At 36.1% G+C, this 64,815-nt stretch overlaps 4 protein-coding genes across 7 annotated transcripts in view; all 4 read left to right on the top strand.

Moving 5' to 3' along the window:
- The first annotated feature begins 10,957 nt into the window (after nt 1–10,957).
- On the top strand, nt 10,958–17,927 carry LOC109010381 (U-box domain-containing protein 24-like). 2 transcript variants are annotated; one of them, XM_018991207.2, is made up of 5 exons: nt 10,958–11,314; nt 12,072–13,465; nt 14,089–14,392; nt 14,864–15,351; nt 16,202–17,927. In XM_018991207.2, the coding sequence occupies exons 2-5, from the start codon at nt 12,233–12,235 to the stop codon at nt 17,195–17,197; spliced, it is 3,021 nt and encodes a 1,006-aa protein (XP_018846752.1). In that variant the 5' UTR covers nt 10,958–11,314; nt 12,072–12,232; the 3' UTR covers nt 17,198–17,927. The 2 variants fall into 2 exon arrangements, with proteins under 2 accessions (XP_018846752.1, XP_018846751.1); XM_018991206.2 differs by having other exon boundaries at nt 12,068–13,465.
- Nucleotides 17,928–22,580: 4,653 nt separating this feature from the next.
- On the top strand, nt 22,581–24,803 carry LOC109010380 (pentatricopeptide repeat-containing protein At5g08510). Its single transcript, XM_018991205.2, has 2 exons — nt 22,581–23,804; nt 23,932–24,803. The coding sequence occupies exons 1-2, from the start codon at nt 22,878–22,880 to the stop codon at nt 24,529–24,531; spliced, it is 1,527 nt and encodes a 508-aa protein (XP_018846750.1). The 5' UTR covers nt 22,581–22,877; the 3' UTR covers nt 24,532–24,803.
- Nucleotides 24,804–39,122: 14,319 nt separating this feature from the next.
- On the top strand, nt 39,123–42,797 carry LOC109010379 (DNA-directed RNA polymerase III subunit RPC10-like). The gene is made up of 4 exons (XM_018991204.2): nt 39,123–39,286; nt 39,377–39,519; nt 39,651–39,741; nt 42,553–42,797. The coding sequence occupies exons 2-4, from the start codon at nt 39,406–39,408 to the stop codon at nt 42,681–42,683; spliced, it is 336 nt and encodes a 111-aa protein (XP_018846749.1). The 5' UTR covers nt 39,123–39,286; nt 39,377–39,405; the 3' UTR covers nt 42,684–42,797.
- A 10,841-nt stretch (nt 42,798–53,638) lies between these two features.
- The window catches only part of LOC109010378 (bifunctional fucokinase/fucose pyrophosphorylase), a 12,922-nt gene continuing 1,745 nt past the window's right edge, over nt 53,639–64,815 (top strand). The window contains exons 1-6 of one of the 3 annotated variants that reach the window (XM_018991202.2): nt 53,639–54,120; nt 55,117–55,372; nt 55,737–56,101; nt 57,062–57,188; nt 57,298–58,311; nt 58,745–59,475. In XM_018991202.2, the coding sequence (XP_018846747.1) occupies nt 53,761–54,120; nt 55,117–55,372; nt 55,737–56,101; nt 57,062–57,188; nt 57,298–58,311; nt 58,745–59,475 (2,853 nt within the window). In that variant the 5' untranslated portion in view covers nt 53,639–53,760. Of the gene's footprint in view, nt 54,121–55,098; nt 55,373–55,736; nt 56,102–57,061; nt 57,189–57,297; nt 58,312–58,744; nt 59,476–64,815 lie in introns of all 3 variants that reach the window. The other 2 variants (XM_018991201.2, XM_018991200.2) reach the window with 2 other exon arrangements.

Below are 64,815 nucleotides of genomic sequence, written 5' to 3'. Positions count from 1 at the left end.
GGCCCCGGCCAGGTACCATCAGGAACCTATCGATGTTGGTGGGTGTCAAATGGGCATCAAACCAAGTGGATTTAATGTTAGCTATCATCCAAAATTGAACCAGCCAAATACGAGCTTCCTCTCGGGAAGACAACAAATTTTCAAGGGCACGCTCGTTGGGAACGGGTGACCAAATAGCTCTAATAGGGAATTCTCAATATGATGCCTCATCTATGAAAAATTCCTACCCCTACTCGAAACAAAGAAAAATTTATTCGATTAGTCCTTAGCATGGGAATATTTACGCTCTAACTCGACCAATTTGCTGCAGGACCTAAAGCTACAAAGGTTCCCATCTAAATGCCTAAACCCATGAATAGAAAGGAACTCCCGAGCTGTAAGGTTAGGATAGTCATCACCAGTGGGCTCCAAAACCCGCCGCCACAGAACGCAGCAGGCCATTAAAATACACTAAGCATTCAGCACCAATCGGGTCGGCGCAAGACCTAAGACGTCTAAGACGTCACAAACGGGCCTCACAAAGGGCAGATGAAACCCTATTGAAAACATGGCTAAATAGAGGGCAACAAAAATTGCCATACCTTTGACATCAACGACCCCATGTCGCTGGCCGGGCAATGACAGCCCCACCGAATCAAGAATGTTGAAGTGGTCACTCGCAGCATTCAGTTCTCGATATGAGAGGGTGGAAACCCAGAGATGACCTTCAAAGATTGAATGGGGAGCATCTCCTTCGACGCTAGGGTTAGCCGCAACTTCTTCGCCACTGAATCACGAGGTCATAAAGAACCATTGCCATGAGAGGGGGTTCGAACTTTTGTTTCTTCCAGTAGCCATGGGTACACAGAAAGTAGAGGAAAACAATGCAAGAAGAAGGATGAGAGGGTTTGCAACGCAGAAGGCACAAAGGGTTTCGAACGCGAAGCAAGAGAAGGAAGTGAAAACGAAATTTGCGCAAGAAGATAAGAAGTGAGGAGGAGAAATAAAATACCAGGGACCAATAAATACTTGCAGCGGTTGATAAAGAGGCATGCGTATCGACGTGAGCATGAAACGATTGTGACAGGCGTATGAGGAATAACGAGCAGAACCCCAAACGTTGTCCCAAGTACGAGTCTCATTGCATTGCGCATGACGAGGACTCGCAGGGCAACTAGGACTACTTCTATTGTATTCCTTGTCTGCCCAACTGCTTCTCTTATCATCATTAATCGAAAAGCTTTACGCCCAGACTGATTATTGAAATGGACCGAACGGTGGAGACTAGAATGGTCAATCAGTTATTTACTTGCTTTTTAAGTAAATTAATAAGCATCCAATTATACAACACCATGCCATAATTTTATTAATTTCATAATCAATTAAACCATATCAAATTAAATTTTTTAGAAGGGAAATTCTAAGAATCCTAAACTCTTAAAAAATCTAATACTGATTATTTTTTTGAATTTCTTTACTCTCCAGTACTCTAAAAGGTTGTTAGAGTTGGCCGTAATCTGGTGGCCAATCACTCGATCGTCGGAGTCCACCATTATTTTTTTTATTATAATTATAATAATAAAAAATTGATGTGCCATCGTTTGATTGAAATAGATAAAAGTTTAGGAAAATGATATTTAAATAGAGAAATTTCTACCGATAAAATCGATTGATTATTTTTTTTAATAATTAAAGAAGTGATTATTTTTAAATAGACATTTTTTAAAAAAAAAATTTAAGTTGTATAAAAAATGGCTGAAAAAAAAATAAAAAAATGTATTTGCACTTGTTTGTATAATGAGATGTACGTCCGTACGTGCACATTCTTCCTCCCTTAGCATTGTCCAAAAGTTTATTTTATAATGTATGGTGATTTTATATTTTTTAGTTTAATACATGTGGAAGAGCTTTAATAACACTATAAAGACTCGTGAGGTGCTACCATGGACCTGAATCATGGTGGCTCGACGAATCGCTCTACTCGAGGTTCAAACCTCTCTGACCCGATAGGACTCATGCCACTTTGTTAAGGACATGAACACTCGTCTGCTTATCTTGGGACAGTTGGGATATTCACATATTTAAAATGAGTAAATAGTTCAAATGTTTCGGGACTCGAATTTTAAATAGTGGACAAAACAGTTAGTCTGAATAATCTTAAAAAGTCAAAAACTCTATTTAAAGAATCCAGGTACGCTAATGAATGCTCTTGAATAATTTAACTTTAAGAAGATTCTTATTATTACTGACTTAAGCATCATAGGCGCTTCATCAAACTCTCCAAATCATCTTAATCTTTGGTTGCAGGAAATTGAAAGTGCGTAGTTGTAAAACAAGTTCTTAACAAGTGTTGAAGCATTTTAAGATATTATTGTTGGATATAATTTTTTTAAAAAAAAGTTTAAAGAATTTGGCGTACAATAATTAATGAGAAATAAATAAAATTGTGTGGCAATGTGATGCACACCCATGAACAAACCATCAGCATTTGTGAAATGTTTCATGAGTGCTTGGCCTGCACTGTACCCCCAAAGAAAAAAAAAAACGATGGTATGGCTGTTTGTCCTCAAATATTGTAACGTGGAGAACAAGTTGAGACACCGCTGAAAGCCTGAAAGTTGGATGTCTTGCTTGTGAAAAGTAAGGTGTCATCATTATTCCTCAAAAGAAGAAACCATTCATTGTGACATGCCCAATATGCTGCTAACTTTTAATATTATATAATTAAATATTATAAAAAAAAAAGTAATACTCAATTAAAAGGATGTATGCTGGTTTACTTATAGTTAAATTAATATGTATTGTAAAAAAAAAAATATTCATAAGTGGTATGGAGTATATGCATAATATTGTTGATGCGATAGAATTTAATTTATAAATTTAAATTTTGTAAATCGAATCGTATGATATCAATAGATCATTCTATTAATAAACCTATTTGGATACAAGATGGTTTTATTTTAGTTCATATTATCTCGTATCATCATTATAATTTTTTTAAATTCATACATAAAATGTAATAAATAATTCAACTTTTTTAAATTTTAAAATAATAATAATATTAAAAAATAATATTCTAACAATAATTTATTCAACTCATCTAAAATTATTTTATCTCACCATCCAAACGAGTCATAATTTACATCATTTTTTTATGGAAATAGATTTCATTTCATTCAATGAAATCAAAGTTACAACTGTGACTTATCAATACAAGGAAAAACTAAGACTACAAGTCAAACTATGCATTTGCTCTGGGGCACCCCCTCATACAAATTTCTTTATGACAGACATTGTCTTAACTTCTATAAACTCTCTCCTAACAAATCTTCCGGTTTGTCTGAGAGAATAGCGCTTTGTAAAAATAGAACTAACACGAACCCTCTCTAAAAGAAGAAAAGTACTATCACCCTTCATCCTCCTAAAGGAGGAGGAGTACTATCGCTCCGCCTCCTCCCAAGGGAGGAACAAGATTATGCTATTATGAACACCAAATTTAATAGCTTATTTCTTTTTATTTTTCACTAATTAAAACAAACCAACAGAAAACTGCAAATACATAAAAACCAAAAAGTAAACTTAAAGATCCAAAGTAGCTAGCCCCAGCCCCTCCACCTAAAAGCTGCATCGTTCTGGCAAAAAGCCCTAGGGCTTCATCACTTTCCTTCCTGGGCTGCACCCCCTTTTTTCCTCTTCTCTTTTTCCTTATTTCTTCTTCTTCCTTCTTTGCTCGTGACCCCCAACTTTTTTTTTTTTTTTCCTTCGCCGGCTGCCCACCTCCTCCATCAAAACCACCTTTGCACGAGCACCAGCCAAAGCTTGCCCTCCACCTACCATCGCCATCGTCCCTCTTGCCCAGCCCTTGTTTAAAGGCTTTGTAACAGACGGGAGGTTCTGTGGTGGTTGCGAGGTGGTCGGCGACTGGGTGGCTAGTGCTCCATGTGACCACGCTATTTCTGTACTGGGGGGCTCAATGATGTGCATGCGGCCCACAATCTATTGCTGTCAATGCTAGGTGGCTGCACATGCGACTCACGGTGGTGGAAACGAAGTGCTCTGTTATGGGAAAAAATAGGGGCTCATGGTGGTGGAAAAGATTGTTTTGGACAGGATACCCGTGGGGGAGGGTGGTGCTGGTTCATGGCCTGGTCGACCTACGGTGGAGCAAAACACTCGGCGAGCGTGCTTCTTGGGCTGCTCAGCGATGCCGTCGTTCGAGCCAACTCCTCTTTTCTCTTTTATTTTATTTGAAAAAACATAAAAACAAAAACCAAAAACACAAATTTAGAAAGAGACACAGGACCAATATTATATGGAGGGAAGCTCCCAAGCTAGTTTCGGTTTGGGAGATGTTTTAGAGAGAAGTTGGAGATTCTCTCTTTAAAACAATAGTTGCCATAATCTACATCATTGATGTGAGAACAATTAGCTCTTGATTTTCTTGTTTGGCATTGACACATGGAGAGATTCACTTCTCATTCTCTATACCCTTTAATTGGGGAAAGCAGAAATATAAGCATTGGCAAATATATAATCCATATTGTTTATGACAAGTTGAAAAATTATTTTATTTCCTACAAAAAATAAATAAATTATTTTATTCTATTTTCAAGATGTGTAGTAGAGTACATCATTCATATAATTTATATATTAAAATTTAATTTACAAGATTAAAATTTAAAAAAATTTCTTTGAAAGTAAATTATATCAATAAAGAAATCTTAAAATAAGAGTAATTATTAAGACTTTAGAACAAGTAGGTTATTCAGCCCTGATTTATTGAGAGCTTCACTTCTAATTCTTTATAGCCATTAATTGCGAAAAGTAGTACCATAATCCTTGACATCTTTTAACTTTTTAGTTGTCATCACTTATCTCACCTAATTCATTATTGTGTTCGGTTTCACTTTCAAGCTTGGAAACTAGGTGCTTGTCTGAAACTATTCATAACTAATGATAGTGACGTCTGGGTTGTTTGATTTATAAAAACATCACATAAAATAATATTTATAAACTAATTTTAAAATAAATTAAATGTATCGAATATCATATCAATTTATAAACTTTTTTTTATAAAAATATTTTTTATAAATTTAATAAGATTTTTCTTCCTTTACTTCTTTCTCTAAGATTGTATAAGACCGCTTGTTTGGATCTAAAACTAATGTTCAATAAATTATTTTATATAAAAAAAATATTTTTTAAAAAAAACTTAATTTAAAACTTACAAAAACCACATGTTAAAAAATTAAAAACAAAGAAAACCAACAAATATTATAACTTAAAAATTAAAATATATAAAAGATAAAACATTTAGAAATACAAACTTCAAGAAAAAAAACAAGGGAGGAAGGAGGAAGGAAGATCACAAAGATGAAGGGAACACGAGATATAGAAAATAGTGGAGCTGGAAAAACGAAGTAATATTCGAGACTCGAGAGCTATCGGGCAAGACTAGAGACTTTTGACCATATATTTATTTTGGTCAATTAAGATAATTTCATATATAATATAACAATAATTATATAAATCATTCACAATTAAATAGATTTAAGATAAAATATTTTATGATCAATATCTAAAATTAATCATATATAACAAATTAATATTTAAAAAAAAATTACATATTAACAAAAAAATGAATAGTTTGAGATATTAAGTTATCAAATATTAACATTAATATTACATTTCACAACAATAAAGATATATAAAACTAAACTCTTGTAGAATTTAAAAATGGAATTCATTTGGATTTTGCAAATTGATTGCGGATTATACAAATTGTTTTTGGCTTCTTTAAATGTTTGACTATCTGTAGGGATGGTTATATGTGATACGATTCGTGAATCCAACACGAACACAATACGAAATTAATGGGTTTGGATTTGATGTTAATGGGTTTGGGTCAAAACGGTTGACCTGTTAAAACACTATTTATTAATGGATCAATAACGGGTCAACCCGCTTAATATGAAATCAACCCGTTTTGACCCGTTTAGATTTTATTTCAAAATTAAAATTTTATTATTATTAAGCTATAGTATTGGTATTTCTCAATATGCTTATATTTTTATTGTTGTGATTGTAATTTTAGACCCATGCTCATTTTTGTTATTGTATGGTTTGTAATATTGGTTTTACTATATGCTAAAATTTGAAAAATATTTTTTAAGATATTGTGCCTATTAATAAATATAAATTTTAATTTTTATGTGAAATTATGTTAATTAAGTCAAATGAGTTATACGTGTTAGTTCAACCCATTTACATGAAACGGGTTTAAACGGATCGTGTTGTATTAATTTATTTCTAATTAATTATTATCGGGTCAAAACGGGTGATACAACACGACTCATTATCTAAATGAGTTAGGTTAGGGTTTGACACGTTTGACATGTTTAATTTAACTAGTCGGATTTGAGTTAATCTATATAGTCTACATGCAACGGGTTTAAATGGATCGTTTTGTATTAATTTATTTTTAATTAATTATTATCGGGTCAAAACGGGTAATACGACACGACTCGTTATTTAAATGAAATAGGTTAGGGTTTGACATGTTTAATTTAACCGGTCGGATTCGAGTTAATCTATATAGTCGAATGTTCATAATTTGATAAGTAATAAGCACGATCCGAAAACACGTTTTACTACTCCTATGTTTGAGGTAGTAGAAAATTAAAATTTAAAGGATAATGCTTCACCCATTAATGTTGGACATGTTACTAGGCTATAATTATATATATATATATATAAATACAAAATTTATAGGCGTAAAAGAGGTTCCACGTTAAAGAATTTACAAAGTGATGTAGTTAATTTGATAAGTCAATTTGCAATAATGATAATTTAATTAGGATTTTATAGAAAAAAAAAAAATATTAGACGTCGTGTAGTGGGAAGAAGAGACGGGTTGGCTGATGTCAAGTTGTCAACTTGCTCTTTGCACTGGCCACTGGGATATGCCATCGGGAAATAGAATGAGGCCAGAAAATAATCAATAATAGTAAAATGATTTGTATATAATAATTAAAATATTTAAGTTATGATATTTTATAGAGTTAAAAAAGAAAAAATTGAATAAAAATATTATAAAATTATAATATTATTAGTATATAATTTTTTAATATAATTTTTATTTTAAGATTTGAAAAAGTTAAATTACTTTTTATATTTTGTTTGAAAGTTTGGAAAAGTTATAATAATTAATTATAATTAAATGAAAAAAATAAAGTTTTGAAATTGAAAAGTATTTGTATTTGAATGATATTAAAAAAAAAATTACACAACTTTTTACTATTCAAACAACCTCCAAACACCGTATTTTTTTAATTTTATTATTATTTTTTATAAAATATTTAATATATGAATAATATATGGAAGAATTGAATTAGTTTAAAAAGAATAAACTCAAAAAAAATTTTTAAAAATATAATAAAAAATTTTAAAATTTTAAAAAATATAGTGTGTGGAGATTGTGTAGGATCACTCAAAATAAAAAAAGAAATTAAGTTGAGATGAGATTTTAATGAAACCAAAGTATCCCAAACAAGCCCTAAGTACCCAATGCTGACGAACAGGACTACTTTAACTTTTCTCAAATTCCCTTGGACATATCTGAAACACAAAAGGATTAAAAAAAAAAAAAAAAAATTCAATACATCACTTTCCAATTTGTATTTTAAATAAATCTAAATGGTTTCCAACACCATGATAAGATAGCCACAAAAGATAAAGAGACTTGGGTCAAACTTTTTTTTTTTTTTTTAAATAACCCCTTGTAATATGAGTTAATTAGAAATTATCATCTTTTTAAAAAAAATCTCACCGATTAATGTTAACGAAAAGTTTTACAAATAACTACGCGTCAATTAAAATTAAAATAAATAAATAAATTCTTATAATAAAAAAAATTTATTATCAGGTTAACTGTAAAATTAGTGGCTAGGTTTTCACGCATTTGCCAAAAAAAAAAAAAAAACATTAGTTTTAAGAAAGAATAAATCTTCACAATCTCCTAACTCTCCACGCTCCACATTATTTTTAATTATTATTATTTTTTTCTTTTATCAAATATTTATTATATGAATAATAAATAGAAAATTTGAAATAATTTAAAAAGAATAAACTCAAAATTTTTTTTAAAAAAAATATTAATAATTTTAAAAATTAAAAAAAAAATATAGAGTATGGAATGTGGTGGAGATTGTGTCGCAAAACTCAGAAAACAATACCCAAAAAATGTTAAAAAAACAAACAAATAGATGAAAATTCATGTACTAATAATTTTGTAATTAATCCTTTATTATCTGCAAACAAAAGGATTATTAATTCTTGAATGTTTTTAGCTTTATATGGTTTCATTCGGTTGTCTTTTTAGGGTATTGGCAACTGTAGATGAAAATAAAATGGGACTCTATTTTGTTGCCAATTGGATACTCAATTCCCTATTATTGTCTCCTACTCTGGTAATTAATATGAGAGGAATGTTACTCATCATCCCACATTACATATTTTAAAATTATTTTATTTTTTATTTTATTCTTATTAAACTAATTTAAATTGTTCTACTTATCATTCATATATCACATATTTGTTATAAAAAAAAAATTAAAATAAGTGAAGTATGCAGTATGTGAGGATGATAAGTATAATTACTCTTAATGTGGTAGGGTTGGCCCTCTTCTTCTTGTTTATAAATAGTATCCATAACATCATATTTATATGGTGTCAAATTATAAATATTAAATTATATAAATTAATTAAATATAATTTATTTAATTAAATAAATTAAATCTTAAAATTTTAACACAACTTATATAAATAATACGACATTATCCGCATAACTCAAATTTATTTAAATCAATTAATTTAATATTTTATTTATATTAAATTTAAAAATTGTACCATATATTACCACTTTGGAGTTGAGTTTCACCAAACTCTTTCACACGTCACCCGTTGCAAAATATAAAAATTAATTTCTCTTTTTGTACAGAAAGTTCCAGTTATGTCTCGACTTCCCTCTTCATGCACCTTGGAGTTGGAGTTGGGACCTCCTCGTGTTTCTCTATCAGCCTTTTATTTATTTATTTATTTATTTAAGTCTCTATCTGTCTTTTTTGTGTCTTCTTTTTCTCTTTCCTTTATATCTTTTTATCCTTTCCAGATATTTCCCCCTACTGGGTCTGGGTCAGTTTTGACGGGCCAATTTTTCTAACATACAACTAGTTTATATAAATTAAAAATATACATATCTTAACCTTAATTTCACAAAAATATATATATATATATAAAAACGTAACTATATATAAAAATCAGATCTCGAGAATTTACTATATACATGTAGAGATAAAATTATAATAATACAACTTAATATCTATTTCAAATTTTTGACGATAATATTTTATGGATATATATTCATCCATTATTACTTTTGTAATAAAATATTTAAAATTTATTTTTTTCATAAAAACTATCAAATGATCTTTTAGAAACTTATATTTAATTATAGTATGTAAGCTAGTTTATCAAGTTTAAAGTAAAATATAGATATTAATTTGGTTTCACATTAAGCATATAATACTACAACTGAGATTTGAAATAAATATTTTCTTGCTCGATGAAGTCTAAGAGATAAAACTTCTCAAAGAATAGAGCAATGCTAGGTACAGTCTCCACTTGGGGACTGCATGTGCAGGCCTAGGCTATTTTAACTTTAAAATTTTGTAAAATTACAAAATTATCCCTCCTAAAATAATGTTTTTTCTCATTTAAGCATGTGCCTGCACATGCAATCCCCACTTCAGGACTGCAAATAGAATTTCTCTTTTTTTATAGATCATCAAGCTTAATTAATTCTTTTGAATTTATTTCACCATATTAAAAAGTCTAATATTGTATAATAAAAGACATTGAGATATAAATTAATAACTTTATTATTTCTCATTAAACTAATTTTAATCTAATTTTGGAAGGACCATATCATAGAAAATAGATAACATATAAAAAAAAATTACAAATTTTGGAAAGACATTTATATTTATATACAAATTTTGAAAATCTTGGGGAGTATATGTGAATTATAATTTTTTTGGGGGGTCATTTCTTATATATATATATAGAATTATGAAAAAAATTTAGTAGGAATTTTGAATTTTAAAATTTTTTTGGGGTGACCGTGGTTCCGCCACTGAGGATACATATCTAATATTTGCGTAATAATAATAATAAAAAAAAATCCATTTATTAATATGTCAAACACAACTATTATAGTTAAATTCCCTTGGAAATGGCTTCATAGCATTTTCTCAATAAGAAGCATGCAACACTTAACATAAAAAGTATTTATTTTCTTATAAACTTTTTAATCATATTATTTATTATTTCCTATTCTCCCATCAAATGAATAGCAAAAAAAGTGAAGCATAATAAATATATTTTTAATAATTAAATATTATATTAATAGATGATAAAATAATGATAAATAATAAATTTTCTTTTAATTTTTTTTTTTACAATTATAATAGATTCGGTAATAAGTAACATATTTATTTATACACGAGAGAAATATATAATAATTTTATAATATCTGGTCTCGTTTGGATAGTGAAATGAAATGAAATAATTTTAGATGAGTTGAATAAAATATTATTTTTTAATAATATTATTATTTTAAGATTTGAAAAAGTTGAATTATTTATTATATTTTATATAAAAATTTGAAAAAATTGTAATAATTAGATAAAATGAAATGGGATGAATTGAAAATATTTCTTATACAAACGAACTTATTATTTATTAAAATAATATCTAAAATATTTACCTAAATTCTAATAAATGTTATAAAATCTAGTTAATATATCTATATTTTTTCTAATTTTATATGCTTATGGACAGTGACGCATTTATATGTTGGTGCACTTATTTATTTGCTGAGGCCTGCTGGCCAGAGAGCAGTGACTTCGACCTACATTGACATTGTCAGCGAAAGGCTGGGAAAGAACTCAAAAAGTCCTGGAACGCAAACAGGGCGAGGACTTGAGAGATAACAAGATTCTTTTTTTATGAAAAGGGAAATATCCAAAGGAAGAGGAAGGGCTGAAGAAGAGAGAATTTTGCTACTTCTCTAATAATTTTATTTATTTTATTTTATTTTTTCTAGTGTTTTTCAGAGGTCCCTCCTTCTGTCTTTCTGTCTTCGTTGTCCCGCTGCTAGTATCTTCCGGAGGCACGATCGTTATTTTCCCAGAAATTTCTCGGCTCATTTTCTTGAAAAATCGGGGGAAACAATCTTTGCTTTTGTGAATTTTCATGGGATTCAACTCATTCTCAGGTCTGTCTCTTTGTCTCTGTTTATCTATCTTCTAGTATCAGAGAAGACTTTGTTGACTATAGAAGTCTTACGTTTCGTTCCTGAAAGCCTTTCCTTTCTGAATTTTACTTTTAGCTTCAAACTGAAACTCGGTTGGTCTTACCATAAACTAACACTATCTATCTTTATTTTACGTCACTGCTGCTCTACTGAATGAATTTTTGGGGCTTAATTGGCACTTGATATTTGGAATGGTTCTGTCAAGTCTCTTTGGTTGCCAAGAACATGTAGGAGATAAGAGTAATTATAATTGGTTCATGGATTTTTCTTTGCTGGTCATATGGGAAAATCAGACAGTTTTGCTCTATTGTGCTTCATACAAACAATTTGGCTTCTAATGTTTTCCATTTCGTGGAAATGAAGATAACATGTCCCTCCTCTGGGTATTAGAACTGAAGAATAGAGAAGAAAACAGTAGCATGAATATACCATGTTTTTGGGGCTTTCCTAAGAATTATACGTTAAGTGAAAGATTTCATCCTTCAAAATAATGTACAATCCAGGACTTAAGTTTTGATTTGTTTATCTCAGCAATCAAATGGAGCGATAACATGTGATCTAAATTGTTGTGCTCTTGCTTCCTACTTTAAATGCGTAGTAACTTAGTGGAGGCCTGGGTATATCTTTAAATAAGTTACCTATCAAATTTATAGTCAATCTAGCATAGAAAATGATAAGCTAATTACTGACTCGCTAATTCCATTGATATCGAAGGTAGGCTTATAAGAATATGTCCGAAGGGTGATCTGGGTATTGAAGCTGTTCTTGATCAAAAGTCCCAGTTTGTTTCCCAACAATCTGGGTTTGGCCATCTTTAGTTGGTGTTTTGTTGCATGGGATAAGAAGATTACTCCCTAGTTGGTTTCCGGTTGCAATATAATGGCAGTAGATGTGATCACTAGTGTTTCTTCTGTTCCGGCTTCGGAGGTCCTTTCTCAGGCAGTAGAAGGCATTCTTGAGATTGTAATTGCTGCCAATGACGTCCTTGTTAAGAAGGATAGTTTTAAGGAACTTGCGACTTACTTGGAAAGGGTTGTTCCTATCTTAAAAGAGTTGAATAGGAAAAATGTTAGTGATTCTGAGAGCTTAAACAATGCTGTGGAGATTCTCAACCGACAAATAGGAGCTGCAAAGCAACTTACTCTGGAGTGCAGCAAGAGAAATAGGGTATATCTGTTAATGAATTGCCGGACAGTAGTTAAGCGCTTAGAGGACACTGTGCAAGAGATCAGCCGGGCACTGAGTCTCCTTCCTTTGGCCTCTCTGGATCTTTCATCTGGGATTAATGAAGAGATTGGGGTACTCTGTGATAATATGCAGAGAGCTGAGTTCAAAGCGGCTATAGCAGAAGAAGAGATTTTGGAGAAAATTGAGTCAGGAATACAGGAGAGGAATGTTGATCGTTCTTATGCAAACAAATTATTAGTTCTCATAGCAAATGTTGTTGGCATCTCGACTAATAGGTCAGCATTGAAGAAGGAATTTGAAGAATTCAAGAATGAGATAGAAAATGCTCGGCTGAGGAAGAATGAGGCTGAAGCCATACAAATGGATCAGATAATTGCTTTATTAGAAAGGGCTGATGCTACTTCGTCCCTGGAGGAAAAAGAAATTAAATATTACACCAAGCGGAAAAGTCTGGGTAGTCAACGACTGGAAGCTCTTCAATCATTTTATTGTCCGATCACACGCGATGTTATGATGGACCCTGTGGAAACTTCTTCAGGTCAGACATTTGAGAGATGTGCAATTGAAAAGTGGTTTGCAGATGGGAACAGATTGTGTCCTCTGACCATGACCCCTTTGGACACGTCAGTTCTACGGCCAAACAAAACTCTGCGGCAATCAATAGAAGAATGGAAGGATAGAAACACTATGATTACAATTGCTTCCATCAAGCCAAAACTCAAGTCTGAAGAAGAGGAGGAAGTACTTTATAGCCTGGCACAGTTACAGGATCTCTGTGAACAAAGAGACCTGCACAGGGAATGGGTAGTATTGGAGAACTATATACCTGTTCTCATTCAATGTGTTGGTGCCAAAAATCGTGACATCAGGAATCATGCTCTCATCATCCTCTGCATTCTGGCAAAAGATAGTGATGATGCTAAGGTGTGTCTGATGATATAAACATTATTGCTTCATCTCCCTCATCTTTTACTAATAAACAATAGTTTGCTTTATTCTCACTGGGACTAAGTTCTGTACACTGTAGATTTTTTTTTATTGAATTTCAGCCGTTTGTTTAGGCCTGTTAGAGAATTGGATTGATGTTGGACATGGGCAAGAGTACATGTGTGCTAAAAATATATTATATTAGCATATGGGGTTCTCAGATAACAAAACTATTGCCTCTTATCTCCATATAATCCTGGAATTAATTTTATCATATTAGTTGGTTGAAAGAGTGAAAAAATTAGTCTAGATGAGTTAAGGATGGAACTAACCGTTTGAATTTATACATGTGCAAATTGGGCCCAACAGTTATTCATCGTAGTAAATATTGGTACATGATAGGTAGCTATCGATAAATTATTGCCGACATTTCTGTTTTTGAATTGGTACCCCTCAAAGTGGCAAATATAATTCACTCCTATACTACTATAGATATCCCCTTGTGCTGTTTGGTTCCTTTGGTAAAAAACTGCAATATGATTCATTTAATGACAAATGCTGATTATTTTCATAGATTTCAATTTTCTCAACCACAAAAATATATATATATATATATGCAGGAAAGAATTGCAGGAGTTGATAATGCTATTGAATTTATTGTTCGATCACTTGGGCGTCGTGTTGCTGAGAGAAAGTTAGCAGTGGCATTACTGTTGGAATTATCAAAATGTAATTTGGTAAGAGATTGTATAGGAAAGGTTCAAGGTTGCATATTGCTCTTGGTGACCATGTCAAGCAGCGATGACAGTCAAGCTGCCCGAGATGCCCAGGTGCTGTTGGATAATCTCTCATTCTCCGATCAGAATGTTATTCAGATGGCAAAGGCAAATCATTTTAAGCATTTACTGCGGCGTCTCTCCACAGGTTATTATTTCAATGAACTGTCACTTTAGTTTGTCATGAATGTGCTTGTGAAAGAACGTTTATTTATACCTCTTTTTGTATAATAGGAAATCCCTCATATTGTATTTTGAAGTTTTCACAATATGAATTTATGAATACAACAGTTCTATTCTGGATACTCAAATAAGTCGACTACGAATCGCGGGCCCTTTTCATGTTAATCTAAAGTTTTCAGTTATTTAAAGCGCATTCTGTTGTAGTCATTCCCTTCCAGCAGAGTGTCTTGATCAGAAGAGCATAAAAGATAGTTATCCTGGATGAATAGGTAATCAGGCAAAAGAATCATCAAGTGGATCTTTCATCTGGATGGTTTCCATGACATAATGAAAGGAATAGCTGGAAAGTTATTTAGTCTCCTCTTGTTTGTCAAAGGCTATGCTTATGTATAACGATATGCAGTTGCGCTGTAACTTGTTTCCTTTTATTATGCAGGACCAGAAGATGTAAAAATGATTATGGCAACAGCTTTGGCAGAAATGGAGTTGACAGACCACAATAAAGAATCTTTGCTCGAAGCAGATGCTCTAGGTCCACTTCTTCACTCTGCCTTGCATGGCAACACTCAGCTGCGAGAAGTAGCTTTTAAAGCTCTTCGGAACCTCTCAAGTTTATCAAAAAATGGTCTGCAGATGATTAGAGAAGGTGTAGTGCGCCCATTACTCGATGTTCTCTTCCATCATGGTTCATCACCTAGTCTGCGTGAACATGCAGCTGGCACAATTATGCATCTAGCTGTATCAACCATATCTCAAGAATCTAGCCAGATTCCAGTTTCATTGTTGGATTCTGATGACGATATTTTCAGACTATTCTCTTTAATCAACTTGACAGGACCTGATATACAACAAAGCATTATGCAAACCTTCCAGGCCTTGTGCCAATCCCCTTCTGCCACAAACATCAAGACTAAATTAACACAGGTATACATATATGTTGCAAATTTACTTTTATTTTCCAATGAGAAATGGTTTCCTGCCAGAACAACTTGCCAAACAAAAGGTAGATGTGTTCTAGAAAAATCAATAGTGAGATACTGCCGAAGGTTGGCTAGTGTAAGGAAAGCTTGGCAGTGTGGTCCCAAGGTTCAAAAAGGACTTGAAGGAAATGACCTACCTTAAAGCTTACCTGTGATGAGAGAAAAGATGGTTCTAGAATGCCTTAAATCGATAAAATGAACCAACATAAATGATGAGACCAAGTATATGAACACCAGATCTGTTTAATATTCTGGGTCAAGTCAGTTCCCAATTGTAAGTGCATGCAGTCAACTGTCAGCAATGGCTTTGATGCTTAATAAGGTGATATTACATAAATTGAATCTTTCGCTCATTCTTATTCTCTGCCCCCCACCTTCTGTGTGTGCGTGCGCACAATGATATGCACAATTTGTTTTTGTTTGTACAAATGACAATTGCTGTTGAAAACCATTCTTCCCCTGGCTTCCAAAAAGTTCGAACTACTTGCTTAGGGCATTGTACTTTTTAGGATTACGAAATGAATCTTCCAAAGGAATAGCATGAAGATATTTTTCCTAGTGATATAAGCACCAATTCTAACCCTTTTGTTGACTTGTCACCTGGGTTTCTTTCTTCTTATTGATTTTCCTTTTTCTGACATCACATAGGCCACATTACTTCCTCTCCCCATATGAAGATGGGGAATGTGGTGTGTCTTCCAGTTGTATATCATATCAAGTGCTAACTTATTCTTGGTGTAATCTTTCTATGCGATACATTATATTAGCATTAACTGGTTCAATTACATTTACAGTGCTCAGCTGTGCAAGTTTTGGTTCAGTTGTGTGAACTTGATAGCCCAAGCGTACGGGCAGATGCTGTAAAGCTATTCAATTTTTTGGCAGAGGGTGAAGATGAAGCCACTATCCTAGAGCATGTCAATCAGAAATGCATTGAGACTTTACTCAGGATCATCAAATCTTCTAAAGATGAAGAAGAGATTGCTTCTGCAATGGGCATTATCTCCAACCTGCCAAAAATCCCCCAGATCACTCAGTGGCTTCTAGATGCCGGGGCACTTCCAGTAATTTTCTATCATATTCACAATTCCAAGCAGAACAATTCCCATAAAAATAAGTTGATGGAAAATGCTGTTGGAGCGATATGTCGTTTCACAGTCCCAACAAATTTAGAATGGCAAAAGCGTTCAGCTCAAACTGGCATTATACCCTTGTTGGTACAAATGCTAGAGTTGGGAACCACCTTGACCAAGAAACGTGCTGCGATCTGTCTTTATCAATTTTCAGAGAGTTCTCTTCAGCTGAGCAGGTCAATTCCAAAGCGAAAGGGGTTCTGGTGCTTATCTGCTCCTCTAGAAACTGTCTGCCTGGTTCATGGAGGAATCTGTAGCATTGAATCATCATTTTGTCTAGTAGAGGCTGATGCTGTGAGACCTCTAGTGAGAATTCTTTCAGAACCAGATCCTGGAGCTTGTGAGGCTTCTTTAGATGCACTATTAACTTTAATTGAAGGTGAGAGGCTGCAGAGTGGCAGTAAGGTGCTTGCAGAAGCAAATGCTATACCACCAATGATTAAATTCCTTGGTTCGCCTTCCCCCAGTTTGCAGGAGAAGGCTCTACAAGCTTTAGAAAGGATTTTTCGGCTGGTGGAGTTGAAATTGAAATATGGAGCCTCAGCTCAGATGCCCTTAGTTGACTTAACACAGAGAGGAAGTGGCAGCGTAAAGTCTCTGGCAGCAAGAATACTTGCTCACTTAAATGTACTTCATGATCAATCTTCATATTTCTAGAGGATCAAGGAGTTGAAGATCAGACGCAAAACTTGATTGAATGCGTTTTTAATTTTGCAAGAATCATCACAATGATGCAGGCAGGAAGATGAGCACGGCTAGGCATGGGAACCTTCGCATAGAGGGCAGAACATTCCTCTTTTCCTTGCTGTTGTTACTAGCCACGCTATATTGCAGCTAAGACAAACCAGATTGACCATATGATCTAAAGTACAGAGTTTGGTTCGTCCATAGGGAGTTAGAGCTTGATGCACCCAAGGTAGTCTAAATCTGATATGTGCTTTTATTTCCCAGAAACCGGGCCTTTGGAGAGGTAGCAAAGCAACAGTGGCTTATGTCAAACAGCGCAGGATGTCTTCTATCTGTATATCAATACTTGATTGGTTCAGCAGAGGAAGAAGAAAAGCCAATCCATGCCACCAACAACTGATGATTTGAGTCGAAGTGAGACTATTTTTATTAGAATTGAATTCTTTGCCGTTAGTGGATTCTTTGATTCTTGTGTATAAGGAAAACAGGTGTAAGATAGTAAAGAATAAGGTCTTATCTTGAATTGTTAAATCCTGTCTTTCATTTTCTTCTACCTAAATTAAGACCTTATTTATTTGGACTTTGGGCGTCCAAATCAATAGCGCTTTGAGAATGAAACTCGACCTAAATTGGGTTATGGTTTTTTATGTGTGGCAAGCCAATATGCACATTGAGTTCCCCTGTGATTTGGGCCAATACTACAGGGCCAACTTAGACGTGTTACTTCTCTCCACCCCTCAATAAAATAGCTTCTTGCATCCATAGCTGAGAGAGAGGCTTTTCTGATTTGCTCATTTACAGCTTGTATTCTTGACAAGCCAAATGTTTTGCCTTTTTTTTTTATTAGTTCCAAAACCTTTGGTTGAGAGGTTTGCAATCACAGTAATCAGATAGCAGAGACATAGAAATATGTTTAGATTATATACATGTATCTCAAAGTAAGGGTGCTATCCACACCCCTTGGGAGGGGGGATACCTCTTCCTGCACCTTGCCCTCGCCTTGGCGGGGGGTGGGGTTCCTCCCGAGATCCGGCCTAGCACCCCAAGGATGGAACCCCCCCATTTGGGTGACAGGGGGAAGATTTAGACCCTTGGTCCGTTAGCTCCTTGTCCGGCCCAACGGGCCCCGGGCCTAGAACCTCTTTCTGGGCCATTTTGAGTACAAATTTTAAAACTATATTTTACAATTTACATATAACATAAAATTAAATAAAAGGTTGTTAAAGCATAAAAAAAATAAAGTATTCTAAGCTATTACAATAATACAAATTAATCTAAAAATATTACAAATTGTCAAAAAATTAAAATGAATAATATTACAATATTACAAATTGTATCTAGCAGACTAGCAAGATGACTTTTAGTCTTGAAATTGGAATTTGGGGGTGGTGGGCAAGTGAGACTGAGATTATAAAACTTGAAACATTTATATTAAAACAAATTAAAATTTTAAACAATATAATAATGATATATACATATATAAAAACTTTAAAAACATAAAACTACAAGTACAAACCAAGTGAGACTATAAATGTTTGCATATTAAAGGATTGGGAATTTGGGATTAGGGTTGGAACTTGAGCAAGTGAGGGCGTGAGACAATAAAACTTGAAAAACAAAATAAGAAAAAAAAATCTTAAATACAATCATTATATAAATATGTGAAAAAGTAAAAAAATAAAAATTACAAAACTAGATGAGATCGATATCAATATGAGATCAGTGAGATTGGGCATGTGACAATGAGACTATAAAAGTTGAAAAAAATACAAGAAAACCAATTAGAATTACAAACAATAAACATTATATACATACTACGAATAAATAAGAGAATCATTATACAAACCAATAGTAATGGTGGATTGAACTACGAAGTCATATTGCAGTCAATGTAGATGTAGGGGCATTTGTCGAAGTTGTCCCTACAACAATTAAATTTGAATATAAATAATAACACAATATATTATAAGTAAAAGCAATATTATAGCAATATCAAAGGTAAGAGCGATTACTGGATGCAGGCTGATCACCACTAGTCTCCCTCGGTCTCCACATAGTTTATCACATCCAGAATATGAATTGGCTTCCATTTGATCAAATTTTGAGTGCAAATCAATGCTTTCACAGTGGTAGAAGACAATGAACTCTGAAATGGATTCAATATGCGCCCCTTGGTGCTAAAGGCCGACTCTGAGACTACGATGATAAATAGGGATGATCAAAATATTGCGGGCTATGCCTCCAATGATGAGATACTTGATGACATTGACCTTCCATCAAGATAATATATCAAACTCTTGCGTAAATGGGTTCAACTCCGCTGCCAAGTACCTATTCAACTCCGACTGTGTGTCTGAAGGCCGACGAAACTTGGCAACCTACCCCAACCTCTCACCCCACCCTAATCTATGCTTTTTCTCCATCTCAACTTAGGGAGGAGGCGGTGTTGTAGGTGTAGGTGCGGGAATATTACCACCTCTGAGTGTGGCAAACTCATAAAACAATCTCTTAAGGGTTTCCTTAACCCTTACCATAATATAATCCGTTCATGCCTTCTCGTTCACCAATGCCAATCCATACGCCATACCATCAATTTTGTACTAGGGGTAAAAAACAATAGCCATATATAGTAAAATATTTAACCTACTCAAATCTCCTAATACTTGTCATACTTAGCTCGCATGCTCATTGTCATTTCTTGCAGCTGTGTTTGGTCACTCCCACACATTTCATCCAATTATTCTTTTACCTGACATACTTGCTGAAAAAAGTCATTGGATGTAACTATCCAATCATCATCATTAGGCTTGCCCAATCCTCCCCATCACTAAAATAGTTGATATATTGTATGTCCTCCTCACCTAATAATTTAAAGCCTTTTTAAGCTCTTGAGTCATTTTCAGTTTCAAGAAGATTGAGTTTCATCTTGTAGGAACATCAATACACAACCCCTTCTTGCATTCAATACTTAGAGCTCTTACAACAACCTTGAATTTATCAAGCCATGCCGGTGAGGATCTCACAAGCCTCACCGCAGTTCTAACCCTTGCAACTGAATCATGAACATCTTTCAAACCTTCGGTCACAATAAGATTCAGAATATGTGCAACACATCTCACATGTAAATAATTACCACCCATCATTGTCTTATTGTCCCCTCTAAGCTTATTCTTAAGATACCCCAAAGTTGTATCGTTAGAAGAGGCATTGTCAGTCGTTACTGTCACAACTCTCTCCAACCCCCACTCATCTATCGTGGCCTCTAAGGTCTTCCTAATGACCCCACCCTTGTGATTGACAATTTGACAAAACTTGAGACTTTTTTTTTTGTTTAATTGTTAATCAGAATCTATACAATGAGTAGTCAAAGACATATAATTAAAATTTTGGACCGATGTCCATGTATCGGTCGTGAGGTAAACTCTTTGACCCCTCAATTGGTTTCTCAATAGTTTTCTATGTAAACAGTATAGTTTCATAATATCTTTTGCCACCGTTTGACAAGGAGGAATATCAAAACCTAGGTTCCAAGCATACTCTAAACTTAGGTTCCAAGTATTTAGAGTATACTTGGAACCCTTCACCCTCCACAAATCGAAAGGGCAACTCATCTACTACCACCATACGAGTTAGGTATCTCCTAAACTCATATGGATCATATTTAGTATACCCCTTCAACGTTATCCCCTCACTACCCTCATTCGCCAATTTTTTAAGTTCAATATTGAAATCCCTAAACTAAATTTGGGGGATATTGAAATTCAAAATTAAATTTGGGGGTTTCAATATTACAAAACAAATTGAACACGTAAATTATTTTAGGGTTTCAATCTAAAACCCTAATTTATGTTAGGGGTTCCAAAATTGAAACCCCAAAATGTTAGGGATTTCAATATTGAAACCCATAAACTAATTTAGGGTTTCAAATTGAAACTCCAAAACACCTAGACATAAATTAGGATTTTGGGTTGAGTAATTTAGGGGTTCAATATGAAATTCTAAATTACTTTAGAGGTTCGGACTGAACTACTAGATAGTCATAGACTCATAGTCAAGAAAAATGACACAAATCTCCACAGCATACAAATCACAATCCCATCATCTAAATCCATTCATCAAACATCCTCCAAATCCAAACATCAAGACACAATTCGTAGGAAGGATCAATGATAGTTACAGAATGTACTACGTAGGAGAGAGAGTGTGCAACGACAATGGTGAGGGTACTCTGCTAGAGAGAGGGTGTGACGACTGAGGGTATTTATGTTGAGAGAGAGGAGCGGCGAGATAAAATTTTCAAAGTGGGAGAGTTTTGGGAGAATGGGAGTCGTTTGGTTACTAAACTCATCTCAACTCATCATTATAACTTTTGCAAATCCTAACATAAAATATAATAAACAATTCAATTTTTTCAAATCCTAAAATAATAATAATATTAGAAAATAATATTTTATCATCTCAACTCATTTTAACTCAACTCAATTTAACATCCAAACGCAGTCTTATAATAAAACAACGTTGTTTTGGGTATTTCTAAGACGGGGTGTTTTACTATAAGTATAAGTTTTTTTTATTATATATATATCTCTCTCTCTGGAGTGGGGGAAAAGTGGACGGGGCCCAACCCCATCCCGCCCTTACAAGTTTGCCCTGCGAGCAGGGCAAGGTGGCGGGGGCAAGGCCCCACTACCCTCCCCTATCTCAAAGTCCTTGAGATTTCATTACAAGTAAGCAATTTGGGACATACCATGACAAAACCTATTGGATTGGACAATACCATGGTATCATGGTCTTGAAAAAATTTTCTCAATGATTTTTTGTTTGGATCTTAACGATCGTTTCCAACTTCAATAGAAAGAGTTTTTTTTTTTCTTCGTCAGATGAGCACTTTCATCACTTTTAAAGGTTAATTGAATCTGCTACATATGGTAAACGCTAAAAGGACAGATAATTAAATTTGAATGGATTCAAAATTTTGCAAAATACCATAATAAATTAAGCTTTAGTTTGTATATGGACAAGAAATTCTATTTATAAATTGGCTGAAAATTTAAATTTTACAGATCAAATTTTACTAACATGTGAAGTTTGCAAATTCAATAATGTCATGTCAAATCGTAAGAGCAATGCTAGATACAGTCCTCATTTGGGGACTGCAATGCAAGCCTAGGCAATTTTATCTTTAATTTTTTAAAAATTACAAAACTATCCCTCCTGAAATGATGCTTTTTCTCATTTAATAAAGGGCCTGCACATGCAGTCCCCAAGTGGGGACTGCAAATAGAATTTCTAAAAAAATAAAGGAATCGATAACTTTTACGGGATGCATCAACTCTTTTCCAATAGTAATAAATTGTACAGACCGGCTTCTCGTAGGACTATACACCAAACACAAACTGCTATACTGCATTCTCTCTCTGTAAGCGGCATACATCATAGTGAGTCAGTGACAAACGGAGAGGACGATATTGGCTCCAGATCTCAACGCTTTTATAGACTTCAAATTTTGTTCAAACGAGAGAGAGAGAGAGAGAGAGAGTGGGATGAAACAACATGTCAACACGTAAATGTCAAATCCCTGCATCTCCAACCCTGGTTGTCGAAAATCCCACCATTCCATTATTGGAACATCACATAGAAGAGGGTTGTTATGAACCAACTGAAGCAAATCCACGCCTATACTCTAAGAAATGGCATAGACCACGCCAAAACACTCATTGTTGGGCTCCTTAACATCCCAAACCTTTCCTATGCCCGAAAGCTGTTCGACCTTATTCCAAATCCAACTGTCTTTCTCTATAACAAGCTCATTCAAACCTATTCGAGTCACGGGCAATACTACCGGTGCATGTCCCTCTACTCCCAAATGTGCCTTCAAGGCTGTCCGCCAAACCAACACACCTTCACGTTTGTTTTTGCCACTTGTGCAGCCCTCTCGTCCCCTTGCCATGGCCAAATGCTCCACACACATTTTGTCAAGTCGGGTTTCGAGTCTGACGTGTTTGCTCTGACTGCTTTGGTTGACATGTACGCTAAACTAGGCATGTTGGCCTCAGCACGCCAAAAATTTGATGAAATAAAAGTAAGAGATATACCCACTTGGAATTCAATCATTGCAGGCTATGCCAGGGCTGGGGATATGGAGGGTGCATTAGAATTGTTTGGTTTGATGCCTTGTAGAAATGTGATTTCATGGACGGCTATGATCTCTGGGTACTCACAAAATGGACAGTATGTGAAGGCCTTGAGGATGTTTGTGATGATGGAGAAGGAGAAAGATATGAGACCAAATGAAGTGACGATAGCAAGTGTTCTTCCGGCTTGTGCAAATCTCGGGGCATTGGAGGTTGGGGAGAGGATTGAAGCTTATGCAAGAAAAAATGGTTTCTTCAAGAATTTGTATGTAAGCAATGCTGTATTGGAGATGTATGTGAGGTGTGGTAAAATTGATATAGCTTGGCGGGTGTTTGATGAGATTGGTGGCTGCAGAAGTTTGTGCTCTTGGAACTCAATGATCGTGGGTTTGGCTGTCCATGGACAATGCAACGAGGCCCTTGAGCTTTATGATCAAATGCTGGTACGTAGTCTCTTTGCCTGTGGTTCTTGCCTTAATGAATGACGAGTATTGGCAATTAATATAGTTGCGAAAATAAGCTTTTTTCAGGTTCTCACTATCACATTTGTGTATTGTGGCCTTATACCAGAGAGAAGGAATTGCACCTGATGATGTTACATTCGTGGGACTTCTCTTAGCATGTACTCATGGAGGCTTGGTCATTAAAGGTCGACAACTCTTTCAATTGATGTTGACAAACTTTCATATCGCTCCCAAGTTAGAACACTATGGATGCATGGTTGATCTCTTAGGTCGTTCCGGAGATCTGCAAGAAGCTTATGACCTTATAAAAGGTATGCCTATGAAACCAGATTCTGTAGTATGGGGTGCACTTTTGGGGGCTTGCAGTTTCCATGGTAATATTGAACTGGCTGAAATAGCAGCCGAGTCCCTCTTTCAGCTTGAACCCTGGAATCCGGGGAACTATGTAATTCTGTCCAATATTTATGCATCAGCTGGTCAGTGGGCTGGAGTTGCAAAGTTAAGGAAGTTGATGAAGGGTGGCCTGGTTACAAAGGCAGCAGGGTACAGTTTCATTGAAGAGGGAGGCCAAATTCATAAGTTCATTGTGGAGGATAGGTCACATCCGAGGTGTGATGAAATATATGTGTTACTGGATGGAGTTTTTGCTGAGATGAGGCTTCAACGAGATGAAGCAGATTGTGAACCGGAATTTGAAGAACAATGATCAGATCGATGTATTCTTATATGGTAATGAAGCAACTGTGTGCTCTATTGTAGTGGATAGTTCAATTGATTAAAAAGGGGATATATTTTAAGACCCATTTGCCATAGTATTGGATCCAATGGCTGGTGTCCAGTTTCAAAGAGGAGTTGCTTTTACGAGAACAAATACTAATTTTCTTTTATAGATTTTTTCATCTCCATTTATACCTGACGATGTGACATATTTGAAGTGGCTGTCCATTAAAATTGTAAACAATGAAATTACATGAAGTACTGCACCACATTAGCATGCTTGACCAGGGATAAATATATATATATATATATATATATATATATATATATATATATATATTCAAGGAAGAATAGCATTGCTTGAAAATAGCATTGCTTGAAGGAAAGATCTAGCACAAATACTTCACATGCATTTCTTATTTTAGCATGAAATAATCTTCCTCATCGAACGGCCTCAATTCTAACATAAAGTGGATTCGAGTCATTGTAGCTAAGTCCATTTTACAAAGAGTTATGTCATATGATGTTATAGATAGTAGCACATCAACACAGCTACTTGAGAAGGATCAGTCGCCTGCTTGCATGTATTTCTTGACCTTCTTCTCAACTTGAACTGAGAAATCTTGAGGAGAGGAGGCAGGCAGCCGTAGATGTTAGATTTTATTTTTTTAATTATTTGTTAACTGTTCGGGATTAATCAAGACGTTGTTCGTGGACACCCGGTGCCAATAATAAAAAAATTATTTGTTATCTGTTTGCCCTAACTACTATTTCCTTTCCAAGCAAGCAGCATGAGTCCTTCCAAATAAAGTGTGAGTAATTTACATGTGGTCCTCCAAACTAATATTAACATGCTAAAGTATTTATTACCCTTTAAATCTTTTGGGTGAATATAGAACTGAGAAAGTACTTTGAGAACCCAATATAAACGGGCGGTGGTGAGAATTGAAAGCATTTCGTGGCACATGGTAATTGGATGATCTCAATGTATGATGTTTTAGCATGAAGAGTTTAAATCCAAATCCTTCAAAATTAATGTTTTAATCAATAAAAAATTATATTTACGAGTCGGTGTAGAGGAAAACACCATAAACACTACTAATTTTAGATTTCTTTTACAAATTGAATTATATCATATTAACAATGTCAAAGATCAGTGTTCTATTAAGTTTGTGAGCTTTATTTTTATAAGAATTTTTTTGTAAACCAAACATTTTTCTTCGTATAGAATAACTCTTACTCAATGAGTTTTGCTACTTGCAAGCCTAGTATCTCTGTCTGTCTCTCTCTCTCTCTACATATATATATATATATGTATATATATATAGAAAACACTCGGTTTCCTTAGTTGGTCGTGTCTCCCTAATGCATGTTCCCCTCATCACTTGCCTATCGTGTTCTTTGTTGTTTTGCATTTGGTGCCTTTTTAACCATTCTCGTCTCTATGTTTCTCTGCTAGTGTCGATTCCTTTTGGACTGAACTTAGTTGCTGATATTTTATTTTAAAGGTTACTATCCAAGCATGAGTACATATATATGTTTCTCTTCATTCATCATGGGTCCACGTCATAACTGTTCATGACTAACACGCACATTCACAAGCATTTTGAGCCTTTGTCAAGTGGGTGTCTGGCTTCATTCTATAATTTTTTTTTTTTTTGAAGAAATACCCTTATGCCATTCCATTATAAAAATGAAGAGATACAAGGAGGAGCTTCCTCCAATGTTACAATTAAATCCGAAATGGTAAGATCATCTTTTGCAAGTAAGTGGGCTATATGGTTGCCATTTCTCCTAATATGAGAAACCTCCACTTAGCAAAACAATTAAGACATGACCTTGTTTCACTCATAAACATGCTTGAGCTGCTCCAAATCTCCTTGTCTTCTTGTAAGGCCTTTGTTACTTGTAGTGAATCACCCTCAATGATAATCTGATGCAATCCAAGGTCCAATCCCAGTTTAACTGCCTGTAGAGCTTCATATGCTTCATCTAATAAGAGGTCAGGAATAACCTGTTTTCTCTGCCTCATTGTGGCAATGATTTGACTAGCACAATCCCTAATGACAACTCCTATACCAATCACTCCATTGGCCTTATCCACTGCACCATTCTAGTTTTAAACAGTTCCACACAATTTCTGAGGAGCAGACCTGGATAGCTCTGTTGCTATTTTAAGGATCAGTGTCCACCTCGGCCATCAAGTCTAACAGAATTCTAGTCTCTCTAACAATGGAATTAGGATGAGTGAACTCCTTGTTAAAAATGAAAATATTCCTTCTCCACCACAATTTTCTTGCCACCACCACAAACTCTAGCAATTCTTCTGCATTTAAGGCCATAGCTAAAGACTCAACAAACAACAGCATAGGGGCCTGAGGTAGAGCACATTTCTGAAGTCTTTTAGAGCATTGACTCCATACATCCATTGCTGCCTCACAGCTCCACAAGGCATGAAAGACACTCTATTCTTTCCTGTAACAAATGACATAGTGGATCATTCACAAATGGGACATAGTCTCAAGGTCAATCAGTTCTGCAACAATTGCATTACCATCTAGAGTCTTGATTGGGCTTGTGACCTTGCTGGGATTAGAGTGGACTAGCATTTGTCTTTCCATATAAGAATGTTAGAACCAATTCTCACCCTCCAAAAAGAGTCGGCCTCTACAACATGTCTGGCTGCAAAAAGACTTCTCCACACAAATGAGGGTTTAGAACCCACTTTAGCTATCTGTAATGTCGACTTGGCCTTTAAAATTCTAGCAGCAAGAGAGTTAGGGTCTTGAATCAATCTCCAGCACTGCTTGGACAACATTGCCTTGTTGAAACATTCAAGATCCCTAAAAGCCCAAGCCTCCAGCTGACTTGGCTTGCCCCATTATTTTCTAGGATATATAGTGGATCTTGTGCTCCTTCTCTTGTTAACCCCACCAAAAATTCTAGATGGCTCTATTTATGGACTGTAGTAAAATGGTAGGCAACTTAAAGACATTCATTGTATAGGTTGGTAGGGCTTGGAGCACTGCTTTGAGGTAGATTTCTTTCCCTGCTTGAGATAGAGTTTTAACTCTATGATTACTGAGCCTTACTCTGATGTTATCCAAGATACATTTGAAGGATTTGAGCCTATCTCGACCCACCACAGATGGTAATCCTAAGTACTTTTCATAGGGCATTGTTATCCTCATACTAGCAATAGATAGGATGTATTCTTGAGTAGATCTAGTTGTGTTCTTGCTAAAAATAATTGAGGTCTTCTTGAGGTTAAGTCTTTGGCCTGATGCCATCTGATAGGTTCTTAATAGGCTTATCAACCTACTCCATTCCACTGTTATAGGAGGCTGTCGTCTGCAAAAAAGAGATGAGAGACTCTTAATTGACCTTTTGCAACTGGAATACCATGTAATAATCTGCCTTCCTCAGCTTTGCATAGCAGATTGCTCAGAGCTTTAGCACACAACATGAAGAGGTATGGTGACAAAGGGTCACCTTGTCTTATGCCTCAAGTAGGCAGAAATTATGTTTGAAGTTCACCATTTACAAGGAGGGCATATGAAACAGTTTCAAATTTTCAATACACTTCATCACTAGTTCCACCCATTGATTGCAAAACCCCAATTTGTAAAGGACAACTCTTAGAAAAATCCACTCCACTCTGTCATAAGCCTTGCTAATGTCTAACTTTAAAGCCATGTAACATTTTATTCCTGCCAATTTACATTTCATTGTATGCAAAGCCTCAAAATTCACAATTATATTATCAGATATTAGCCTATTGGGGACAAAAGCAGATTGAGAGGGTGAGATAATAAAAGGAAGCACATTCTTTAATCTATTAGCTATTACTTTAGATATGAGTTCATAAAGTACATTACAGAGGGAGATATGCCTGAATTCTGTCACTTTGTAAGGGCTTTCTTCTTTGGGGTGAGTGCAATGAATGTGCTGTTAATGTCTCCCAGGCTGCCATTTGAGTTAAGAACATTCAACAGAGCTTCACACACCTGGGGTCCCACGATTGGCCAATACTTTTGATAAAATATTGCAGGGAAACCATCTAGTCCTAGTGAGCTTAGGCCATTCATGTGAAAGAGAGCTTCTTCAACCTCTTGTTGTGAAAAAGGTTTAGTCAGCATTTCATTCTGTGTGACAGTCACTCGAGTCTCCAAGGATGCAATGCATTTTGTAGGATTGTGTGGCTTTGAGGAGGTGAACAATTATGCAAAGTGATCTTGGAATAAAAATTTAATTCCCTCTCTTGAGCTTATTTCTTGGCCATGACTATCAACTAGTTTTTTTTGATGATGTTTGTTTTTCTCCTGTGTGATGAGGTGAAAATATTTTGTGTTTCTATATCCCTCACTCAACCATCTTTGCTTGGCCTTTTGCTTCCACTTGGTATTCTCAACCTCAAGGATTCTGTCCAACCCTCTTTGCACCTGCTTTATCTCCTCAATTAATTGGCCTGTATTCCTTTCCTGTAGTTTGGAGAGATGGGCCATTTGGTTACTAATTTCTTGCTCAGAATTATCAAAAATCTACTTGCTTCATTGTGACAGCTTTTGTTTACAATTTTTAAGGCCCTCAGAAGTGAGTTGGATTTTGTTTCCAGCCAACCTAATGTATCCTTCAAGCTTCACTGTTTTAACACAATCATTCCTTAGAGACCAGCTAGCCTCAAATCTGAAAGGCTTTAGATGTCTGTTTGCAAGAGGTTGCTGTTGTTCCATAGTAATCCATATAGGACTGTGGTCTGAGTTAAGGGTAGGGAGAGTGATAACTCTTGAGTCAGTGTACAGGCAGTATTACAAAAGCCCTATCTAGCATTTCTTTAGTGAAGGCTCTCTCTTGCCTTCCATTGGACTAAGTGAATTTGCTTCCAGAGTAACCCATGTCACCGAGTCTACATCAAAAGGCCTCCATTTGATTATAACATCTCAAAGGCCCTCCACATTTCTCTCCATAGCTCAATATATATCTCATTAAAATCACCTACACACAACCATCTTGTTGATGCTGTAGGTGTCAAAGCTTGTAGCAGTTGCCAACTTTTGTATCTCTTTGCTGTGTTTGGATTTCCATAGAACCCAGTTAGGTACCAGGGGACACCCTCCTTCATACCCTTTACTAACAGTGAGATATGGCATTGAGTATAGGACAACACTTCTGCCTCTACTCCTTTCCATAGGAATGCAAGGCCTCCACTAGAGCCCTTCGAATTAACCACAAAACTGTACTCAAAGTTCAATCTCCTTTTAACAGATTCCACCTTTAATCTTTTGCACTTTGTTTCCATTAAGAAAACAAAAGTTGGGGTCTTATTTTGCACGATGAGATGCAAATTATTCATTGTCCGAGGGTTCTCAAGCCCTCGACAGTTCCAACTTAAACAACTCATTACATAGGGTGGGGCTGTGCACCGACCACCAGCACACCATTTTTGTTTGAAAAAACATCAATCACCTCCTCATTTTTTGTTCTCTTAATGACCTGGGCTGCAGCTTCAGCAATTGACTGAGCTACAACCCTCTTAGTGCCACTTAGACAGCTTACATTACTCTCCCCTAGGCTTGCTAATAGACTTTCAAAACTTCTATATCTTGCTTTCCTCTTCCAACTAGCTTTCTTTTAATTTTCTCCAGGGCTTGGACTTGGTCTGAGACAAAATGGGCCAAGGATGAAACTTGGGCCCTCAGGTCATGGTTGCTCTTGAGGCCCAAGGTTGACTTTTGGTTTTTACCTTTTAGGCTATGACTGGTGCATTACTAGGACAGTCTAACTTCTTAATGTCTTGCATAAGACAAGCCTTTGCTGCTTTAAAGGTCTCCTCAGACTTCTCCAAAAGTGGCTCACTAACATTTTCCTTCAAAAGTCTCTGGGTTTCCTCTGCAGGATTCCTAGGAGAAAACATGTTTTCAGTTACCATCTTAGATCTTGCAATGTCAACATCAGACAGGTCTATTTCCTGGCATTCCATCTTTGACTTAGAGTTTTTTTTTTGGAGCTTCATCCTTATCCTCCCCTCCCTTCCTTCATGACTGTCCCTCTTCATGGTGATGACAGACTCCTTCCCCATATTTCTTTCTTGTATTATCACCCTCCTTGACTGCTGGTGCTCGCATCCACACCCCATATTGCAGCTTGCTACTGCTAAGAGAGCCAATACAACATCCTTGCTGAGCATGCTCTTTGGAGAGCTTATGAGATGTCCACTTCCACCCTTATCCTCAAGAATTTCCCCCAACCAATGTCCCTATCATTTGTCTGGACTGTTATTACTCTCCTAATACTTTAACCAATCTGGACTCCCACATCATGTGTCATGCTTGCGAAAGGCATGTTATAAGCCTACACCCAGAACTCTTCCTTATGGAAAGGAACTTCATTGATGGATCTGCTACCTTCAAACACTTGAAGACACAGCAACCATCTGTCAAAAGACCTTGGTCTGCCATGTACAACATGCTGGAGGTCCTTCTCTTGGTTAAACTTGATGAGATATTTGTTTGTTCCAACTTTTGAGAATTGAACCCAACTCTCACATCTCCAAACTTTGGACATAGCAATTTTGAAGGCTTCTTGAGTAACTGGTCTTTCTGCTATGATCATGGCCAATAACAGAACTTACCATGCTGCATGGCTTTGGCAGTGGAGTTGGTTGGCAAGATCACTACCCCTTTTTCCTTCTTAGTGAGACTAAGACCTTCCCACTGTTTTGCTAAATCCTCCTCCATTGTAAGCTTTTCAAACTAGCTAAGCTAGTCTAAGGGACTCAACTCTTCCTAGAGAGTAAAAACCTCACCTAGCAAGAGAGGACTATAGAAGGTTTTCACTTCATTGGCTTCATGCTATAATTGATTATGCATGGTTGACATAAATATGACATGTTTGGGCCAACGTTTCTGCTAATGACAATGATAGGAGCATAGGGCTACTTGGATTCATTTTCTCCATGTTCGGTTTCCTTTGTCAATTGTGCCAAAAATGGAGAGAAGATTATTAAAGGAAAGTTCAATGTTTGATGAGGAGAGTTTCAAGAAATTGCTTTTGAAGGAAGTTAACCTCTATTTAATTTGACATGACAAGACTTGATTTGTTAGAGATGTTAGTTTTAAATTTCTTTATCAAATCAAGTATTGCCATGTCAATTAAATAGAGGGTGTGTTTTACATATCAAGTTTCAAATATAATTTTTCATTAAGAGGCCCATTTTGATTTTTTGATTTTGATTTTTGTTTTTGTGTGTTGGCCAAATTTGATGTTCAAAACAATCAATAAGAGTATCTCTAAATCGTTGGGATCAAGTTTTAGAGAGAGGGTAATACAATAGATGAGATTATCTCTAATTTGTTGGTTTTGAAAAATGATAGTATGACTATCAAATGTACCCACTCATAGATTTTTATTTATTTCTATTTTTTAACTTTCTTAATGTTTGAGTAAGTGACTATTAATGAATTTATATAGTTTCTTTATTTTTTTCTTAATGGTTAAGGATGTTTAAAACATGATTAAAAAAAAAAACCACATTTGTACTAGTGTGCACATTTGGTGGACATATTTGTTAGTCACCCTAGCATTGTCCTTATGTTTTAGTGCGTAAAATCTTATCTATAGTTTGTTATATTTTTAATTGGGTTTGGCATTTGAATAGTGGGTAAGATAATATGTGATTATTTATGGAAAATGATAGTATGACTCTCAAATATGCTCACTAAATGTGTCCACTCATATATGTTAATTTTTTTAAAATTTTTTTCTTAATGATTAAGAAAATGACTAGTTTTGAATTTGTATTTTTTTAAATTTTTTTAATGATTAAGGATATTTAAAAATGCTTAAAAGAAAAAAAAAAACCATATGCATTGGTGTGCATATTTGGGATACACATTTAGTATGCACCATAGCATTGTCTATTATTTATTTTTATGAGAAATTTCAAGTTGGTATATTTGAAATGGTTTTTTTTTTCAAGTATTGAAAATTTTATTAGAAGACTTGAATGTGAGACTCGCTGGTTTGGATAGTGAGATGTGATGAGATGGTTTTAGATAAGTTGAATAAAGTATTATTAGAATATTTTTTTTTATATTTTTATTATTTTAAAATTTAAAAAAATTAAATTATTTATTATATTTTGTGTGAGAACTTGAACTCAAAATTCAAAATGAGTTATTTCAACACGACAACTTTTTAAAGGAGTACGGAATTCACTTCTAAACAACCCAATTAGATATTGATCAATCATAAGTATGTGCCAATAAGGAAATAAAAATTCTACAAGGATGTTGTTGGGTTATATAAGCCAAGCCCAGCTCAAGACTCACTAGCACAATCCATGATAAAGTTGTCATTAGGGGTGTAAGAAAAAACTGGAAAACCGGTTGAATAGGATCGAGTCAGTGGATTCGGTTCGGTTTGTAACTGGTTCGGTACGATACCGGTTCTTAAAAACGAAAACCAGTCCTAAATCAATACGGTACTGATTTTCATATTTTGAAAGTCGGTTTAAACCGAACCTAATCGATACATATATATTTTTAATTTTTTATATTATATATAAATTTTGTATTATTATTATTATATATTATATGTTACGTTTCTAATTAATATAACATGAAATTCTAATCTTATTATTCTAATTTATTAATCTTATAACATATAATTAATACACTAGTATAGTTAGACACTAATTATACTATTTTAATCTTGTTATTCAAGTTTATTAATATCACTAATAAGTTAGACACTACTTATATTATACGACTATAATTGAACATTAAATAATTAGTAATTATTAATAATAAATACTAAATTCTCACAATTAAGTAGTATAAAAAAAATTATAATATTAAACATATATAGTGTCACACGTGTAAATGGTAAACCGGAAAATCGGACCAAACTTGACCGAAATCGAAAAAACTGAAAGTTTAGATTTTGGTGATGAATCGGTCTGTATCGATTCTTAAATTTTCAAAATCGGTATATACCGGTTCGGTTCCAAAATTTCTCCAAAACCAAACTGAACTGGACCGGTTACACCCCTAGTTGTCATCAGGAAGCTAGAGAGTAAAAAGAATGAGTGATAAGGTCGGCAAAGAAATAGAGGGAAAAAGACATGCCAAACACGAAAAGGAGGATGAAGTGACATAAACTCAAATTTTTCACCAACCACTTACAGAACCTCAATAAGAAAGAGATCTGAGAAAAATGGACTTCGTGGCGACTACTACTGAAGGACAGGAAGAGAGATATTCTTCAACTTGACAATAGGAGATGCCATTTCTTTTCTCTAGGCCAAAGGGGTCATCAACCCCTATTTGTATAGTGAGGTATAAGAGACCATGTGATACTATAAAATACTTATATTATAGTTGACATACTCTTCAAACGACTTGTGAAGGTAGGTCTTATGCCGAATCACGTAAATCTGTGTATCTTCTTCTTTATTTATATTTTTTTATCTCCTCTCTCTATTTACTATTATGAATGTACGTATAGACACCGTACCGATGCCACAAACTGCCATCATGGGTTTCCAGTCTGCGGGGAGATTTTAGACATTAACAGTTGGTGCCGTCTGTGTGATTGATTTATTCTCTACACAAAAAGTGGGAGGATGATGATTTTCTAGCTTAAGAAATCATCTCCGAATGAGTAGATAAAGTTCTTCTAAGATAAGTGTGTTCAACTTTCCATCTCTTATTTTTATTAATATTGTTGCCGAAAGAACAAAAGAGGCGAAAACCTAGTGCTCGGATGTGTACTTTGCACTTAAAGTGCATAGTTCACCAACTGAGAGGTGAGAACTCAGTAACCAGGTGTGCACGTAGAGCACATTCCGATAGTCCATGGTATGCATAGTGCGTGATGGGTGCACGTAGCCGCGCACCCAGGAGGCTCACGACGACCACCTAATGAGGATATCGGTGGCCACCATGTGGATCGCTGACTTCTATTCCGACTATGCATGGTAAGCACAATGCCATGCACAATGTGTAATGGGTGCACGTTGTTGTGCACCCAGGAGGCTCTCGGCGGCTAGTCTTGAGCCTAGTGAGGATGCTAGCAGCCACAACATGGACCATCGATGATTTTTGTCCTCGTCGAATTGGTCTCCGACCATGGGGGTTGTGCACCGTTTGTGTAGTGGGTGCACGTTGTCATGCACCCAAAAGGCTCACGGTGGCCAATGGTGAGCCTAGTGAGGATGCTGATGGTCACCATGTGGACCGCTGTCTATTTTTTTCCCTGCCGAGCTGGTCTCCTACCACGGGGGTAGTGCATAGTGCTTAGCGGGTGCACACTGCTGTGCACCCAAGGGGCTCGCGGTGGCTAGCCGAGAGCCCAGTGAGGGTGCAAGCGGTCACTATTGGAGTCACTCCCCCCCCCCCCTTCGCGGGCGGTGTTTTAGTTGCCAGCATGGTGGTCCTCAATAATAGAAAGTGCTAGTGGGACTTTTCCTACCGAACATGTGGCAACATACAACATTCTGGCCACCACAAGGAATTGCTCGCCAGGGACCGTTCCACAGCCACCCATGGCCGACATCACCTTGCTCGACCAGGGACCGTTCCTCGGCCACCCATGGAGAGCATCAACTTGCTTGGCCAAACCTTGCCCAACTTGCCAGTTCTTGTGGCTGGCAGCCACTTGAGTTACACAGCACGTTGCATGGGCCATGCAACGTGCGCTAACTGACCACGAGCTTCTTGCTAGCATGTAGATAGGTCGAGCTCCATTTTCATGGAGGGCAACAGGTAGTATCTGATCACCTTCATGGCGAGCTACATCTCACCACCCTTTTCTTTGCTACCTAGCTTAACACGCACGTAAAGGTACTCAAACTGCGACAACCAAACACGACAATAACTCTCCTCGCCACAATAGCTTCCTCGCCCATTGAATATTGCTTGCCCACAATAGGTTGCTTACGATAGTAAGGTTGCTCGCTTGGGTATACAACCCATGCAAAGCACGATTGGAATGGCTAAACGAGCTTGAATAGATAGCTCAGTATCACAGGCACCCCGGATCTTCATCATTGCCAAAGCATGGCTACTCGCGGACCTCACTTGTGCACCTCAAGCCTTCACCACACTAGTGAAATGACTCAGGTTTGCGAATCTTAAACTTATAATTTGGATTATCTACACTCACCTATTTGATATTTCATACGATCGAGATCGGTCTCCAGTCACAGTTGGGTGGTCGAGATTAGTTTCCCTCCATAGCTGTACAGTCAAGCCATCTCCAGCAACAACAATAAATTCAATGCTCCACACTCGTACTGGCGAACAACAGAGGGAACACCTCTCCTAAGTGTCCCATCTTTCCTGCCCCAAAGCTGCCAAGCACATCTTCCGCCAAATTAGCTAAGTTGATGCTTTGCGCTCACATCTGTGAACAATAGAGGGAACACCTCTCCTAAGTGTCCTCTTTCTCTTTGCCTCAACACAATTGAGCACATCTCCTGCCAAAGCAGCTAAGCTGAATCTCTGCTCTCGCATCGACGAACAACGGAGGGAATACCTCTCCTAAGTGTCCCATCTCTCCTCGCATCAACTAGGTCAAGCACATCTCCTGTCAACGCATCTAAGTCGATGATTCACTCTCTCAACTAGCGAACAAAGGAGGGAACACTTCTCCTAAGTATCCCATCTCTTCTTGCCACCCAGCGCGGTTGAGTCCATCTCCTGCCTGATTATCTAAGCTGACATTCTACGCTCGCACCTGGCGAACAAAGGAGGGAACACATTTCCTAAATGTCCAATCTCTCCTCGCCTCAACGAGATTGAATAATCTCCAGCCTAGCGACTTCTCCTACAAATGCTGAGTGATGACGCTTATGCCATAACCATCGCTAGTGGGTTACTTCCGAGAACAAGCTTCCGAGCTCCACAACCGCCTCACGCAGGTTACCTTGGGAAACGAGTCGATTGGCTCGACAACTGGCTGAGATGGGCACAGAGGGTCGACAAGCTACCTGCTCATCTAGTGCGGGTTACAAGAAACAAACTCTAACATCAATACCAAAATGGAAATACCAAGAGAAAAACACATCAAGGGGCAAAACAAATCCACTAGCACCAAACAATAGCAAAAACAATCATGGAAATACACATTCTTTGCTAACAAATGGTCACATGAAACCATCTAAGCGTTCGCTTATCAGGCAAACATTCGTTCAAATGGACTTCCCAGGGGCTCCTTCTCTAAGGCCCTTACTACAAATTTTGCATGTTTTCTCGAGATCAACGCTCGTCACTAGCGCAATCAAGTCCATCTCCTGCCTAGCCCTCCAAACCGAGTTCTGCGTTCGCTAGTAGCATAGTCGAGTCCATCTCCCGCCTAGCTTTCTAAGACAAACTCCTCGCACGCCCCTAAAACGGTTGAGTCCATCTCCCTCCTAACTCTCCAAGCCGATCTTAGCGCAGTTGAGTCCTTCTCCCACCTAGCTCTCCAAGTCGAGCTTCGCGCTCACCACTAGCGCGATTGAGTTTGTCTCCCACCAAGCTCTCCAAGCCGAGCTTCCTGCTCACAACTAGGGTGGTCGAGTCTGTCACCCACCTAGCTTTGCGCTCGCACCTAGCTTCGAGATCTTTATCACTTAACACAAACAAAAAGAAAACCAGGGATCAGCTCTTAGAATTTATTTTGCTATAAGTTTCCATAGGATATCTCTTCCATGACTTGTCTTGAAGATTCTCAAGACCTTATTGTTGAGCAAATGGGCCTTAAGAAACACCACCACACTGGGGGTAAAGTTTCCATCAGGAAGCTAGAGAGGAAAAAAATGGAAGGGATAAGGCCAAGCAAAGCAACAAAGGAAGAAAAGCACATCAGACACAAAAATGAGGATGAAATGAGATAAATTCAAAATTTTCACCAACAACTGACATAGCCTCAATAAAAAAGGGATATGAGATCTGAGAAAAAGAGACTTCGAGGCGACTACTACTTAAAGACAAGGAGAGAGATCTTCTTCAATCTCATGACAAGAGACACCATTTTCTTTTCTCTAGGTCAAAGGGGTCACCATTTGTACAGTGAGGTACAAGAGACCATGAGAGATTGTAAAATACTCACATTATAGTGGATTTGCTCTCCAACCGACCCGTGGACATAGGCCTTGTGCTTAACCACCTAAATCTTTGTATCTCCTTATTTATTTACATTTTTGTATCCTATTTACTGCTATGGATGTATGTATGGGCACTATACTGATGTCCCAAATCGCCATCATGGGCTTATGGTCTATGGGGATATTTTAGGCATTAACAGAAGCCTTACACCATGCATCTTCACCTAACCAACATGTGATTTGTAATTCTTATAGTTCTATCTTAATGCTTAAATATGTGTGTGTTTAAATAGAAGAGCAAGAATGACAAATCATATGTTGGTTAAGTGTAGGTGTGTGATGCAAGGATGATGCTGGATAGAATAGAGATTATTCTGTAGGCTAGTTTTAACAGATAATTCAAAGGGAATGAAGACGAGATTTGCCCAAAACACAGAGCAAACTCTGAATAATATTGATTAATAGTAAAATTCAAAATTATTTTATGAAGGTCACAAGCCAGACTTAAATAGTTGCAAAATTCAAAATTATGAAATTTTTTATAAAAATAGAAAAATCTAAATTATTGTATGAGAAATAAATACATAAATAAATAAGAATCCAACAAAAAATTTGGTCAAAATCAAAATCAGAATTACTTCCAAACTTGAAATCAAATATTTACTAACAATGCAAGAATGACCATAAATATTTGATTTGGGAGAAAATAACTAATATCGTAAATATATATGGTTTGAGGGGAAATAATTGATATTATCATGAAGTGATTTAGGGGAAAATAACTGATACCCCATATCAATTTGGGTTTACACCAAAGGTTTCCTTATAGAATTACTCATAGGGAAAATAGGTAAAGAGAAATTATATTTGTAGTCTTAGAGTGAGTAAGTCTCGCATATTTTCTTTGAAAAAAGTATGTAAATATGATATCTATATAAAAAAATTAATTTTTTGATAATAGATCTCACTTTTTTTTAAAGAGGTTGCTTAGATCTTGATTTTATTGCTCCTACCATGAATAAGGTATTTAAAAGTGTTCAGGTGTCAAGTCTCAAGACTTCTTAGGGTTTGTTTGGAAAAAGTTTTCATCTTAAAATTCTCATTTTATCTCATTATATCTTATTCTTAAACATCACTCAAATACAAATAATTTCAAACTAATTATTACAACTTTTTCAAACTTTCAAACAAAAAGTAAAAAACAATTCAATTTTTTCAAATATCTAAACAAAAGTAATATTAAAAATCTATATTATAACAATACTTTAATTTTATTATATTTTTTATTTAACTTTTTTCTCTCATTTCTCAAAATCCTATAAAACTCAAAACTATTCTATTACTATTTACAAACTATCTTATTATTATTTACAAAATTATCATTTCATCTCATCCTCCAACAAAAAATTTTCTTTTCGGCTCAAACTCAAATCCAACTCAAGTACGTACCAAGAAGGTATTTTTACCAACCCAAGCCCACACTATTTTTTAGGTTCAAACTCAAAGACCAATAATCCAGCCTACCTGAGGAATGTCATATGAGGGGAAGAGGAAAAATTTTTTAGGCACTGCGATCTCCACCGCCAGGCTCCAGCCACAACCACAATCTTGGTTCGCCGCCCAACCACCTCAAGACGTCGCAACCCCAGCGCTGGTAAGCCTCTTTCCGCTCTGCCCCGTTCTCCTCCCTCTCAGCCTTGCATTAGCACAAGGGATTAACATCTTTGTAAAACAAAATGCACAGAGAGGGATTGTGTAAGAATCTAATAGCAAATGGAGTTCTGTCCAACTTGTGGAAACATGCTGCAGTATGAGTTACCTCATATGGGCCGCCCTTCTCGATTCTTCTGCCCAACATGTCCTTATGTGTGCCACATAGAGACCAAGGTGTGGTCCGTTGAATAAGCTATTTTAGTTGACTGATTGATATGCAAAGATCTCTTGTGCTACTTTTGAGCGTTTTGCATATAATCACTATATGACTTTGTGTGCATATATGTGTGGTTTCATAATTGCAGGTTAAGATAAAGAAAAAGCAACGTCTGGTTAAGAAAGAATTAGAACCCGTCATCACCGAAGATGACATGAAGAATGCGTCTCATACTGACGGTGTGCTTCATGCCAACTTTCTGTTGGGTGGATTAGTTTTTCCTTTTCTTTCAGTCTTTTTAGTTCTGGGTAATGAACTAATTGTCAGCAAATTAAGAATTCGCGGGAACATCGGTGAAAAGTGGGCAGAAGTTTCTTTCAATAAGCTAATTACTTATCAATTAAAATTCCATTGAAATGGAGATAGAATGTGATATGAGGGGAAGAGGAAAACTCTGAGGGAGTAACAATTCATGTTTGAATCTATACATAATTATTAGTTCCTTTTTCCGCTTGATGTCTGGTAATGATACCCTGTAAATGGCTATAATTATCTTGTTTTATCTGTTAAAGCATCTACCTAATTCAAATTAAAATAATAATAATGATAATACAGTCAATATTGATTGTACTGTTATGCCAATTTGTCTGATCAAACATCAATAAATTCACAACGGTTCCCTTTTTAGTTGGTGAACTGGTTCTGTTTGCCTCATAGAATTGGAGATAGCTTCTTCTTCTTCTTCTTCTTCTTCTTTTTTCAATCATTTGGTTCTGCCTCTTTCTGCTTATAATTCTTGCTGCTGCTGTTAAATTTGTTACTTCTGTGTGGGAGTTATGTCCAGCAATCTGGTGCTGAATTATATTGCATATGTGTCACAGGTGTCATAGGCTGAACTGTTAAACTTTTCATTCTTTTACATTCTTTTTTACTTCATTGTTTGTTTATTGATTATACTGTTTATTTTTCATGCTTTCTTTCGAAAAGGTTTTTTCCCCTTTTTCTGTGGGGAGGGGTTGAGGCCTTAGACTTTTATTTTTATTGGCACCGGGTGTCTGGGAACAAAGTTATGACTAATCCCAGCGGGGGTGCACATGTCCTTGGTAAGGATTTTCCCGCAAGTGCACCTCAGGTAATTCAAGAAAAAGTCCCCCCCTAATCTGATGGCCCCTAGAAATTGTTTGTAGCCAAGAGGATTCAAACCTTAGACTTGGAGGGAGCATACCACCAAGACCTAAACCCTTACCACTTGGGCCAACCCCTAGGGCTTGACTGAAGCCTTAGATGCTGAACCAACTAGACCACCCATTTTTGTAGGATGCTTCTTATATTTGCATGAAAGGTGAAGATATGCTACTTAGATCACTCATAACCCTGTATGCTTCTAGATGTGGGGTTGTATAGGATTTATCAGTCAAATGAGTGCCTACCCTTTTGGGTATTGTTGTTACTCACTGAAAATTCGGGAAACTTGATGTTGAATAAACACTCTGCTACTGTTGTGTGTCTATAGGATTCAACGGCCTGTATGCCTTCTGCCCCTAGCTTTAAACTCGTTTGGAGAATGAATTGGGCCAATGTTGATGATCCATAAGTTTATTCAAATCTTGATAAATTTAGTAGTTGGATGTATGGCTTTTGTTGGTAAAGCAACAAGGTGGTGAACATTAATAACTATAGCAGGTAGTTTTCATGCTTCAAAACATTGATTTTTTTTTTTTCTACACTCTATTCCACCAAATGAAAGAAATTTTAATTGACCTGTTGGTTTGTGTCTTACGTTGTCATCTCTTTTGTATGTGAGCTGTTTGCTGATGGTTTGGATCCCATTTATTGAGATTGATGAGTGGCAAGAACATATAGGTTAGATTTACCAATGAGTGTCTGGTGGAGACAATGAGTTGAAGTCTGTTGGGATGGTTTGCCTTGGGGCCACAAAACCAATCACTCTCTCATCTTCTGTACAGATTGATTTGAATATGTTCTGTGGACTGGAGGATTCCCAGAAAGAACAGAGGCAACAGTTTTGAAATATAGGATTATAGTTGATATGGATATCAGCCCCTGCTCCTTAGGCTCGGGTGGGGAATGAGTTGTGATGGGAGTTATTGATGGTCAAAGAACTGATAAAAGAAAGGGATACACAATCCACTTAAAGTAGCAGGGGCAAAGGTTTTGTTGCATTGGCCAGTTGTATTAGGTTAAATTGAGCTTGATAAAGTTAAGACCTTTCCCCCCACTCATGGGTATTGCGAGACATTCTGTTGTTGTCGAATATCTTTAGAATTATTGATCTTCACTGACTTCTTAGTTTATCTATAACGCTCCAATAGAAGGCTCAAACCATATGGCTTATACTCCAAAAGGACTAATCAATGACACAATTGGAGTCCCATTGGAAGCCTATGAAGACCAAGAACTTCTCATTCCCAAACAATGTGGGATCTCATACACTACCTACAATTATCCTTATCATGGGGTATCACAATCTTCCCCTCTTAAATTCCCGACGTCCTCGTCGGACCCGTCCGTCGTAGGTGGCACGGCTCAAGTCCCATATTTCTGGTTGGGTTAGGCTCTGATACCATTTGTAACACCTCAATATAAGGCCCAAACCACATAACCTATACTCCAAAATGACTAGTCAATGACACAATTAGAGCCTCATTTGAACCTTATAAAGAACAATAACTTTTCCTTCCCAAATAATGTGGGATCTCATACACTATCTACCCTTATCCTTATCAAATGGGGTATCACATTATCAGTCTTATTTGGTGCTCAAAGCATGAAGGTGAAGCATGAATCATTATCTTATTTGCCAAGCTTCAAATTTCCTGCTTGATGCTTTTCTAACTGCTGTTTCATTTTTTTTTTTTATAAGTAATCAATGCTGTTTCCTTACAAAGATGTTTTCTTTACATATTTAATATTTTCAAGAGAAAAGGGCTAATGCTGCTATTTTGGCTACTTGGTCTTGTTTTTCATCCGCCCTTCTTTTTAACCTGCCTCTTCTTTTTCCCCTAATTAATTTTTTCCTTATTATGCAGCAACATGCCCAAGATGTGGTCATGGAAGGGCTGCTTACGTACAATTTCAGACTAGATCAGCTGATGAGCCAGCAACCACATTTTATACGTGCTTGAATGAGACTTGCAGAATCAAATGGAGGGACGATTAGATACTCTCTCATGCCCATACTTCATTTGTTCCTTCTACGCTGTATAATGAGATCTTTGCTCATTTGTGGTTAAATTAATTCTCAAGCTCTCTAAATTCATGTCTTTTCCTTTTTCAAAATACAATAATCCCGTTTGAAAGTTTAATAAAATATTGTTAAAATATTATTTTTTAATATTATTATTGTTTTGAAATTTGAAAAAGCTGAATTGTTTATTATATTTTATGTAAAAATTTGAAAAAATTATAATGATGATATGAGATAAGATGAAAATTTTACTATCCAAACGGGCCTAAATCATTTATTGTTGAGCCTTATATTTTATTTTATTTTATTTTTTTAACTTTTCGAACGGTTACCCCACTTTATAGTAGTTTTCAAAACTTCCAAGTTTTTGTGTGTAAATTTCTTTATCCTTTCCTCTACCTTTCTTTATTAAATTCCTCTATAATTTTAAATTTGGTACGATAACATTATGTCTCTTGATGTTAGTCTTAAATTAATTTTCAATTTTGCATAATAACATCAATTAATTATAAATAGTCGATATTAGTATTTGAACCACTTTTCTGTTGGCAAAGACGAATGGTGTCCCCTTGTGCTTGGAAGGTAAAAGCAACCAATAAAAAATTTGAAAGAAATAGGAGAGAATTGGCACTTTTGAAGTTGGGCTTACATCTTGTGCAAAAATCAATAGACGAGCTTCTACTAAAAACTACAAAGTGAGCTGAGAGGATCACTTTATTATTCATTACATGCCCATTTATTTGACATAAGAGCATTCTTATTGGATTAATTAAAGTTAAAGTACATTTTTTATGAATGTAAGATGAATTTAGTATTTAGTTATTACATTCACATAAGTTTCTACATAGGAATAGCTATTTTTTTTATTATATGATAATAAAATAATATAAGATAAATTTAACTTTAACTATTCACATCAAATCTCCACATTGGATTATCCATTTATTCATTATATAGTAATGAATAATTAATAATTTTGAAAATTTTTTAATTTTTTTAATTATGAATTTATTTTATTTTATCATATTTTACTATTCATAATATTATATATTAATTAGTAATTGTATTCTAATTATATTTTTTCAATTGTCATTTAAAATGGAGAGAGAAATAATTGATATTAAAAGAAGAGAGAAAAAAAGAATATAAAATAGATTTGATGAATGAATAGTTCCTTTCAAATTTAGAAATTATTTTAGATATTACTGTAACTATATTTCAAATATTTAGAATATAGCTATTTCAATGTGAGCTATTTTATGACTTAATAGCTAAATTCTCATTGGATTAGCTAATTCTCATTGGATTTAGCTTTTAGCTAATCCAATGAGAATACTCAGTAGTAGTTTTCCCTGAATATACAATAGTGATTTTTTTAGAACTGTCGAAGTCATTCTTCTACGTCACCATCACCTCCTCCATGAGGATGATCCAATGGAGTCGTTGCAACACCATGAACAATGGGGGTGGCTTTGTGGCTTTGTCCAGCTTTTCTAAGCTTATGTGCACCATAGTTAAGATTGGAAACTCTACAAATACTAGTTCAGCATCGAGAGGGAATCAATGAATTTTTCAACATCCGAAGGTGGTCGTACAAGCCTAAGAGAGAGTGTAGGGGGTGCTAGTTCGGTTCTAGTAATGATATACATATAATTTTTTTTTTTTTAAATTAACCACTTTGCTTACTGAGTGGGGCTGGTGGATACACAAATTTTAACTAGATAGGCAGGGGATAGGTGTGGTATCCCCTACCCACCCGGTAAAAACCACCTTGCCAAGTCATTAGTGTGGAAAAAGTAATGATATTCACAAAAAATAATAATCTACCCATCTGCCAGTTTACCACCCCTCACATCCTATCTGGCAAACTGGGTTCACTAACAAGTGAACTAGTTCTGCCCTAACCCCTTCATCTCCCCCATGAAACCATCATTTTCATCTCCCCCCTCAGTGTCTTGCGAATAGAAAATTTGATGAAAAAAACAGAGTAAAACTCAAACCAACCTAAAATTGAGATCGAGGAGAGAGAGAGCTTGAGGAGAGAAAGGACTTGGTAAGAGAGAGCTTGATAAGAGAGAGAGAGAGAGAGAGAGAGAGAGAGAGAGAGAGAGGTCGTTGTTTGACATTTCTCTTATCTTCCTACCTCTTAGCCACATCTCTATTCTCTCATTTTTACCTCCTCTCTTATTCTCCTTATTTATTTTTCTCTCTTCTTGGTCTCTCTCATCTCATAAATGTTGTTGTGCACAAACTATGGAGGCATCTCGAAGCAAAAGAGATATGAGGATCACGCCAGCACAAAGGGACAAACCACATTATGAGGACAAGTGGAAGTCAAAGAAGATAGTCTTTCCTTCCAAAGGAGGAAGACGAGGTAACATTGGCCTGTAGAGTGCAACTAGTCCAAATAGGGCTAGCAACACTATGTGGAAGGCCGGGCTGACATACCTTATCATAGGGTGAAAGAAAGGATTTGTCACCCGGAACTGGTCAAGCAAGAAGAGGCGCCAACCATATGAAGTCAATAAAGGATGGTGTAGATGGTGAGTTATGAGCCTAAGACAAACAATGATCAAGGACAAAACTCATACAGATGTAAGGGCTTTCCGGGATAACACGAAATGCTCAAAAGGCAGCAGTGTCATACGTAGAAATCCATACTCCACTTGAAAGGTCACAACTGAAGTGAGTCTATAGAAAAAGATTAAGACTCTTAGGTCATCTCATGTGAACCCTGAGATATGGTCCATTGCAATGTGAAAGACCTTTGTTTTAGGAGGAACTATGGATTGGACACAAGGCAAGCCACATGAATGTGCATGTCGTGTCCTGTTAATTCTCTATCATTCTGTAGATGGACGGTTGAGACTAAAGGGTTGTTATTCAAACATGCCCGGAGTCATAACTACATCAGAAGGACACCTGACGGTCCAACTCTATAAAAGGAACTGGACCAGAGACAAAATCTTATTTTTGAGATTATAAGTATTTGACCTTCTTTGGAGTCGGAGTCTTCAAAGAAAGCAAGTGACTTCAAAGGGAGCAATGGGAGGAGCATCGTCAGCTTCGCCATAGTATTTTAAATATTGTTAAGTTAGGTTAGCTTCTAAGACAATATTGAGAATGTGAGGTAAATGTTGTGGCTATGTTGTGAGATTTAGTCTTGTATATTCTGTAACTTTCTTCTTTATTTTCCTGAAAATAATATATATCTTTATTATATAAATGAATTATCTTTACACTGTGATTTTGAGATGCTGAGTTTGAATAGTTCGGGTTGATGATGTTGTAGATTTTTGGGTGCGTGAGTCTTACCTTGTGTTAATCATCATGGACGGGTAGAAGAGTCTCCACACCATTCCTATGACACATTGCCACGAGTTTCATTCAGGGAGTAAGGGTCATCATGATGATCGAGGTGAAACACTTTTGTATTGGCCTCACTTGATAGACGGGTCGAGAGATTCCCCGGACGTATCATGTGTGGTGTCTTCGAATAGTTTGACCCTGTAGAAAGTGTCCCTGGGTTGATCATATCTACCTTGATGTGTGTTGGATGATTTGAAACAGACAAATTAACTTCCACGTTGGTCGGGTAGGAGTGAGTCCCCGAGTTGAATGGTGAAGTGATTCCCTGTGAGATTTTATATGATGATATATAATGAGTTTTATGTGCTTAAGAAGAGAGTGGTTCCTCACTTCCGTGATAAATATGTATTCTTGAGATTTGCATAGAGGGTAATTCCTTAGAGAGTGATTGCTCGTCATGCTTACATACTTGTGTTTTATTCTAAGGATGGTTCCTAGTTTTAACTATAAATGCATGTGTTTTTCCCTAGAGGGTGATTCCCTGCCACGCATAACTATGTGTTCATAGATCTTTTACATGAAACTATGCATTACATCTTCACGTGCATTGTCTCTCATTAGCAGCTTTGTCATAACTATTTAACCTACCTATGGCTTCGTTTATTAGTACCGTAGACTTTGATGTAGATGTAGCCCCAAGAGAGGTTTCTAAGGAAGAAGGATTGACCCCACTCGAGTGATAGTAATGGAGGCTTGTCTCCGTTAATAGTTGTTTGTATTTTGGAGATGTATTATTTTAGTCAGGTGACAAATCATGTTTGGTCTATCATACTTGGACGTAGAAAATGAACAGATGGTATTGTGTAATATTATTTGGGAACTGACATTGACATATGAATATTTATGTTTTAATGAATGAACTTATTTTTGGTTTAGATCTCTGGTACAAATAGCATTTAGTTTTGACTAAACCTTTACTTATTCTTCTGTGATATACATATACATGTATATTCTAATTACACGTGCACTTTCTTGTGAAAATTGCATACCTATTCTAGATCTAAATCTGCAGTATTGCTGACCGATTAGTACCCTAGGCACCACGGATTCCCTCGCCAAATCCTTTACCAAGGAATGGGACGCCACAACTCGCATTATCTGAAATTTGGGATCAAAGAATTGATCCGATTAGAAAAAAGACCAAATCTTATCTTTGATGCTATGAGTAGATCATACTTAAGTTGCTAGGAATTGACTATCAGATCAAATATCTATGATTAGATCATATATGCTTGGAAACTTGATCTCATCTCATTAGATCATGTTAGTTCATCTGACTTGAAATAAATTAGATCTCGATTGGAGTTTAATTGTTTGGATATGGTTGCAGGATATTGGATCTGATTTTGGGCAGGATTTTAGGCAATGAGTTGGGCAATTACCTGCCCCTTTAGCGGGTAGGGAGGCAAGAGGAGGGGGAATTTGTCACCCCACCCAGGTAGGGGAGGGGTGGGGAAGGTGGCTATAAACAGGCATGTGCATTTGGGCTAGGACTGTTCATCCCCGGCCTGGTCCGAACCGGGTTCCGATTCAGGATCAAACTCGGGCCAAAACCCAGGTTTGAAAACCCGGACCAATCCGGTCCGGGTATGGGTTTGAAACCCGGGTACACCCGGTACCCGGATCTTTATTTTTTTTAATAAAAATCGGTATCAAAACAACGTCGTTTTGATACTGGTTATATACTCTCTCTCTCTCTCTCTCTCTTTACGCTGCGACTAGAGAAAACACAGAAACCCTAAGCCCCTGCCTTCATCGTCGTGACCCCATGAGTCGTGACCCCATAATCGTCCGCAGCTCGTCCTCACTGCATCTCAGTCGCTTCATCTCGGTCGCTGCATCCCTATCGTCGTCTGCCTTTCCCTCTAGGACACTGTTCACTTGTTTGGGTACTCTCTCTCTCTCTCTCTCTCTCCATGTAACTATGATTCTATGCATGAGGAATGGATGGGGTAATCACTTGGTTGATAATGGTTTGGGTTGTTTATGGATTTTGTATTTGTTGATAATCAGAGTTAATGGGTGTTGGTTTTCGTGGCTTGTGGGCTCTAAACCTCTGCTTTTCCTTTTAGATTTGTGTTATTTTTTATATCTTTTATTTGTTGTTGAGTAGAATACTGGACCTCCATTGAATTTTTGGGTTTGGTTTTAATTTTTAGGGGAACACCCAACTTGGTTTTATTTGTTGGGTTTGCTTGTTCTAACGGGCTTCACATAGGACTGCATTACCAATATCGAGATCAGTATAAGCGACTTATCATCAAGGAGCAATTAAAACAGACGCATGTTGCTAAACCAAATATACCAAAAGTAATTCAGGGTTTTCTAAAGATTGAGCTTGGGTCAAATTGGCTTAGATCATTCTTAAGCCTAGCGTGGAGCTCATAGACTGGAACCATGCCAAATGCATGGAAGCCTGGAGGTTATCTATCACTCATATACATGTGCCATAATTTTACTTATAAACAGAAATAAATTATTTCTAATTATGAAGCCAGTTACATTTACCATTTACCCAAACTTGGATTTATAATGTCTCGGGTACCAATTATACATTTTGAAGTTGTAACAACAAGTATATCTAGGATCCAGGAACTTGGCAAAGCATCTGCCTAGCAAGAATAAATGGTCAGACTGCGCTATCTAATAATTACTAGGTATTTGCTAAAGTTCTTGTTGGTTTTCACCAACACTCTTTTTCTTGCAATAGAAATTTTAGTATCTAACTTGAACCACCAAAAACAAGGCCAACCCATAAAAACACAGTTGTCAGCTCTACAAAAGCAAGTCCATACTATGATGATTAAATAGAAAAGGAAGCGGATAAATCTTTGCAAAAAAAATTCATGCTATGGCTGAAAATTTGAGGGATACCTACAGACTGCTGCTAAAAAAAGACCATCTCAACAAAAATCCCATGCAAGTCAGTAATAATTATTTGTTTTGATGGAAAACCTTTTTGCACTACATTATTTGTTGGGTCGACTCTAATTTGTCCCATCTGCAAAAAATCAACAACCAATACGTTTTTTTTTTTTTTTACTGCATATGAACATGTTTTGCCAATACTGGCAATTAGGACATTAGAAGATTGTTCTTACACATGAAATGTGTTTCTTTTCCCTTTATCCTTTTGGGTGGTGTTCTCCTTTTCTTTTACTAAAATAACAATGATTGAAACAACCATTTGCCTGGCTTGCAGATTGTGACCAGCTTGTAAAATAATAAACAACCATTTACCTAATTCCATATATAATATTGTAAATAAGAATTTTAGCTTTGTAATAAATAAGAATTTTAGTTTTGTAATAAATAAGAATTATATAATATATAATTCTATCTCTCTCTCTGTGTGTTATATTTTATTATATTTGATTATTAATGTTTGATTATTTATTATATTGTGTTTGGTGATTTTTATTACTCAATAACAGATGGAAGAAGATTTTGTGAGTTGTAATGTCGGTACAACCCAAGGGATTGGTGGTGACTCCTCGTCTATTTCAATGGATGTAGAGGAGCATGTGAGTATTCCAACCCTTTCATCCACATATAGACAACAACCTACCCATTCCATTCCACCTTTACCGAAGCAATAAAAAAAAATACCTAGTACTAATCGGTGGTTTGTGAACACTTTACTAAAGTGCAACCTATTGACCATAATAACCCAAAAGCTCAGTGCAATTATTGCGCTAAGCTATACAGTTGTCATTACAAGAATGACACTTCATCCATGATACACCACTTCCAGAATGCATGTAAAACTTCCCCTCTTAGATTTAAAGGAGTTGGAAAAAGTCAGTCATCTAGTGTTAAGAGGGATGCAGAGAGAAGAGTGTGTAGCCCACAAAGTCTAGTGAAGTATGATGCAGAAAAACTTAGAGCGTTAACCGCTAAGTTTTTTATTAGGTGTGAATTGCCTTTTAGGCTTGTGGAGAATGAAGGGTTTGTCGAGTACGTGTTTGATTTAGAGTCTCGATTTATTTTGCCATCACGAATCACTTTAAAAATGGATTGTATTAAACTGTATAACGAAGAAAAGATATAGTTAAAAAAATTGTTGGATGGTCGAAGAATCTCTCTAACCACCGATACTTGGACATCGGTGTAAAATACGAACTACATGTGCATTACTGCACATTTTATTGATTGCATTTGGAAATTGCACAAAAAAATAATAAAGTTTTGCCAAATTCCCAATCATATGGGCGAAACTATTTGGAGGATGTTAGACTTGGGGTTGCATGATTGGGAGATTAATAAGATCTTGACTATCACAGTTGATAACGCCTCCTCTAATGATGTTGCTGTTGATTATATGAGGAAGAGAATAAAGGATAGTGATTGTACCATATTGGGTGATGAGTTTCTTCATATGCGGTGTGCTGCCCATATATTGAATTTGATTGTTATGAACGGCTTGAGAGATGTTTATAAGTTTGTAACAAGAATTAGAGATGCCGTTAGATATGTGAAGTCTTCACCGTCGAGGTTTGCCAAGTTCAAGGCTTGTGTGGTAAATGAAAATATTAGTAGGAGGATGATTTGCTTGGATGTTCCTACTAGATAGAACTCCACATATTTGATGTTGAGTATCGTTGAAAAATATAAACAAGCATTTGAACACTATTATATGTGTGTGGATAATGAATTCGTGAACCCCACTGTTGATGATTGGAAAAAAGTATATATTTTTGTAGAGTTGCTGAAAGTATTTTATGATGTTACATTGAACATTTCTGGTTCTTTGTATGTGATAGCTAATGTATACTTCCAAGAACTCTGCACAATTGAAGATATATTAAATGATATGTGCAATAGTCATGATATTATCACTAGCACCATGTGCATAAATATGAAAAGTAAGTATGAAAAATATTGGGGTAGCACAAATAGGTTCAACTTGATTATATATGTTGCTTTTGTTCTTGATCCATGATATAAAATGATAGCATTGAAGTTTTAATTGAATCAGTGCAAATGGGATGAGTTAGCGGATAGGATAGAGGCCAAGGTTAAACTCTTGTTAAGCCGCTTGATTGAGCAATATAACAAATTTCGTGTGGGTAGTGGCGGGAGTTCTAATGTGGTTCAAGGAAGGCCAAACACTACTTCTACTTCTACTACTATCTCGACTAAATTTGATATCAGGTTAGAGAAATTTTTTCTAGAGCAAGGGTTCATGGAGTTTAGATTAGAACTAGATCGGTATTTGTCGGAGGGGTGTGCACAAAAATCACCCAGTTTTGATATTTTAGATTGGTGGAGAGTTAATGTCACCAATTATCCTGTCCTTGCTAAGGTAGCACGTGATGTGTTAGCCACCTCAATTTCCACTATTGCCTCGGAGTCCGCATTTAGTACAGGAGGACGCATCTTGGATCCTTTTAGGAGTTCATTATCTCCAGAGACCGTCGAAACCCTCATTTGCACTCAAAATTGGTTAAGGACCAAACCTGTCGACATCTAGGAGTTGGAAGAATACGTACAGTCGATGGATCTTGAAGGTAAGTTTGAAACTTGAAATATTTTTTTAATATCTATCTATCTCGGTTTATTATCTATCTAACTCATTTTTAATATTTTCTTAGATGATTATGTAGCTTCATCTTTAACAGAGGCTGCTGTGAGTCTCTCTTCCCATTCATGCTAAAAAAATTCTAGAGTAAGTGTTTTCTTCTTGCATAATCTTACTTTCTTAAAATATTATGTAGTTTCTTAAATGAATCATCCCAATAAACAATGTAATATGTAGTTTCTGATTTTTTGCATAATTTGTTGTGTATTAGAGTTTAATTAAAGCAATGTATGACTTTTCAGTGCTTGATTATGCAATTGGAAGATTTTATATCTGGGGTACCACTTAATATGAAATCTCATTTCTGCAGGTGTTCCTCGGCCATAGTGATGTTTGTGATGTGGTAGGAAATGAGTTAACCTCGTCTGATTTATGTTTCCCTTGAAAAGAGACCTGGGTTTGAACATCACAAGAAGGCTGGGGCCATGACTGCTCTGGTAAGGCTGATGTCTATGATAATGAGTTTTCTCAAATGCTCCTTATCTTCTGAACGTTGATTGCGATCATTATATTAACAATAGCAAGGCACTTAGAGAAGCCATGTGTTTCATGATGGACCGGGACCCCACATTGGGAAAGAAGGTTTGATGTATGTGTACTTTTCTTATTTGTGTGTTGTATCCATCCATCTATCTATTTGTTTAACTATATATTTTTATGCACTTCTTTGTTATTGCAAAGTCTAACTTCTCCATCGAAAGCAGATCAACATGAAAGGCTTAGATGGTTTACAAGGACCCATATATGTTGGGACTGGATGTGTTTTTAGAAGGCAAGCACTTAATAGATTTGATGCTCCTGCCAAGAAGAAGCCCCCTAGCAAAACCTGCAACTGTTTGCCAAAATGGTGCTGCCTATGTTGTGGCACTGAAAAGTAATGCTGGAAAAATTTCTGATTTTTTGTAAATAATTTGTTATGTATTAGAGTTTAATTAAAGTAATGTATGTGTTTTGTAATATTCTTAACAAATTAGTTCAAACAATGTAATATGTAGTTGATTGCATCTTGTATGTCGCATGCATTTTACATGATGAATATTGATTTTTTTATTTTACATGTATTTAGTTAAAAAGTTTAATTAATTGTTTATATGCTCATGTTATATTATAGGCTTATGTTGTATTGAGAATATGATTTGAAATTCTAAATGGAGATAAAATATCAAAATATTTGAAGTCCAATTAATAATAAAAAAGCTTTTGTGTAATAAATAAATAAATAAATAAATCCGGCTTCAACCCGGAACCCGGAATCCGGGTTTCGGAAAACCTGGATTTACCTGGGTTCCGGCCTAGGTCTGACCCAGACCGACCCAGTCTGGGTTCCGGCCCGGGTTTGAAACCTGGGTCCCTGGACGGGTATACCCAGGTTCCCGGGTTGGAACCCGGATGAACCCCCCTAATTGGGGCTGGTTTTTTTTTTTTGTCCATTTGGTTTGGAATTTGAAAAGCTGGATTCATCCGGACCATCCGGATATTTAGATTGAAAAAATTTTGTTATTCATTATTTCATATTTCACGAAAAATATTTCCACATTTTATAATAAATATCCTTACATCTTATTTAAAAAAAATTTATAAATATGAAGTGTGAGAATAAACAGTAGCTGATGTATAGAATTATTCATTTAGATTTTATAATTACTCTTATTTGGATGTGTATACCGTTATATATATTCAGATTCCGAATTAATATCCAATATCGGTAACCAATATATTTATTATATTGATTTGGATATTGAAATGAGATAAAATGAAATAATTTTAGATGAAAGTTAAAAGTTAAATAAAATATTATTTTTTAATATTATTATTATTGTAAAATTTAAAAAAATTAAATTATTTATTATATTTTATATAATAATTTAAAAAAATTATAATAATAACATAAAATGAACGTTTTATAAATTAAATAAATAATAATAATATAAGGCTGGAGAAACTGTTGTCAGTTAAAAAAAGTTGGGTAGATCCATGTCTTTGCTCTGTCTTTGCTGTCTTCTATTTCTTCCTCATGTCTCACTGCTCACTCATTGACTCATCGCAGAGAAAAACTCTCCAATTTTCCCACACTTTCTTAATAACAAAAACCTGAAGGAGATGGAGACCCCTTCAGACAAACGATTCTCGCCGACCAAACAGAGGCCGAATCGGAGGAAAGCTGACCTTGCCGCGGTGCTCAGAAAATCCTGGTACCGTTTGAGGCTGTCGGTCAGACACCCCGATAGGGTTCCCACCTGGGATGCCATCGTGCTTACGGCCGCCAGTCCTCAGCAAGCCCAACTCTACGATTGGCAGCTCAGCCGCGCCAAGCGCATTGGCCGTATTTCCGCTTCCACCATCACTCTCGCCGTGCCAGACCCGAATGGCCAGCGGATCGGCTCTGGAGCGGCCACTCTCCACGCCATTCATGCGCTTGCTGCGCATTACCACAAACTCGGCCTCCATCTTGACCCGGAGGTAGTTAGTTCACTACAAATTTATAGTATAGTTCATTTTGTGGCTCCCATTGATCTGATTTTGTTCCTATAGCTTGTTTAATATTGAAATGCCCCAAGAAACACTTAAATTTCATTTTCTCTCCATTTTTTCAGTTTTCTTTGGGGGTCCATTTGATGTTGTTTTGTAAAGGTGCGCGCCTATGAATGCTCAGTGGAGATTGTATTGCTTCATTTTCATAATGTGTGTTTATTTTTTAATTTAGCTCACATTAGCGTGGACCGCGTGGTGAGAAAAAGGAACTGTGAAATAGTGGTAGTTCATAATATCATATAGCTGTCAATACTCCACAATAATTTATGTATTTCATCCATTCTAGGTGATAAAATTATTAATCAAAATGCTGAAGTAATTTTTATGGTGATTTTCGAGGAAGAAGCAATGGTGCTTAAGGGCCCATTTGGACGCTTAGAATATCTCAATATATCTGTGAATAGTAATAAAATTGTTTAAGTTAAGATATTTTTATTGGGTTTTGGGAAATGAGAGAAAAAGTTGAATAAAAATATTATAAAGTTAAAAAATTGTTTGAATATAATTTTTTAGTATTATTTTTATTTTGAAATTTGAAAAAGTAGTATTATTTTTTTTGTGTTTTGTTTGGGAATTTGGAAAAGTTGTATTGATTAGATGAAAAAGTTGAAGATTTGAAATTGAAAAGTGTTTTGTCTTTGAGTGATGTTTGGAAAAGTAATATTTGAGAATACTTGAGTTGTGTTGCCAAATGGACCCTAAATGTGTAAGCTTGTGATGTTTATGTTATTTTTTCCATGTTAGGAATTAAAGGAAATCTATTTTTTTCTGGTTCTATTTTGTGCTGTTGTATTACCGAAGAATCTAAAATTTTCTTTTGGGTATGTGGAAGGGAATGGGAAATGAAAAACATAGGAATCTTGGTTGCCATTTTGGTAATTGTTTTTCAGCTGCTTGCTTTGATAGGATGCTTATGATCAGCAGGTGGCAACCGCAGACAGTAACAGTACAAACAACGCCGCTTCTCATATGCCAATGGTTAGCTTCTTGGCCAAAAGGCATATACTATTGCTTCATGCTGGAGGTGACTCTAAAAGGGTACCATGGGCAAATCCTATGGGAAAAGTTTTCCTGCCGCTTCCATATATGGGAGCAGATGACCCTGATGGGCCAGTTCCGCTGCTTTTTGAGCATGTACTTGCCATTGCTTCGTGTGCAAGACAAGCCTTTAAAAATGAAGGTTATTTGTTCTGTCTATGACATCTGAGTCAAACTTGGTGTTATTGTTTCCACAAAATCCATTACTTAAGCCTGACTCTCCTACGCATACAAACATATATTATGTGTATGTGCATGTATATGATCAAGAATACAAACATATTATTGAATAGTTTCGTCAGTATTAGTTTCATATTAATGATTAATCATAACATTTGATGTTATTATTAGTCTCATCTTTGCTAAGCTGATTGACTGTGCATGTTACGTATCCAAAAAGTACATTGTTTACATGCTCGGAGTGTTATTTGCTTTAAAAAAATAGCATCTTTTATAGTGCCGTTGAAATTTACTTACAGTATATTTATAAAATTTTATATTTGCAGGTGGATTATTTATTATGACGGGAGATGTTCTCCCTTGTTTTGATGCCTCCACCATGATACTTCCAGAGGACGCATCCTGCATCATAACTGTTCCAATCACTCTAGATATTGCTTCTAACCATGGTGTTATTGTGGCATCTCAAGGTGAAATCATGGCTAAAAGTTATTCAGTCAGTTTAGTTGATAATCTCTTACAAAAACCCAGCATAGAGGAGCTTGTCAAGAACAACGCTATCCTAGATGATGGTAGAACACTACTTGACACTGGCATAATAGCTGCTAGAGGTCAAGCGTGGGTGGAGCTTGTTAAGCTTTCATGTTCCTGTGAACCACTGATTTTGGAGCTTCTTAAGAGCAGAAAAGAGGCAAGCACTGATGTTTTATCCATTAAATATTTTCTACTTTTACCAGGAAGAAAATAAGTAAATTTCCCTTGTATTGTTTGTATCTTCTCAGGGAAAGGGAAAAACATAAGATAAAAGGAAATGCTGGCTTAAGTTTGCCTGTGATGTCTCTTTTTATGGACCACATTTAAGTGCTCACAGGATGCATGTCTATTCTTGTATGAGATCTATAGTGATGAGTTAAATTTAAGTGCAAAAAGTAAACCAGATGCCTCAATTCATTGTTACCATACAGACTATAGTTGCAGATTTTCTAGTTGCAGTGAAAGAAAAAATGCCCATGGAAAATGGAACTCTGTTGTTTGAAATTGTTTAATGCTTTCTCTTGTTTGTGAAGTTCGTTTACTATCTGTTTCGATTATTTTGTCACATCTGTCTTCCTCTATGATGCCTGTTTTTGCATTTTTCATCGATTGTTATTGACTTCTGTTTTAATCTTTACAGTACTGTTTTCTTTCCCTTAAAGATTCTGCAGATATGTCTCAGACAACTAAGTTTGAAGGCATTTAAGGTTTCTAACCACTGCTTTAGTTGGGGAGATTGATGTGCCTGTGATTGCTCCCAATGCTTCTTACTTTTGAAGTTAATTATCCTCATCAATCTAGACCAAAACCATCTAGCCAAATCTGTATTGTGTTGTCTACCTCCACTTTCCAAAAATTCATAATTGTTTGTTCATTTCGCATTGTCATAGTTATCCATCTCTGTATCTATATATTAGTTGCACTTATTTTATACACAAAGTTTACCGCAAAAGCACAATGCTGCTTCTATCATCTCTTCAACTTTTTGGGATAACTTCTAACTTCTAATTGTAAAATCCTTTACTCAGTTTTGTAATACTTAGGTTCTGTAATTGTTTATAATTTGACGTAGTGTTGAATTTTGTACTTTAATATATATTCTTTATATTTTCTGCAGATGAGTTTATATGAAGATTTGGTGGCAGCATGGGTACCTGCAAAACATGAGTGGTTGCAACAGCGCCCTTTGGGTCAAGAACTGGTCAGCGGATTGGGAAAGACTAAGATGTTTAGCTATTTTGCTTGTATGTTAAACATTGATGCAAGTTTCTAAATTTTAATAATGTTCTCACCATTGTCACCATTGATATGATAGCTATATTGATTTTGATATTTCTCTATTTGTTTCTGCAGTTGATTTGTTGTTCTTACATTTTGGAACCTCAAGTGAAGTTTTGGATCACCTAAGTGGGGCTAGTTCCAGACTTGTTGACCGAAGACACTTGTGTTCTATTCCAGCAACAACTGTATCTGACATAGCAGCATCTGCAGTTGTTCTTTCAAGCAAAATTGCACCTGGGGTGTCAGTTGGGGAAGATTCTCTTATATATGATTCATCCATTTTTAGTGGTGTACAAATTGGTTCCCAATGTATAGTTGTCGGTATCAATGTCCCAGGAGACAATGGGAAGACAGCGGAAGATTCATTTAGGTTCATGCTTCCTGATCGCCATTGCCTTTGGGAAGTTCCCCTAGTAGGATGCATTGAAAGAGTTATCGTGTATTGTGGTCTCCATGATAACCCAAAAAACTCACTTTCTAGTGATGGGACTTTTTGTGGGAGACCATGGAAGAAGGTTTTGCATGATCTAGGAATTCAGGAAACTGACCTGTGGAGCTCAACAGTTATGCAGGACAAATGCTTATGGAATGCAAACATATTTGCCATTCTTCCTTACTTTGAAATGCTTACATTGGCATTATGGTTGATGGGCTTGAGTGACCAAAAAACCAACTACCTGCTTCCCTTATGGAAAAATGCACGTCGTGTCAGTTTGGAGGAGTTGCATCGATCAATTGACTTTACAAAATTGTGTATAGGCTCTAGTAATCATCAAGCCGATCTTGCAGCTGGAATTGCTAAAGCATGCATTAATTATGGCATGCTTGGACGTAACTTATCTCAATTGTGTGAAGAGATTCTTCAAAATGATGTTTCAGGGGTTGACATGTGCAAGGACTTTCTGGATCTGTGTCCCAAACTTCAGGAGCAGAATTCTAAGATTCTTCCTAAGAGTCGGGCATACCAGGTGCATGTTGATCTGCTCCGAGCATGCAATGACGAAGCCAAAGCATGTGAGTTGGAGCATAAGGTATGGGCTGCAGTTGCAGATGAAACGGCTTCAGCAGTAAAATATGGTTTTAAAGGTAGAAGTAAATATCCATGTCATAGATAATATGAAATTATACCGAAGGATAGGTAATGCGGATGAACTGTTAATAACAAAAGTGAGCAATATTAGTACATTACTGAATAATAAATAAGCTATGATAAAAGTTGTGTTTACTTCCTCAATTAGTATTTATTTCATTCCGATAAGATACTAGTATATTTGTACTTTTGATATTTAATTACCTGTCAAGAGAGGTTTATTATTAGGAGAGAAATGATATTTGTAGTCGTGGAGTGTGCAATTACCGTGCAATCCCTTTGAAAAACTAATTTTTTAATAGTGGACCCCATTCTTTTTCAAAAGGATTGCCCGGCGCTTGCGCACTATACGACTGTATCTAGCATTACTTATATACACTCTTAATTCTTTTACCCAGTGATTTACATATCTTACCTTGTGATCAACAGAATATCTCTTGGAGTCCCCTAGCAAGATGTCTGCTTCAACTTATCAGAACAAGTTTGATGGCTGTGTTGATCGATTCTTCCACCCTAGAAGTGTAAAAGTTGAATTACCTGTTCGTGTAGATTTTGTTGGGGGTTGGAGTGATACCCCTCCATGGAGCTTAGAACGTGCTGGTTGTGTTCTGAATATGGCAATAAATCTGGAAGGTTCTCTTCCTATTGGCACTATCATAGAGACAACAAAAACAGCTGGAGTATTGATTAGTGATGATGCTGGAAACCAGTTACATATTGAAGATGTTACCTCTATTGCAACTCCATTTGACAGCAATGATCCATTTCGGCTCGTCAAATCTGCATTGCTTGTGACTGGAATTGTTCATGATAACAGCCTTGAGTCTATTGGTTTGCTAATCAGGACATGGGCCAATGTCCCTCGTGGAAGTGGCTTGGGTACTTCTAGCATCTTAGCTGCCGCTGTTGTGAAAGGGCTTCTCCAGATAACTAAAGGAGATGAAAATAATGAAAATGTTGCCAGACTTGTTTTGGTATTAGAGCAGCTAATGGGAACAGGAGGTGGCTGGCAAGATCAAATTGGAGGTCTATACCCTGGAATAAAATTTACAGCAAGTTTTCCTGGAATTCCATTGCGGCTTCAAGTCATCCCCCTCCAAGCTTCTCCTCAGTTGATTCTAGAGTTGCAGCAACGCTTGCTTGTGATATTTACTGGCCAAGTAAGTATTCTACATTTAAATCTAATTTCCACAAAATGACTTTCAAAGGAGTTTTATGTATAAACTTTTTTTTTTTTTTTTAAGTAAAAGATATTTGTAAGGAGTTTTTTTTATACAGTATTTTTGTATAAACTGTATTTTTCAACTGGAACCCTGCTTTTTATATGTGCTCAGTTAAGTACTATATGTCAAGAGTGGCTTAGTCTTCATGCACTTGACTATAAATAGATGGATCTAACATTATAAGATTCTAAAATCCACCCATCAAGTGCTCTTGTTCTGCCTTTCCACTATAGTTAGATGTTGGATTGACCCCTCAATGTCAAAACAAAGACAAAAGAGAGTTCGGGAAATTCTTGATGTCCCCATTCGGGAAATATCCCCTTTAAATAGAATCCTATGAAGGAAATTACACCAATCTAGGTCCCAATCATGAATCAAGAATATCCAGTAGGATTTCTTTCTTAGGTCTCCAATTATAGGGTCAACATATCAATTAATATTGTTATTGTAGGAATACTATTGCTATAATTTCTTTTCCCAAATCATAGAAAGAATATTACAAGTCAAGATCCCTATAGGCTGACTTTAGCACCCCTCTCAAATTGTTCATGAAAATTGTTGTCCTTGTGGAGTTCAAGCTTTGGTAAATATGTGATCAAGTATTATCAGAATGTAGATAAATGGGAAGGGGTTGGGAAAATCTTAGTACAAAAAGCAAGCCATTCAACTAGATAATAGCAGAGCAAAATGATGACATTGCACCATATTTTTTCTGGAAGATTTAGAGAACCATTCTTGTTTTTTCTTACTCTTCCATGAAGTTAAACTATAACTGAGATACATGTACCAAGTAATCATAGAATGGCGAATATCTGAACATTCAACCCAATTGGCATCATTAGAGGCAACAAGCTTAAGAGATCTGGTAGTAAAGACTAATTCATGTGCATGAGAACAAGATTTCCAATGATTTGACAAAGAGCAGATATGTGAAGATGCCAAGAACAAGACACTTGGTGAAAGCATACAAAATGCCAGGCCGAGTAATAATGAAAGAGTACAAAAAAGTTTTTGATACAATGTAGAATTGGGAAAACGATCGTCTTCATCTTGTAAATATGTAACGTTAACCTCCAAAGGCGTATCAGCAGGGGTAGAACATTATCATCGAGCCGAGAAAATAAGGCCTTTAACATGCTTGTGTTGATTTAGGATGAGACCTTCAGTAGATCTCTGCAATTCTAGACCCAAACAATATGTTCATATGAAAGGAGGTATGCAAAGACTTTGAAATTTGGTCAATCAAAGCAGAATCAGTGCCAGTGATAATTATATGATCCATATAGATGATAGGACAACAATACTCCAGTGAAGCAATATTGAAGAATCATATTGGCTAAGGAATGTTGAAGCTTACATGTTTGTTGGAAAATTTCAAACCAAGGCCAAGCCTGAGGTGCTTGTTTTAACCCACAGAACGATTGTTTTTAATTCACCTACATTATTATTGGAAGAGTCTAATACACCAAGAGAAGATCCGTGCAAATCTCTTCTTTGAGGCCTCAATATATGGATGGATGCATTCTTCATATCCAGTTAATGGAGAGGCCAAGCCTGTGAAGCTGCAACTGCTAGAATTACATGATCTGTTGTCATTTTGGCCCTAGGAGCATATGTCTCGTCATAGTTAAGGCCATATTCGTGGTGGTTGCCAAGAGTCACAACTTCTGCTTCATAAGGTTCCAAGGAGCCTTCAGATTATTGCTTAACATAAGAAATAAATCCCTTTACAACCAATGGGCACTAGAAATGGCAAGGAATGATTTCCCATGGGGCATTTAGTTCCTCTTACAATACTCTTATTTTTTGCATGGGTATAACTAGGTGTAAAAACTGAGGACAATGTAGTAAATGAACATGTAGGTGGAAATAAATAACCATTAAGAGAACATCCACGTTGATCTAGAGCTTCTAGGGACGAGATGACTTTGCAGTGAGCTTGTGTTACAATTTAAAACTTTGGATCATGTATAAGAGGATAGTGAATGGGATCCCACATAGCTTAGGGGAGAGAGGTTCCATTAGAATTTTTGTTTAACATTGATCTGTCCTTTTGGAGTATAAGCTTAGATGTGCATAGACTTTCCTTGGATCATTACAAATGTTATAGGGTCAATCCCTAGCCAAAAGTGTGGGACATGAGTTGTGACACCTACAAGTTACAATGGAATGGCCTTAGAAGGACGTTAGGGATTTAAGAACAAGGCTGTGATACCCCAAATTGAGTATAGGAGGATGTTTAATGGGACCTATATTGCTTAGGAGGGAGAAGTTTTTAAAATTTTTAATGATTCTAAGGGACTTGAAATTGTATCAATGATCAGTCCATTTGGAGTTTAAGCCTAGATGTGGCTTGTGCTTTCCTCGCAACGCTTGAGGTAGGGGTAGAAATGAGATTCTGAAAGTGGCCCATCTAGGGACACGTGGACAATGCCTTTCATGCTCAAAAGTTGGTTTCAACTTTACTGTGGAGCAGCGGCAAGGGGTGGAGAAGGGTCATTAAAAAGATTATGTACAAAGGTATAGAAGATGAGGAGGAAAGCTCAAGTTTTGTGTGCACAATATTATAATATATTGTTCTACAGAGAAATAAGACCATTCTTGAGTGGCCAGGCTGCCTCGTGTGTAGTTGGTAGTATCAAGTTCCAAGGGAAATCTTCAAGCACCATTATGTTGGTTATAAACCTGTTTCGTGTATCCCTTTTGCTGTTTTTATGGTCTGAGGTTTGAATTTCGAAATGCAGAAGATCATTTAACATGGGCTTTTGCTGGTGTTTATGGTCTAAGCTTGGATTTTTGCTGGAAGAGTCTTATGGGATGAATTGGGGTAGACTTTAGTGTCAACCTCTTCTGAATGGTAGATCAAGTGATGCACATTATTGTCCATCTGTGGTGGAGTTTTCAGATTTTATTTGAGCAGAATCTCATTGATCTTCCACTTGGGAACTGGTAACTTACATGGTCAAACAATCGAGATACCCCCTTCTTGGTCTAGAATATACAGATTTCTCATCTCTTTGGATGGGAGGCAGAAGTTATTGGAGTATCCCAAAAAGAGGCTTTCAAGGTTTTGTTCAGATCATTTTCCTATTCTTACAAATTGTGAAGACTTCTGAGGCGGTAAACGGTAGTTTAAGTTTGAGAATATGTTGTTAAAATCAAAAGGTGTTGTGCAGAAGGTGAAACAAATTTTATCGCATTCAAGGCTCCCCAATTTTTATTCTGGTGCAAAAACTCAAATCCTTAAGAGCTTATTGAAGTGTTTGAATAAAGAGGTGTTCAGCGGTGTTGAAAGACAGAAGGCTGAATCTTGAACAATTACAGGGTTTGGACGATATCAAAGAAGATATAGCATTGGGTGATGAAGTCTCATGGAAGAGGTGAGTTGGAGACAAAATGTGTGAGCTTTGTGGCTGAGAGAGCGAGTGACAAGTAGACAAAGTTACCGCTATGTGGCTAACTCGAGTAGAAGGGAGAATACTATTGATTCTTTCATCGTTGACAGAAAAAAAAACTTCTTCCAATCTTCCCGAGATTAGCAATCATATTGTCCGCTTCTATCAGAGTCTATATATTGAGCAGTTCAATAGGAGGACTAAGATGGATAAACTTTCTTTCAATTCCCTATATGACACCGAGGCTATTTAATTGGCGAGACCACTGGAGGAGAGTGGGGTGTTGGAAGTAGTGAAAGCATTTAATGGTCGTAAACATTGGCCCCAGATGGTTACTTCATGGCGTTCTTCCAAGCTTGTTGGGATGTAGTCAAAGAAGACTGAATTTTTTCCATGATTTCCATGCTAAAGGCTATTTTGAAAAAAGTCTTAATGCGATGTTTGTTACAGTTATTCCAAAGAAATCAGGGGCTGTTGATATCAAGGATTTCTTACCTGTTTGTCTTGTGAGTGGAGTTTACAAAGTTCTTGCCAATGTTCTAGAAAACAAGTGAAAGTGACATTGGAGAAGGTTATTTCTAAAAATCAAAATGCATTTGTTAGAAGAAGTCAAATTCTAGATTTGGTCCTCATCATCAACGAATGTCTCAGCTGCAAGTTGAAATAGGATAGCGTAGTGTACTTTGTAAAGTCGATACAGATAAGGCCTATCATCATGTGAATTGGAGTTTCTTTTTCTGTACATGGTTTGGCTTTAGAGAGATGATTTTGCTGGATGGTTAATTGTGTTGCCTCATTGCGGTTTTCAGAGTTCTTAAATGGTACTTCCACAGGTTTTCAAATGCTCTCGTGGCTTGGCACGGGAACTCTGTCTCTATTACTTTTCGTAATGATGGAGGCCTTAAGTAAAATGATGTTTGCTACAGTGAATGAGAGTTTTTTATTGGCAATTTTTCTGGGATACAGGATAGGTGACGAAATTAGTATATCTCATTTTCTGTTTGTGGGTGAAACTTTGCTGCTGCTTTTTTTGTGAAGCAAACCTAGATCACCTCTGTCATCTGCATTGTCTACTCCTATGTTTTGAAGCAGTCTCTGGTTGAAAATTAATTTGGCTTAGTCTGAATTTCTTCCAGTAGGTAATATTCAGAATGTGAATAGTTTAATGAGTATTCTTTGACACAAGGTTTCTTCCTTGCCTATAACATATCTCGGTCTTCCTTAACACTTCAAAGCCAAACCAGTTTGGGATGGTATTCTTGAAAAGATGGAGCATCGATTGGCTGGATGGAAGCAAGTTTACTTGTGTAAGTGTAGCCGGTTTACCTTGATCAAAAGCATGCTGTCAAAAAAGACAAGATTTTCTGGAAATTCCGGATGCCCTTATTATGAGAGCTATTCCCTTAAATAGCGTTCTTCCTGGAAAGATACATGAATCAAGGTCCAATCATGGGTCAACGCTATCAATTAGGATCTCTACTTTTAGGTCCCCAAGGGTCAATAATATCGTGCAGGATCCTTATTTTAGGTCGGCAACTGCTGTAATATCTTCTATGTGTAGAAAACTTTGCAAATCAAGATCCCTAGTTACAGCAACAGACAATGGTGGTATGGTTGACTTTGACACAAATGGTCATCATGCTATTATGCAGCCAGTCCTTTGCAAAACTGAACTTTTCTTTGTCACTTAGCCAAGTAATCAAGATAAGGGCTTGATCTGCATGGTTGGAGCCTGAATGAAGTGCATTTAAAGCATTGATAGTTTCTTTTGGCAATTACTTTTATAACTATATCTCAAATCTTCTTTTTTATTTGAATTGACAAAAATATAAAGAAAGAAATGACAGACAAGTTTTTGAAGAACGTTGCAAACATATTGAGG

This window comes from Juglans regia, chromosome 12, assembly GCF_001411555.2.
Source record: "Juglans regia cultivar Chandler chromosome 12, Walnut 2.0, whole genome shotgun sequence".
Taxonomy (NCBI): Eukaryota; Viridiplantae; Streptophyta; class Magnoliopsida; order Fagales; family Juglandaceae; genus Juglans; species Juglans regia.
This window is presented reverse-complemented; position numbering and strand designations above follow the sequence as displayed.

Coding starts and splice junctions, on each gene's coding strand:
- LOC109010379 (XM_018991204.2), top strand. CDS start 39,406: ATGGAGTTCTGTCCAACTTGTGGAAACATGCTGCAGTATGAGTTACCT. Junction 39,520..39,650: donor TGTGCCACATAGAGACCAAG/GTGTGGTCCGTT, acceptor TCATAATTGCAG/GTTAAGATAAAGAAAAAGCA. Junction 39,742..42,552: donor GAATGCGTCTCATACTGACG/GTGTGCTTCATG, acceptor CTTATTATGCAG/CAACATGCCCAAGATGTGGT.
- LOC109010381 (XM_018991207.2), top strand. CDS start 12,233: ATGGCAGTAGATGTGATCACTAGTGTTTCTTCTGTTCCGGCTTCGGAG. Junction 13,466..14,088: donor AAGATAGTGATGATGCTAAG/GTGTGTCTGATG, acceptor ATATATATGCAG/GAAAGAATTGCAGGAGTTGA. Junction 14,393..14,863: donor ACTGCGGCGTCTCTCCACAG/GTTATTATTTCA, acceptor TTTATTATGCAG/GACCAGAAGATGTAAAAATG.
- LOC109010380 (XM_018991205.2), top strand. CDS start 22,878: ATGAACCAACTGAAGCAAATCCACGCCTATACTCTAAGAAATGGCATA. Junction 23,805..23,931: donor AGCTTTATGATCAAATGCTG/GTACGTAGTCTC, acceptor GCCTTATACCAG/AGAGAAGGAATTGCACCTGA.